General features: G+C 40.5%; 5 protein-coding genes across 7 annotated transcripts in view; 4 read left to right on the top strand and 1 right to left on the bottom strand.

Annotated features, from left to right (window-relative positions):
• Positions 1-18,275, top strand: part of LOC147852130 (SPX domain-containing protein 1-like) — a 23,450-nt gene extending 5,175 nt beyond the window's left edge. The window contains exons 3-6 of one of the 3 annotated variants that reach the window (XR_015531453.1): positions 1-121; positions 1,130-1,331; positions 4,679-4,780; positions 18,036-18,275. The exon at positions 1-121 is cut by the window's left edge and continues 364 nt beyond it. Coding sequence is in view for 1 of the 3 variants with exons in the window: in XM_087334227.1 (XP_087190353.1) it covers positions 1-55 (55 nt within the window). In the remaining 2 variants the exon portion in view is untranslated. Of the gene's footprint in view, positions 304-1,129; positions 1,520-4,678; positions 4,781-18,035 lie in introns of those variants that run through there. The other 2 variants (XR_015531452.1, XM_087334227.1) reach the window with 2 other exon arrangements.
• Positions 18,276-31,571: 13,296 nt separating this feature from the next.
• LOC147852129 (28 kDa ribonucleoprotein, chloroplastic-like) lies at positions 31,572-34,366 on the top strand. Its single transcript, XM_087334084.1, has 4 exons — positions 31,572-32,082; positions 33,039-33,140; positions 33,238-33,534; positions 33,908-34,366. The coding sequence occupies exons 1-4, from the start codon at positions 31,651-31,653 to the stop codon at positions 33,977-33,979; spliced, it is 903 nt and encodes a 300-aa protein (XP_087190210.1). The 5' UTR covers positions 31,572-31,650; the 3' UTR covers positions 33,980-34,366.
• Positions 34,367-38,503: 4,137 nt separating this feature from the next.
• On the top strand, positions 38,504-39,188 carry LOC147852128 (uncharacterized). The gene is made up of 2 exons (XM_087333755.1): positions 38,504-38,930; positions 39,093-39,188. Exons 1-2 carry the CDS (start codon positions 38,624-38,626, stop codon positions 39,095-39,097), a joined length of 312 nt encoding a protein of 103 aa, XP_087189881.1. The 5' UTR covers positions 38,504-38,623; the 3' UTR covers positions 39,098-39,188.
• Positions 39,189-39,826: 638 nt separating this feature from the next.
• On the top strand, positions 39,827-43,880 carry LOC147852127 (pentatricopeptide repeat-containing protein At2g39620-like). The gene is made up of 2 exons (XM_087333983.1): positions 39,827-41,974; positions 42,119-43,880. Exons 1-2 carry the CDS (start codon positions 39,940-39,942, stop codon positions 43,489-43,491), a joined length of 3,408 nt encoding a protein of 1,135 aa, XP_087190109.1. The 5' UTR covers positions 39,827-39,939; the 3' UTR covers positions 43,492-43,880.
• Positions 43,881-46,177: 2,297 nt separating this feature from the next.
• LOC147852126 (nucleotide/nucleic acid binding protein) lies at positions 46,178-51,655 on the bottom strand. Its single transcript, XM_087334094.1, has 15 exons — positions 51,519-51,655; positions 51,325-51,432; positions 50,899-51,013; positions 49,295-50,151; positions 49,064-49,195; positions 48,864-48,956; positions 48,472-48,595; positions 48,058-48,381; positions 47,848-47,912; positions 47,542-47,716; positions 47,340-47,444; positions 47,157-47,261; positions 46,895-47,065; positions 46,667-46,801; positions 46,178-46,591 (listed from the first exon to the last, which is right to left on the bottom strand). Coding segments are annotated over exons 1-15 (2,673 nt in total). The 5' UTR covers positions 51,521-51,655; the 3' UTR covers positions 46,178-46,429.
• Between the last annotated feature and the right edge of the window lie 20,434 nt (positions 51,656-72,089).

The raw sequence follows: 72,089 nt of genomic DNA, 5'->3' as shown, positions 1-72,089 counted from the left end.
GCGAAGTTCTACCTACAACATATTCTCATTGCCACCTCTTGACGATAATATCTAGACAGAGTTAATGACACGATGTGCGACACTACTCCACCAATTTGTGCTAAAAAACAATAGAAAACAGGTACCATTTCACATTTTATATGACATGTCATGAGAACCTCTTTACAGTTGTTTGACTTAATGCTTTGTAAAGCTTCACCTATTTGATAATCTAGTAATATGGGATTAAATATCCCTTTGTGTCGATACGTAATCCATATTTAACAATGCAAGGTGAAATTATATTTATCCATAACCTTTTGATATTGGACATTTAGATACCTTTTTTTTGAGATTAAACTATTCACTCTAGGGTTGTATGTAACGATAACACACATTTTATATAAGAGGTTTTTGAAGCCCTTTCATATACATTTTACATACTAAATGGTGCTACATATGGAATAATTAAATGAACTCATTTAATACAAAGGGTTTACATTTAGTGAATACCGAGCCTATTCAAAACTACATTTGATATATAAGACATGTTTGCCATTGACTTATAAATTATTTTTATTTCTTAAGATTTTAATTCCTTACATGTGCATCCGACTCTTGTCCCACCACATATCGACGACTTTGTTGCTACATATTTATGACTTTGTAGCACATTGGAGTGATTGTTATATAAATTGCCTGAGGATTTCTATAAACTTGCGTTTATAGATTCCATAATGATTTATGCCCATTATTGGAAATGATATGTTCTTTCACTAGGAAAAGGTTGATCTCTTGGTAAATTGGGCAATTTTAATCAACATAGCCACCAATAATATACATTATTTGTATCCACGTCTATGTGTGTGTGATGTGCTTGTGTGCATTGTTATGAATTAGTTCACTATGTAAATTTAATAAAGCAATGGCTCGATATTATGATTTAGAGTGTGTCTTATTTAAGCGGGAAATCATTTTCGTAAACGCGTAAAGTGTTTTTTTAGTTCTTATTAATAGCACATTGTTATTCTTTAGTTGTAGGCATAAAATGTTTTTGTTAAGTTTTTTAATATGATAGCCACCTTGTTTTAATTATTGTTTGATAAACATTTATTAATGTTTCCTTTGTTTTCAATCTTTGGGTGTAAAGCCATTGTTTTAGGGAGAAATTGCTAGTTTGCATGGTTTCCGTCAAAAATAAGAAGACTCAATAGTAATGAAAACAACAAACATGTGACCCTTTACTCGAGACAACTACAACCGTTAACTTTAAGGTTTCCAAAACGCATGCTTCACCACTGAAGAAAGCGATTGAAATTGATGTCACAGCTATTGAAACTGGTTTAAGTAAGGTGATGTCTTTATGCACAACTGCTTTCTTTCGTGAATAGATTTGGTTCCATATAATACTAAAATGTACAATGTTTAGGGTTCACTACATGGACATATAAAAGATATAGCCAAGATATATAAACTGTGAATCTTGAAAGAATTAACTTAAGCTTGAACGGTAAAGTCCAATTGGATAAGAATATCGCATGCCACAATTAAATGCTCAATTATCAATGTGACCGCATATGAGAAATCTTTATTATGGAGTTTCAATCATAGTTACATACAAGAATTATGTCAATAGATATGACAATGTTTCTCGAATAACTATAACTAAAGATGGCAATTTTATGATTTTCATCGAAAGTAGCTTCTTCATTTCATTCTATTGTCATATTGTGTAACTTATTGTCACATTATGATTTTCATAGAAAGTAGCTACTTCATTTCATTCTATTATCTCTCGCCCTCCCTTTATTATAACTTACATTGTGATTGGGAGAATTACGGTAATTGATCTATATACATTAAAATTTTAAAAAGTATACTTGTTTAATTTTCAAAATTACTTGATATACTTGGTTGAAGATGCCAATGTACAAACAAGGGCAGATTCCCACTTTGATTGTTGTCAACAGGGTAAATAATTGAAAAGTTAATGCAACAACTGAATTAGGGTTGGCAATGTTATGTAAATTGGGAATGATAATTGAGAGAGGAAAGGTTGTTCACGTTCACTTCAAGCCATGAACCTGTATCTATATCTTGGTCGTGTAGGAGTACATGAGCACCCCCGTTGTATTGTACCATCTTTATCTTGTAGTCATGCTTCGACTCTCTATTTCATATAATCTCTTATTTCCATGCATTAGTAACATGGTATGAAATATATAGAGGTTGTGCATTTGTTAGAAAACGAGAGGTTGGAGTAGGAGATTTGAGCAAAGGTGGTGGCAATTAAGAGTATGATAATGAGTGCTTAGTTAAGTGAACTATATGGCATGAATAAGTGGTAGGGGAATTAGACCCACACGTGAGTCAATGTTATGACTGTCATTGCTTTTGAGGGCAAGCATGACAGAACAAACTACACATTGTGGAATTTAGGGGTGATTTCTTTAGTCTAAACTATTGGTATATTATCTCTAGAGCAATTTGGGCCAATGAAACTATGGGGATCCTATTAGATTTAGGATCCTAAAGAGACTTGGGTGTTTGGAATTTGGTTAATACATGGAGTTTATCTTTGTACTACAAGGACTCGAAGTTGGGGGCAGAAAGAACTTGCCATAATATCATCTAACAAAATTTTTCTGGTTCGGATTTGCATTTTGGCAATAAACTTATCTAGAATCAAATTACACAATCATGGATGATTGGCCCAACCATAAACCATAGATCATTCAATGGATGGATGGCTTCATTGTGTCATGTATCTGGTTCAATAATTCATTCTATGGAAAAGCTCATTGTATATTCGCCAATGAAAAGTTTGGGGTTTCCATAGGTGAGTCTTTCCTTATTGGCTAAAAAATTGTTGAGGTAATCAATAATGTTGTTGAAGTCATTGGCACCATTTCTAAGAAGATGGTAAGGTTATGGGAGTACCCCAAAAGTGGTTTCATTCTCAACCTCCTTCATGTGGATAGTAATTGTCTACATAATGAAAGGGAAAAGAGAAGTTAATTTCAAAAAAGAGGATATTTCTGATGTATCCATTAACCTTTGTGACTTGACAGATAAAAATAAGGTGACAAGAGAAGCTTTTTTTTGCTAGATTTGCAAATTATGGCGAGAAGATTTATATTGTCCTCTTGCATGATCCTTCTGAATTTTCAAAATTCAATTTTCGATTCCTATGAACTTTGAGACATTTCCTGGTGAGAACTATAAATGCAAAGAATGTGATGGCCTCGCATGGAGCATGCCTCATGTATGCAGTATTCTCACCATTGGTCGATGCATTGGTCGATGCACCCTCATTGTTGGCAATATTATCACAGTCTTCCAAAATCATACATTGCAAATGTAAATCGTCCCTAGTCTCTCAATAATAAGTTGAGTTTATGTGACCTCTTTCATGGTATGCTTGTCTTCTTTGAGTCTCTTAAAACATAATTTACACAACATCTTGGACTGGTCATTGGAAGTAGCCCATAAAAAATATTTGCAGTTATACCACATAGCCCATGACTAATGTCAATATGGTTCCCTCTCTAGTTGAACCCCTAGCTCATCTTTCTCCTTTGTCTAAGAGAGAAATGTTCCATGTTTCAATGCCCAGCCAGCAGGATTTTGATAAAAGTATCATTGTGATTTTCTTCATTTTCTATCAATTTCTCAATTCAGATGAATATGGAAAAGCAGGTTGAAACGCATGAACCATATTATTTGACAGTATTTCTGCAATCTCAGAGATTAATTCTATTGTTCTTGCACAAGTTGACAGACAATTCATGGACATCATTCTTACAATAATTTGAGATTAACTGCATATGCAGGAAGCATAGTCTGAATAACACAAAATTGTGATCCTAGTACACAATATTGACACATAAGATATCCCGATGACACAAGGTATAGATTCACATACAAACATATTTTATATGGGGTATACATGCATGACAAGAGTTATTGGTCATTTACTATAGACTAGGGAGAGGTAGATTCTTGTATAGAAAACATACAAAGTTTTGAGGAAACGTTTAGGATCAATTCGGAAAACCTTGGAATAAGTGTTACATTAAATAGAGTTTTAAGGTATTAAGTTTAAGACATATAGAGGAGAGGTTAGATGATATTTCCTTTCTTAATGGTTTTCTTGATTGGAAAACCCAAAATTTTGATATAAGCTAGACATAGTTGACTATAGTATAGTTGATTCCATTATAGTTATATTGTAAGCAAAGCCCAATATCTACTCCATGCAAAAAAATATGGAGAATGCTTGGACGAGCTCAATTTGTCCACCCAAATGGCCAAAACAATGTACCAAGTGTTTGAGTAGGAAACCATATTCGAAGATAGTAAGTGATCTATTGTAATAAGATGTCCATTACAACTGAAGTATCATGGCAAGGCAATTATTGCGACTCGCAAGATTATAGCAACACTCCTATAGGAATAACTCACTATAACCTCTTCTCTAAACCCCACTTGATTATATCATTGAGTGAGTTCCAATGAGAGGGTTTTTTTGTACTTGCCAAGTATTTTGGTGAGCTTTCTTTTGTCTAAATGATGACTCTTCTTTAGTTTAACATGTGTTTGCCTTTTTTTTAACCTTTTGGGATTTTTTTGTGGATTTTCCATGGTATAATCCACACTAACTTGATCCCGTTTTTTATTTTGTCAATTCTCGACTCAGATAGAATCAAACTTTTGCGATTTTCAATATGGATTGGTCTGACATGGAGAGGAACTCTTAAGGCGGGAAAAACTTTTGAAGAAGAAAGGGTTGACAAAAAAGGTATTTCAAACCTTTAGCATTAAGCGTAATTTCGACATGAACCTGAGACTATACCAACAAGCCAAGTTTTATGTCATGATTTATAACTAAACAACCAAAATTCTGAGGCGGGATAATTTGGAGTGGCTTTTAACTCTGAAAATTTATGGTGTATTTTAGTATATATAGTCCTAATTTCATTTAGAGAGCGAGACAGAAAGAAAAGCTAACACTTTTGAAAATGCTGAAAGGACCAATGAGACTAAACAAGAGATTACATCTTAAATGTTGCCTCATCTTCGTGAACAACGAACCAAAACAAATATAGCTAAATTAGGAAACTCCCTAAGGTACTAGATAATCGTGATAACTAAGCACTTGGATTGAAACTAATGTCGTGGATAGATATCTAACATGGGCTAATCATAAGATGTTGGTTTTCTAAAACGAGGAAAGCACCTTTGATGTTCAGTTATAATGGTAGTCATTCTTTTGTAACAAATGGGATCTGGTCGAGATAGACTTGTCCTACATGCATGAAAAGTTTCTATTGCTCTAGACTATACAAGTGTAGAGCTTGATTGACTTGTATCTTGACGAGTAATGGAGCTAAAGAAAGTTTTGAGACCTCTTTGTTGATATGACTTTTTGTGGTTCTGGTTTTGTCCAACAACTCTTCTCTCTGTCTCCTGATTTTTGCCATGAACTTTTCCAAACATCGTTGATCTCGGTATTTCATTACCTTATCTAGTTCATATTTTCCAAACATCGTTGATCTTCCATAGCTTTGCATTCATATTTTCCTTTTTCAATCTCTAATTGATGTGAAGAGGTCTATTGTCAACTCTATCACACTTAGAAGCACTTGAGATTGTTATGTATCCATATAAGAGGGCTTATTCATAAAATCAATCATATGACGCATGTAAAAATAAGACTTACTGATAAAATCAATCGTGTGACACGTGGAAAAATAAGGCTTATTGTATCACTCGTAAAAATAGAGCCTTATCCTAGGTTATTTTCCTTCCCAGAGAGAGGTATTTTGATGATATCATGTCAGATCAATCTATTATTTTCCATTGGGAAAGGTTCAATTTGAGCCAAACCAAATTGCAATTCTATAGCTTAACAATTTAGCAGTTTAACTGGTACAATCTAATTTGGTTAGGGTTTAGTTAGGCTTGGGGGTATCAAGGTTTGGTTTGGTTTAAGCTTTTATTAGGTTACTGGTTTTTAATAACATTTTTGAAATATTTATTTAATAAATTAATTAAGTTTATTGATGATGTAATATGTGAAACTTTGTTTTTTGCTCGTTTTTAAAAAATAACCCTTGCTTGAAATTTTGAAAATTGAGTGTACAATTGTCAATAATTCAGTTCGAACCAAAATGGAATTGTGGACTTCTCAAATTGTTTGGTTTGAGCTTGGAAATCCCTTAAACTCTATGGTTTGACGGGTTTCAGTTTAAATAGTTTTGGTTTAGAGATTTTAGTGGTTTGCTTTGGTTCAGTTTAAGTTTCAAAATTTTCAAACAATTTGGTTTGAAACGATTTGTATTTGACACTCCTGAATTGCTAGTTAAGTCCAATTGCTGTGAATTTCAAAGTATGTTAGAACTCTTATGACATTTCAGCATACGAACTCCAAGAATGAGTATATCCTAGTTTTGCCAACCAATCAGACAACATAAATGCCAGTTTTTATTTCAAAGAATGATTGGTATAATCCAGTATTGGGGTTGCCCTACTCTCAGCCTACAATATGCCATAGAATAGAATTGATGTTTTATCGTCCATGACGAGGCCAAAATTGATCTATGGGACCCAATGAACATATCAACTCGTGTATGACTCCTTTCTAATAAGGGGGGGCGGGGTGGGGGGTGGCTACAAATGAGCTTCAGTTGGCTATTATTACTCAATTGGTACTTAGAACATGTACATATTGTCAAGGTCTTGGTATTAGGTCCTAAACTAGGCTAATTTTTCATTGCTATGTAGAACATGTCTTGTTGAGAACTTGTGACCTTCATGTTATTGCATGAAGCACGACACACACACACACACAAAGATGAAGAGATGATGATAGATTAATCTCCTTTGGGGCTAAATGACCCCTATGATCAACAATCATTATTGAGCACTCTCCTTGTGATGTATAGATTGGGCAAGTTTAAAATGGTTCAACAAAAGGGAAAAAGGAAAGCTCAATTAAAAAACTAAGATAATTGTCAAATTGCATTGTTTGAATCTTCTATTTTTTTTGTCACTATCACCATCAAGCAAAGATTGTGTCTAGTGTCATTGGGTTTCCTTTTGAGCTTATATGACCTTGTAGGAACTCCAAAACATTGTGCATAATATTCTCGTGTTTAAGGAATTCCAAAGCGAGATGTTCCTATTTTATAGTCACCATTAAGGAATCTTTGATCGTATACTCTCTTTCTTTGTAACCAATCCCTAGTGAGATGACAATCCCTAGTTTCTACGTCAATTTCTGTGCGCATTTTCATGTAGTGAGGTGACATGTCTCACTCTCTTGTGCATAGGTGTGCACATGTGAGCTTGGCCATAAGCTAACTTCCCTTGACAATTGTCCCAATGTTGAGTAGCAATATGGCTATACTTGTACTCAAACTTAGATTTATGTTGGGGTATTCTCTATTTGGTGTGAACGGCGTTGAATGTTAAACATTGACCAATGTTCGTTGTTCCCTTCTTATTCTCAATGTGCACATTGAAATATTCTTCAACGAGCCATTTTGTAAACCAATTTTGGATATCTTTGACAACTTTGGTAGTTTTCCTATGGGGGAATTTTGGCATTGTCCCAGCTTTCAATATGATTTTGTAAACTTTTTGAAGGGCATAAAACTCTATTTGCCTTCTAGTTTCTAGAACATTGCGGATACGGTCCTAATCTTAAGCTCTAATGTCTCATCTACATTTTCTACCAAAAAAGAATATACTCCATTAGTTAAATATGAGTGATCTCACTTATTTATCTTACACTTTCGCATGGGTCTCTAGCCAAACTTTCCTACACATCACCTTCATTCAATATCCCCCATGACATCTCGTTCACACCCCTCTTTCAACTAATGGGAGGGGGGAACAACCATCTAGGTACTACATACTACCATCGTATATCCATTCCATTTGCTATGGCATTGGTGTAGTACACCAATGTTTTCTGAAATTCAGCCTCATTAAATCTGAAGCATCATCAATACCATCAATCCGCTCATATTAAGCTCTCAATGTAGTTATTAGTGTGTGCCATATTAGCTTAATCGATTCAGTTGGAGGGCGTTTGTTTGCTGAAAATACCTTGGTACACTTTGCCATATGGTAATGGCTGCAAGTAGCGTCCATAGAGCTCCAAATTTTTGCTTCTGCGCAATAACTATAGGTACCCTGTTGTTAGTGATCAACAGAACAATTCCATACTCCCCTCTGTACATAGCTTTGCATGTGCTATTGTATTTCGCGACATCATCCTCAAGGCAATTCCAGCAAGCATGTCCCTAGTTGAGGGTGAAAGAACTAGAGGCATGGCAAAACAAACGTAACGCCCTTCTCCATACAACCATTGCCTCACAACATTCCCATGGACAATGGGAAATGCTTTCTAATTGTCCACATGCAGTACATCTAGGTTGTACATTGGGGCCTTTACCCCACATCCCTACTAACAAGGCTCTATGCGCAATAAACCATAAACACATCATATCTTGTGGTCATTACTGTCATGCCATATCATTTTCCAGAATTGATCTAGTCTCCTTTCACTAATGCCTTCATGTATCCAAAATTTATGTTCCACAATCTTGTCGTGTTCTTGTTTTAGGATAATTTGTCTCCCAATTTTAGTGTTGTACCTAAAAAATTGAAGCAGCTTTGCCCCCTCAATTCACCCTTGATTTCTCCAGAAGTACATTGTTGGGTCCCACGATAGCTGATCTGAATGCCCTTCTATTGGCCAAGACACTGTCGTCAGTGTGATCTCCCTTGGCTTAGGGTCAATAATCACATCCTTTCCATTTTTCGCAATCACCCTAATTGGCCTTTCGCTTTGATAGGTTGGTTGTTCACATCTTGCCATTCCGTGCTCTATTTTGTAGTAGTATGCCTCATTGGATTCTACTTTCACTCCCTTAAATACAATTAGACAATTCTCAGCATCTATAAGTTTTGTCCATGCAGTTTCAAAAGTAATTATATCTTCCTCTTCCAGAGTATGCCTATTGCATGCAATGGCATCTGTAATTCTCTTGAGCATGCCTTTACCCCTGCTTATTCTCCATATTCTAGCCTTTTGAATGCCCACATCATTAGACAAAAATCTCTTCCAATCCATTAATGCATCCCTTGGGCATTGATTAAGTCGGCCCATTTGAAGCCTGCTTTTTGTCCAATCATCAGCCCATCCACATCTCTAATCAGTGGGTTCCACACAATTGGCATGTACATCCAAGCATATGCATCATTTCTCCACCTACATGTGATCCCCTTTTTTATTCCTTGCCATGCTTTCATAATTCCAATAGCACATAGACTCTGCATACTTCCCCAATATTTGGGTCAACTTGGGCACGATTACCCAACATGCAGTAGTATGCCATATGGTAGCCATTAGAACCTGATTTGCAATCACAAACTTGCCCGCGAAGGATAGTTTTCTTGCATTCCACCATATTAGCTTAGCTTTTATTTTGTCCACTAGTAGATTCTAGTGTTCTGCTCATGTGATGTCCATACCAATTTTGAAGCCCAAGTATCTAGTAGCTTCTCCTCTTCTCAACCATCTAAAATTAGGTCAAGGGCCCAATTTATAACGGGCTTATTACTTATCCAAATGCCCACTGATTTATTCCAATTTATTTTAGTACCCGATTCCTTACAGAACTCATCAATTGCACTTTGTAATCTGCCCAAGTTGTTTGCATCACCCTTGACATAGGTTGCTGTGTCATCAACATATGCCGTATCAAGCACCATTCCTACATCATCGGGCAAGGTAAGGCCTTGTATTTGCCAAGATTTATCAAAAATTTGATATTGCAAAGCTTCTACTGCAATGATGTATAGGTACGGGGCCAATGGGCATCCTCTTCTCAACCATCTGAAATTAGGTCAAGGGCCCAATTTATAACGGGCTTATTACTTATCCAAATGCCCACTGATTTATTCCAATTTATTTTAGTACCCGATTCCCTACAGAACTCATCAATTGCACTTTGTAATCTGCCCAAGTTGTTTGCATCACCCTTGACATAGTTCGTTGTGTCATCAACATATGTTGTATCAAGCACCATTCCTACATCATCGGGCAAGGTAAGGCCTTGTATTTGCCAAGATTTATCAAAAATTTGATATTGCAAAGCTTCTACTGCAATGATGTATAGGTACGGGGCCAATGGGCATCCTTGATGTATCGAACGTAACATCTTGACGCTCTTCCCCATACTTCCAACCATTAAAACTTGGTTGAATGCACCTCTATAAAAGGCACTTGTCCCAAGGATCCGTTGTTGTTCAAAGCCTAGGGCTACCATCATTGCTTCTAGGAATTCCCATGAGATTCTATCATATGTGTTGAGTGACAAGCTCAACATTGGGTGTGTAATACGTTGTGTAACCCAATGCATAGATTGGGTGCGTGAAACAGTACGCATAACATAGCCGTAGCGGTGCGTAAACCGCGAGGCTGTTAGTATGGTATTCCTCGTAAGGAATAATTTTGGGAGTTAGTGTAGTAGGCTCATTTATGAGCAGTCAAGTACTGTCAGTACTTGTGTCAGCCCAATAGTCAGAGTTTGTATAAAAGGTGCTCATTATTTTGAAATAGAACTGAGTTGTCTGCTCTCTCTGTCTCTCCCTCTCCCTCTCCATCTCTGTGTTTTCTGAGTTCTCCGAACTGTGTACTCTGTGTTTCGCATACGCTTCCGCACACATATTCTTCTACATGGTATCAGAGCGCAAGGGTTGAAGTCCTCTGTAGCTGACAAGAAAAGCTTGCGACAAAACAGAGTTGAAGTTGTTGTTCGTTTTTGTTCGGAAAAGAAAAAGACAACAATATGGACAGAGGTATGGGAGGCTCGCTACCGACTGAGAAGCTCGACAGGAGCAACTACGCATCTTGGTCATACAAGATGCACCAATACCTGCTCAGTCACGGCTACTGGAGTTATGTCGAAGGAGCTGATGATGTAGCACCCGATTTGACACACAAAGATTTTTCGGCTTGGGAACAAGCGGCAAGCAGAGTTCTCTACTGCTTTGCATCCTGTGTGAGCGACCAGCTATTGAGCCATATTCGGGATGCTAAGACGCCAAAGGACGTGTGGGCGAATCTCAAAAAGATTTTTGCCACAAGCACAACGGCCAGGAAGTTGCAGCTCAGACAGGAGCTCAACAATGTCCGACAGAAGGATATGGCGGTGGCTGACTACACCACCAAGATCAAAGAAATCTGCGACTCACTCACCTTTGTCAATGTGAATGTTGAGGAGGACGAGATGGTGTAGGTTTGTCTTGGTGGGTTAGCATCTAAGTTCGGAGCTTTCCGAACGGCGGTCTGTACGAGGGAGAATACGCCTTCGTTTTTCGAGCTTCAGTCAATGTTGCTCGTAGAAGAAAACCACGCAGGTGCGTCAACGAGTGTGCACGCCGATGGCAAGATGCTCTACATGGAGGATGATAGGCCCCGTGGTTGTGGTGGACAAGGCGGATCGGCACGTAATGGAGGCGGCCGATAAGAGCAGAACAAGCGGCATAATCGAAATGCCGACAGTAGTTCCGAACCCTCCGCAAGCAGGGGGACTCATGGCGGCTCCGGAAGACGGCAAGAGAAGGCCGCATCGGAATGTTGTTACTGTGGCAAGAAAGGCCACAAGGAGAGCGAGTGCTGGAAAAAGAAGGTTGATTCGAACAAAGCCGGATCAAGCGGAAGGGACGCGGAGAGGCGTCAGAAGTCCCACTACGCAGAAGGCTCCGAACGAGCCAGAAATGGAGTTGGCCCTGCCTTCGTAATGAAGCATAAGGCCAACTCAATGGCCATGAACACCTCAAAATCGAGCGATGTGTGGTATGTTGATTCCGGAGCGTCAAATCATATGACGAGCCACGAGGAGTGGTTCTCATACTTGGAGAAGCTGGAATCACGAGGGGTTGTCGAAACGAGGGATGACACTCTGCATACCATCAAACATGTCGGCGAAGTTCCCCTTAGCCATGTTGGGCAAAAAGGGAAACTCGTGAACGTGTTGCACATCCCGACAATAACGAAGAACCTGGTGTCGGTTGGTCAAATCGTCGACTAGGGAATGCAGGTTCAATTCACGCATCTCGGCTACTTCATAGAAGAGGAAGGCAAAGTAATCGCGCAAGGGTGCCGTGAAGGGAGGATGTTTATCCTTGACACTAATCAAGCCGGCACCGCGTTGTACGCGAAAGGACAAAAGGTCGAATCGGATATCAACCTGTGGCACAAGCGGTTTGGCCATGTAAATTTCCCACGGCTTCGTGACATGCAGACGAAGAACATTATTTTCGGCTTGCCGAAATTTCGGGGCCGTAATGGCCAAGTCTGCGAAGCTTGTCAGATGGGAAAACAACACTGACTTCCATTCCCCAACAAGCGAAATCGTAGTCGAAATCCGCGAGATTTGATTCATTTGGATGTGTGGTGTCCGGCACAGTACGTGAGTCTCGGTGGAAGCCGTTACTTTGTAACCTTCATCGACAACTTCACTCGGCACACGTGGGTATGCACGATCGCGAAGAAGAGCGAAGTCTTTGCATGTTTCCTAAAGGTGAAGAGCCTTGCGGAAAGGGAAACAGGGCATAAAATCAAATGCCTACGGTCCGATGGTGGGAAGGAGTACTTCTCCGACCAGTTCACATGTTATCTACGGAAGAAGGGAATTCAACGCGAATTCTCATGTAGATATACGCCGAAGCAGAACGGCGTAGCCGAGCGGAAGAATCGGGCAATCAAAGAAGCAACTAGGGCAATGCTTGAAGAGAAGCATATGCCGAAATTTTATTGGGCTGAAGCCGTGAAGACGGTTATCTACCTGCAGAATCGGACTTCTGTTAATGGAGGAGTGACGCCACACTTGTATTTCAAGAAGAAGCCGAACTTGGCACACTTGAGGATTTTCGGTAGCATTGCATATGTGCATGTGCCGAAGGAAAAGAGAAGGTAGCATTGCATATGTGCTGTCGAAATTAGACTCTTCTATGTTTGTTCGGCAAGGTCAATATGGTATTGTATGTTGATGATTTAGTCATCGCCGGTGCCGATCTAGATGAAATCCGCCGCGTGAAGTCTCAGTTTGCGGCATCGTTTGAAATGAAGGATCTCAGAGACCTTCATTACTTCCTCGAGATCGAAGTGATCCATACCCCCGAAGGCATATTGATCAACCAACGTCATTACGCGCTGAATATGCTCTTCAAGTTCGGGATGGCAAATTGTAAGCCCATCTCGACCCCTCTGGACAGAAATGTAAAGCTTTGCCAAGATTCGGGAAAGGCATGCGACTCGACACGGTTCCGACAGATTGTCGGAAGCCTCATCTATTTGACGATCACTCAGTCGGACCTCAGTTACCCGGTTGGCATGATTAGTCAATTCATGTCGCAGCCTACGACCGAACACTTTCAGTGCGTGCAACGGATACTGCGTTATGTCAGCGGCACAAAAGACATGGCGTTGCTATATCGAGTAGGCGTAGCCGAACAGTTAGTCGGCTACACGGATGCCGATTGGGCCGGAAATGCCCATGATCGTAGATTCACATCTAGATACGCATTCTCATTGGGAAGTGCGACGATCGCATGGAGTAGCAAGAAGCAGCCGATAGTAGCACTGTCGAGCACGGACGCCGAATATCGAGGGGCGACTGTCGCTACGTGCGAAGTCATTTGGCTAAAACGGCTTTTACAGGATCTGCAGGTAGAGGTGTCTAATCCGATGACGATCTATTGTGACAACCTTAGCAGTATCCACCTTGCGAAGAACCCCGTTTTCCACGCCCGAACCAAGCACATTGAGGTGCATTACCATTTTGTTCGCGAGCGGGTCCTTTCAGGTGAAGTCAAACTAGCATATGTTCCAACGGATCGGTAGATTGCCGACATCTTTACCAAGCCTCTTGGTCTCGACAAGTTACGACATTTCTCAGGTGAGCTTGGGTTGCGTCACCTCGACACGCCGAACTTGAGGGGGAGAAAGGAAGAACAGGAACAAGAGCATGAGAGGAGCGGAGGTGTTCATGACGGCGGAAGTGACCGTGATGAGGAATTGGATGAAGAATTCGATTCCGGACTGGCTGAAGAAGCCGAAGAAGAAAGCAAGGGCCACAATCGTAGGGAAGAGCCGAGGACAGCCAAATCAGGGGGAGATACAACCAAGAAGGGTGTAAAGGCCAAGACCAAGACGCGGTCTGATGTAGTCAAAGGCCTAAAGACATGAGATGAATTGGAGACGGCCAATTCGGATGAGAGCGGAATTGAATCGGAAGTGTTCGATTCAATTGAAATGTTCAATTCGGATACGCCGAATCAACTGAAGGCCATGCGGAGAAAAGGGCAACGAAGGACACGCTGACACCGCGACAGCAAGGGAGCTGAGAAGGGCCAGATGAGCAGACAAGCCGACCGGAAGGGTCGAAGCGCGCGGAATCGAACGGGTCGAGGAGCGCGAGTGAGGCGTGAAGCCAGAAGGAACCGGAGTGAAGATCCAAAAGAGTAGACGAAACCTCAAGTTGAGCTTGAGGGGGAGTGTTGAGTGACAAGCTCAACATTGGGTGCGTAATACGTTGTGTAACCTAGTGTGTAGATTGGGTGCGTGAAACAGTACGCATAACGTAGTCGTAGTGGTGCGTAAACCGCGAGGCCTTTAGTATGGTATCCCTCGTAAGGAATAATTTTGGGAGTTAGTGTAGTAGGCTCATTTATGAGCAGTCAAGTATTGTCAGTACTTGTGTCAGCCTGATAGCTAGGGCTTGTATAAAAGGTGCTCACTGAGCACGATGTATATACAGAGTGTCATTATTTTGAAATAGAACTGAGTTGTCTGCTCTCTCTGTCTCTCCCTCTCCATCTCCATCTCTGTGTTTTCTGAGTACTCCGAACTGTGTACTCTGTGTTTCGCATACGCTTCCGCACACGTATTCTTCTACAATATGCTTTTTCGAAGTCGAGTAGCATTACTGTCAGGTCCACTTCTTGCTCCTCCGCCCATGTTGAGTATTCCCAAAAAGTTATCACATTGTCAACAATGCTTCGGTTTTCCAAGAAGTCAATTTGCGTTGTATGTATAATGTCCCTAGTACCATTTTCAATATCTTAGTTACAACTTTGGCCATTATCTTATCAGCATTGGTGAGAATCGTCAATGGTCGCCAATTATCGAGCGTTGTCAGGTCTTTTCCATCCTTGGGAATTAAATAAATCATTCCTCTGCACATTGTTGTGGGCATTAATCCTTCTACCATAATGTATTGCATCCCTACCAACATGTCATCCTTAATTAGATCCCAATATTTGATGTAAAAGTATATAGGAAGTCCATCAATTCCGTCACAACTTTGTTTGTTCATATCCCCAATTGCATCCCACAATTCTTGTATACCTATAGGGGTATTTAGTCGGTCCATCATTTGCACAGTAACTTGCCTTGGTATCCTATTTATTATATTTCTGAACGTGGCCTGATCAATTTGTTCCTCTTTGCATACATTTAGTAGTTGAGTATAATAGCTCGTGGCTATTTCAAGCATTTACTCCGTGCATGTGGTCATTGTGCCATCTGTCTTTTTTAAACATGAAAGTTGAGTTCCAGATCCTTTGCATTTGACAAATATTTCAAAAGCATTGGTCATAAAACAATAAAAAATATTCTCTCTCAACTTCATAATACACTACTATAATCCTCTTTTAAGTAATTGTTTGTTTTCTTTATTCTCTTTGGATTTGTTGGAAAAAACAAGGAAAAAAACCTTATCACCCCCCTTTTGTTATTCCCATCACAAACACACTAACTAGTGGACTTTATGTAAGGTCAAATCACGTAGCACCCATCCCATCCCTCGCCTTGCTATGATTGTCTTGACTCGAGAATTTCCTTCCCAACTCATTGCACCTTCACTTGTCACTCTCTAGTCATTCTTAAATGTTTTATTATTGTTCATTTTCGGCTCCACGATAGCTATCGGAATAACCTTCTTCTCATTACATAACCATCACCTCATATTCTTCTAATGATGCAAGTCAACTTTTGTGACCCTAAGTTATTGGGTCATTAGTTTTTTTTCCACAAAATCATTAGGTATTTTTGTATTGTCCCAACTAGGACTCGCTAGAGAGCCCAGTCCCAAAAGGGGCACCACCATGGTTTGTCCCAACTAGAGTCCCAATAGGTAGTCCCAAGGGACTACCCAACGGCCATATTTGCCCTTATATGAGGAGCCTTTTCTCATTCCATTCATTCTCAAATTCACTCATTTTGCTCCAAGGAATGTGGTGGTGCACTCTCTCCTTTGGATCAGTTTTGGATTTGTCCAAACTCATCCCACTTGTCCCAACTTAGATTTTGTTTTTGTCCCAATATTGGAACAATTGTAATATATTGAGTTGTGAATATAATATAAGATTATTTTTATCTTGTATTTGTTTCCATTCGTGTGATTTTGGGATGTAACAATTTTGGTAATTATTCATATGTACATTAATGGGAAAAGTCGTGACTTGAGAAGAAATTGGTAACAATTCGGTTTGAGTCAAAAGCAAACCATGAAATCCAATTTGCCTGCTTAATTGCTTGGCAAATTAGTTTGGTTTGGTTTGGGGGGTTGACAATTTTGTTTAGGTTCTTGGGTTCATGGTTTATCAATCTTGAAATCATGACCAAACAATTTAAATGGCTTAAACGTCTTATAGGCTTGTTTTTATAATATAAATTAATGTAAAACATCATAAACCCTAAGACCTCTTTAATAATTTGATGTTCTCATATTATCTTTGTAGATACATGATTTCTTCTCTTTTTTACATATTTTCAATCTTATTGTTTATGCAAATGATTTTCTAAGGAGTTTGAATGGTTTGATGTTAGAATGGATTGGTTTAGCAAATTGAATGCGCAAAAAGTCAATTGACCATGTGAACTGACAGTTTCCATATATCAAATTGTAGAAGAGGATGTGTGTGTCCATGTAACTTAGTCAAACTGGAAATCCATGAATGTGATTAGTGTCAGAAATGGTCTCTATAGAAAGTAATGTCTGTTCTCAAAGCATTAACCCAAGTTTTGTGTATAAGAGAATGATATATGGTATGATCACTTTGTCATTTTGTTGACTATAGGTGACTGAGTATAATGGATGTAGTCATCGACAAGTACCAAACTTTAGATAACTAGTGTGATGAATGAAAGGCCTTAATCACTATTGTTGTTGTTCCCAACTCCAATGTGATATAAGCCATGTGGTTTATTGAGGCTTTAGTGCTAATAATGGGGGAAATAGGTGGTCTCTCTTCTTTATCATCCTTTGCGCCTCTAGCATTTTCCCTTGTGATCTTCCTCATCATGCAATTCCAACACACAACAATATCTGTCAAGCTCTCCTCCACTCTACCTTCTCTTATTATTAAAACAGAATCCCTTTATCAATGCAATATAAACCCAGTCAAGTGTGACTAGTGTGTTTAAGAACCTAAACTCTTGTCCTAAGTTCACAGCACAAAAGTTTGTTGTATGTATAGCTACAATGGGCACTGGATTCAAGTGAGAAGCTTGGTAGAGTGATTATAGCATTTGGAACAATCTGAGAGATATTTCATAAACTCCAAAATGCCAATTGCAATTGGAATTCTCTCTACCTAGAAATATTTTATCGTCTTTCTGCAATGTACTTAGACTTGCATTCAAATTCTTGTTAGTTGCAAATATTTGCCAATGGTAGGTCCAACCTTTTTCCTTCTAAATCAATGGTGAAATTTCATAAAATAACATTGAGAACATGTTCTCCTTACAAAAAATCAATATGCTCTAGCACAAGGAGCACAAAACATTTTTGGATGACAATGGCTAGAACTTTATCCAAGTTTAAAACTTGGAATTGCAATGAAAGTTGATTTCCTAAGCGAAATTTACCCTTATTGATAAGCATGTAATTGTTGGAATGTGCTCCCAAGTTGTTATAATTTTACTTATAATTTATTTGTCCCTAATAGCTTAAGTTTTTTTATGGTTTTAGGTAACTATTACACCAATTTGGGGAACTTGTACTAAGCATGCAAGTCTGAAGCATATACATGTTGGAATGGGTAAACTCAGCTGAAGTGTTCTTCAAAGTTTTAAAAGTTGTCAGCGCTGAACCAACACAACCATATCTTACATGTTGATTGTGTTCGACTAAATCTCTGGGGAGCTTGCAAAGAACATAATATTCAAATAACCATCAGGATGAAACAATACTTCACGTGCCTACGTATGGTAAAGAGAGAAATGAATAGCAAACAAAAGTTAATACATCAGAAAGGAAGGAAGACAAACAAATAGATAAATCATAGCCTAATCATTGCAGGTAGAGAAAGGAGACATACACCAATTGAAGAGGATCATACCATTAGAAACTCTAAATTATGTCATTTATGCCCAAGTAGTTAAATGCACAACTTCTTATGCCAATCTCTCTATGGATCAACAACTTGTGTCATTCCAAAAATGTTGATCCTTTGCTCAAGGGTGGTAAGCATTAGACTTCCTTTGCAACACATGATGATGTCATTTAGAAACTGACGATCCCTCTTGTGCAATGAAACCAATTCAAACTTGATCTCAATATTTTATGGTGATGAAACTTGGACATTAAAGCAATAAAAATAATCTCTTAAAGTGATAGTATCATCTATCAATGAAATATCATGCCTTAATTAAAGGTCTCGTACTTGTGAAGCAAACATATTGCATTTTCTTGTTTCAAATTACATCTCCAAGTCTGTTCATCGGACCAATGTTTTGCTTATGGCCAAAACGTTCATGACTATATTCTTCTCCACATAATTATCTAGTTCTAAAACCTCATTTTTAGATTGTACAATCCCTTCCTAGGTTTTCCCAAGATTGATATCGCATAACTATGTCTTCTAAAATTATTTCACTCCATGTAAAAATCATGATCCTTCAATTTGCTATAAAACGTCACCAACTTCCATCATTCCACTAGTGCATGCATCATGCAAACATATTGTAATTCAAGAGTGCTCAATTCAAAGTGTCTATGTCCATGCATCATCTTCAAAGCTCACAAAGTTTCTCTATGAGGTATATGTGTAAAAAAATAACAATGTTGTGTGGACTTTGAAACTAGCATGTATGTATCAATGCATGTCTCCTTAATATGCAAAGTTCATTGTTATGCCAATGTGGTTTGTGGGGAATGTATGACCAAAACCAATGAAAACAAAAGATGTAAAAAGAAGTATGAATTAAAGAAAACAATCTTAAACAACCTAGATCAAATATTGCCATCATATTATTTTATGTAGACATATTATACATCTGTGTGTACGTACACTTTTGTATTGACCCATTCAAGTTCTTAAACCACTGGTAAAACCACCACAATAAGTGAAAACAATATTAGGTGACAACCAACGGATGTGTTCTATCAACTCGATTATGCATGCATCTTACACCTTATCCACATCATCTCTTATTTGGTGCCATAGCGAATGTTCGTCATTTTAGGGTGATGGTGTGCATCACTACTTCATGGCGCACCTTTTATCTCTACATAGATCCATGCATACACATGCTTGAATGTCTTTGCGAGATTCCTCAATGTTGACAATTCGAAGGAAATTTAATCTATTGCTACAAAGACATTGCAAGGGTCGTCAATGTTGTCAAGGTTTATTTCTTTAACTTGTGCGAGGCCATCATGAATTTGTAATGGGGTTTCACTATCATTCCTTTATGAGCAAGTGTATGTTTACAACCATTGGTTCTTAGTGCTTGCAAATCTTGGTCTAAGCATTTGAGGTTCTAGTTTCAAAGTGGGATGCGTCTATGATGATTAAGCAATCTAGGAATGGATCTTTCATGTCACAATATTGAGTCTCAATAGTAAGCATCCGATCTATTCTCGTGAGAATGTCCATCCAATTCCTAGTTGAGTCATATCTAGTTTCAAATGGTGCTAATACCCGTACTCATTCATCTCGATCATAATCCTAATCTCTATTTGCTTTGCATGCCAATAGAGATTAGCAAATTACCTTTATGTTCGTGGACATTCTAAATATACAATTGCACTCATTAAGGTTTATTTTCTTTCTAAATGAAGGAATCCTATCAAAAGCATACCACCTAGATGTAAACAACTTGTTGGGAGGATAGAGTTGGTATGTTGGGAACCCAAAATATCATAGTTTGTTCATGTGACAATCCAAGAATAACATTCCTACTTCATAGAGCCCCAATAACCATATGGGGGCCTTGGTAGTTAAAGGATTTTATCTCAAGCCTATGTATATGGCTTTATTTTCCCCCTCAGTGGTCACATGCGTCACTTCTCATAATGTATATAGGGCAAATGTCACCATCCATTTCTATTTAATGCAATAATACTTCATCATTATATTGACTATTCTCTTTTTCATAGGTCTCATTACCTAGATATTGTGAAACTACTTTTTATGTGTATAATCATAACTAATCATGAGATAGGTTTTTTTTTCCCAAAATGAAGCTACTTTCCCATTAGTTAGGAATAATCATGAGATAGGTTTTCCGTAGTTTTCCCTAATCTTAAAGTGAGTACATGTAGGTTAATTCTGAAAGGAGCACGGGTATGAATTGTAATATTAAATTCTACGGTGTGAGATAACTATTAAGTGTGTTATCACTTTACCACTTCTCATAAAGTATTCAAGTGTGAACACAATAGGTCCTAGAGTTTCTGCATATAGAAGAAGGCTACCTACCTTCTTATCAAAGGAGACTTTACTTATGTTGGGACTATGTCAATATGGCTCTAGCTCTTTTTAGCTAAGCATGTGTAATCCTTGCAGAACCCAATGTATGACTTGCATCAACCCTCGATGGCATAAGTCATCAATGAGGTTCGGGTTCACGCCGCCATTAGGGGGTGGCACCCCTCTTTCCTTCTTTGATCTATAATTCCTTATGTTTTTCTTGATTAAATAGTTTGATTCTAGAAACACTCCCAGTCCATCTGGATTTGGTGTTGCCTCTATGTGTGTTTGCAAACTTGTCATCGAATCTTGAAACCTCATGACTACCCTCGACACACAATTGAAAGTTTGACACTAGCTAACGATAAACTAGATTTTTTATCGGGTAGGATGAATCGATTCATCAGTTTTTAATTGGTCATATTGTCACCCTCCTCACACCTATTATGTAGGCTTTTGTTCGACAAATGTAATCTCACACCAACTTTCTTGCTTGTTGGTTTAGGGAGAATAATTTCTCAATAGGGTTCCACTTCATCCCTCTATTCTTGGGTGGTTGATCAAAATTCCTCCTTATGTAAAGAAATCATTATTGATTTCTTTTGGAAGATGGAACTGCACAATTGCTCGATCTTCTAAAGTGAGACCAAAAGTGGGAACTCTTGCCCCAACTAATAATGGCTCCTAGTTTGCCAAAAACCAAGAGTATAGTATTCCTTCTTTCTAAACTCAATTGTCTATCAAACAAATTCGTGGCAATACATAATAATAATAGTAATAAGATTGCCTAGGGATTTACAACAACTGAATATCGAGAAGGCACACTAATATGACATTACGAGCTAGCGAAATGTGTTTTCCAACCTACAACAACTATGTTATCTTTGAGTCAATCATATTTGATGAGTTTGCAAATGAAGATCAATGACAAACACTTATTTGATAAAGATAGGTGTCACATTTTTTCCTCCAAGCCATAAATAACAAAACTTTGAATTACAGACAAAGGTAGTTGACAACGGGTTTGCTTATACGTGTGTTCGTAACCGAGATAGGAAAAACTCAATCTAATCCTTGATTTTCGGGTTGAACCAGGAAAGGTGGGATAGAGAGATAGTGATAATGTGATATAGTGATATAGTGTCTAAGAAAAGCAAGGGTAAACAACAAATAACAAATTGATAGAAAACATTGCCTTCAATCAGAAAAATTTAAAGAAAAGGATGAGGTGTTGGTTTACAATAGTAACATCAACAATTAGTACAACTCATTGCAGAAGTTCCCAATGTAGAGGTTTGGTCCATATGTAGTAATTTGGATGGATGATAATGCCATCTACCACTTGCCTAAATTTGATAGGACAAGGCAACTATACCAATTGCAAAAAAAATAGTGAGAAATTTCAAGGTGTGATCGGAAGAGATCAATAATTGATGTCCCATGTGAAGATGAAGATAAAGACGAAGAAGAGGGGTCAAGGAATGATGAAAGAGAGGCTTGCATTCACTTTGCCCATGGCATGATATCAGAGGATATGTAGGTTTGATGGAGGGTGTATGGCATGTGTAACGGAAGAAAAGCACCAAAAATATCAAGTTTTACCATATGTGAGGATTCTAGTTGAAGTGATTACAAGAACTAAAAGTGATGAGATGAAAATGAAGTTAAAACAACATCATAGCTCAAATGGTAAGACCTAACCAAATGAACAAAAGGGTGAGGGGCTCAAAATCCCTTAAAGGTAATAGAGGAAAAAAGATGAGTGATAATGCATAAATGACAACAAGGAAGCATGTATAAATATAATTTATAAATATGTCAATATATATATATTATCAAAACTAAGGATAACCATAATTGCTTGTTAAAAAGATACCATAATATTTTTATCTAATAAGAGAGCTCCTAAATGCTTTGTAATGAGAAAGAGACCTCAGTGGCAAGTGGAAATTGAGCATACATGCTTTGTTGACAAACAAAATCATAGGATATCGAATCTCAAGAGCGTGCGATAGCCTTTAACTAAGATGAAGTGGGAAGAGCCTTCAAAGTTAGTTGTTGTACTCTCCTTTCCATTTACTCTCTTTGCCCTTTCACACTAGGGAAGCACATGGTCTACAATTTACATTCTTACTACTTCCAACATCTTACTTCTTCAAGGGCATCGACGCCAATGTTATTTGAGAATTACGAACATGAAATGTATAACCAAAACATAACAATGTGTCATTTTATCAAATATTGAAATCAATACATGTTTCTTAAATAAGGGTGGAAGGGCCAACACTACAATAACTTGGTGATAAAACGAGGGTTAGGAAGAACCCAAACCTAGAGATTGCGAAGATGATGAAAGGAAGTTACACCTCTCCACTCGTGGTTAGACAATCAATGTAAACACTTGTCCTCACCACCAACCATGGAACATCATCAGTAACAAGGATTTATGATGTCCAACCTTTCAATTGTAAAACATTAGTATTGATCGTGGGAGAGAAAACAAAATGATAAATTTAGTTTCATATATAAGAGAAGCATTAATAAAGATGGATAATTGGTGAGGTCAAAATCCGATTTATTGCAAAAGACGAAAAAGATTTATTACGAAAGATAAAATAGATGCATCATAACGATGAAATTGGGGATAATGAAACAAATGAATAAATTCAAGACTAAATAGGATGCATTAAAGAGTGATCGAGCAAACCAAATTATCATGATTGACAATGATTAAAGATGGAAGATAAACAAAGAGTTTTTGTTCTTAGATATTGAGGTAAACATCCACTGCATCGTTTTCCACAAGAAATCTAACAACGTTAAAGGCTCATCTAGCGGAAAATGATGAACAATATGAGCAAACAAGGAGAGACTTGAAGTGAGACGATAGACAAAACCTATGCATAACTGGTTAACAATGTCCTTTGACCATGCCGGCTCGACATCTTAGATCGGTTGTTAAGTTTGTGTTTCTTTTCCATTCTCGTCATGCCAAAATGTGTGTGGATAAGGTGGAAAAGAAGGTGAAGATCACACACACACACACACATGTATACATATGTATATCAATGAAGGCTAGGTTCCCAACTACTCTTCAAAGCAAGAGAGTGTGTGTGAGTGTGTGTTAGTTCTCGTATCAAGTGTTTTGAGCATATGTGTATAGCACAATAACACACTTTCTTTTTATTGTATTGTTCGAACATATACTGAGGAGTATGGCAAACAAGTGGATTCAAACTGATAACCCAATCGATCAAGATTGTACAGGAGACAGGCAGATAGATAGATGGATTCTATTATCGTCTTTCGAGGTCAAATATGCCCTATGAGACAAATATTTCATTTCATGTGATACATGTGAAAGTGAGTAGCGACTCTCGATGTTCAAGAACTTTACCATTGAATGTTGCAATCGAGAATGCACAGTCATATAAATTTTTACAATGCATAGACAAGTCAAGAAGAGTTAAGTCACCATAACTCTTGTTGAGAATCAAGCTCAACATAGTGCAACGTGTGAACACGCCTTTTGAGAATCCATGATTACTCAAAGGTCAAGAGTCACACCACTACTCTCTACACATTAATTATGTGTCATAGAATTATACACATAACTAATGAGTTACATATTCCCCATGACTATGAGTTTTCACATTCCCCAAGAGAGAGAGAGAGTGGTTGTTGTAAGTTAATGAAGAGAGAGGGTGACTCTATATAAAGCACCCTCCTCATACTTCATATTATGTCGGTTGTGACTCCTTATTATGTTACATTTCGTAATTCTTATTCTACTTGTGAAATATACACCTTCTCCTTGAGTATTCCTTTTTCTATCTATCTTGTGTTCTCTCATCTCTCCTCTATTCTTCACACACACACACACACACACAATACACATATCTATTACGTTGCACAAGAATCACCATCGATTCTTTATATGGTATCAGAGCGATTTGGTAGCTTGATCTAGCCCACTCGCCTCATAGTGATCGTATGTTGTGCTCTATACCGATGTTCAAGAAGAACCGGCTCATCGCTATCGTAGTACCACTACATAGCTTGTGTTCGAGAGAGGAGAACAAGAAGAAAGGAAGCTTAATCGACAATGAATACTCAAATGAGGAGCGCTCTCCCTAGCGAGAAGTTGGACCGAAACAACTTAGCATCTTGGGAGTACAAAATGCACCAATACCTTGTCGGCCAAGGCTATTGGGGTTACATCAAGAGAGCATAAGAAAACCAACTCGACCCGAAAGACGCCGACTATGCAACTTGGGAGAAAGTGGCAAGCCGAGTGATGTATTGCTTGGCGACATGTGTTCACGACCACGTGCTCAACTACATTCGAGAAGCCGAGACGCCGAAGGAAGCGTGGGAGAATCTACGAAAGATTTTCGTCGCCAACACGACCGCGAGAAAGCTTCAACTCCGCCAAGAGTTCAACAACATCCAACAACAGGATATGTCCATTACAAGCTACACCTTGAAGATCAAGGAGCTTTGTGATGCACTCGGCTCGATAAGCGTCAATGTGGAGGATGATGAAATGGTGCAAATATGCCTCGACATCCTTGCACCACGGTTCGGCGCAATGCGGACAACCATACTAGCATGGGAGAATCCACCCTCCTTCTTCGATCTTCAATCCATGTTGTTGGTCGAAGAGAATCGTGTTCGAACAAGGAGCAACGCCTCAGATAGCCACATTCTCTACATGCATTCAGACGGAGGAAGAGGACGCGGTTGTGCAACAAGAGGCTGATTCGGCCAAGGACGAGGCGGACGAGGCCCAACTTACGAAAACAACTCGCAATTTCAGCATCAAGACGGAAGTCATCGAGGAACCTTCGGAAGAAGGGGGAGCTTCCATTCCAGTCTGAGCCGACAAAACTTGGTTGAATGCAGATATTGCGGAAAAATCAGCCACCGCGAAGAAGAGTGCCGAAAGAAGATACGTGAGTCGGCGTCCATTAGTCGACAACTCACCAATTACGTTGTTGACTCCGAGTACGACGATTACGGTGGATTATTCGTAATGAGACATAGACCGAATTCTATGTCAGCCTCTACTTCTACTAGTGCCTCTGGTCCGGAAGACGTATGGTTCATTGATTCTGGTGCCTCGAACCATATGTCGTCGCATCAAGAATGGTTCTGAGAACTTCGAGAGCCGGACCGACCCGGCTATGTTGAAACCGGAGACGACACTACGCACCCGATTCGGCACATCGGCAATGTTCCGATCGGAAAAGAATGCAAGAAAACTTACATTAAAAATGTCTTGCATGTACCAACTATCACGAAGAATTTGGTCTCCATCGACCAAATTGTAGAGCAAGGAATGCAAGTTCGATTTAATCAAGGTGGTTGCTTCATCGAAAAAGAGGGCTGACTCATCGCGCGCGGACGAAGAGAGGGCCGAATGTTCATTCTCGACTCGCACGAGATGAAATCAGCCATGTTTCACATGTTCGGATATTCGGCTCCATTGCGTATGTGCACATCCCCAACGAAAAGCGACAAAAGCTCAACCCGAAGTCGGAGAAATGTATCCTCATAGGATACTCACTGGAGCAAAAGGGGTACAAGTGCTATAACCCATCAACTCGAAAATCTTGAGTAAGTCGAGACGTTGTTTTCGACAAGTCCGCATCTTGGTACGCACCAGAGACAACTTCGACTTCGATTCTGCTGAAATAGAGATAGAAGCCGAAGATCGGCTCACGCGCATGTTCGAAGAAAGCCCAATTACAACAAGGCTTAGTGGGCCACAAGAGCCCCCGAGCGATCAAAGCACATCTCGGCCGAGTTCGAAGCTGGACAAAGGCAAGGCGAAAATGTTGGAGTATGAAGACGATCACTTCGACGACAACAAATTGACTCACTCCCTCAATAGTGAGTTCGAAGGCCTTGAGATCCAGACAAATGGAGCAGAGAAAGCCATAGTATCTACAAACGAGAAGCTCCGCCGATCCACCCGTGAAAAGAACCCCGTAAGCCGATTTGGCTACAACGATTATATGGCATACCATTACGCTTTTATGATGAAGGTTGCGACACTACGGGAACCGGAAACGTTTTCCGAAGCCGCGATAGACCCCAGATGGGTTGAAGCGATGAATGAGGAGATGCAAGCACTCTCCAAGAACGAGACATGGGATCTCATTCCCGACTCACCGCACAAGAAGGCAATTGGCTGCAGATGGATCTACAAGGTGAAGTATAATGCCGACGGCTCCGTAAACCATTACAAAGCTCGATTCGTAGCGAAAGGATACGCTCAAACGCATGGAGTCGACTATGAAGAGACATTTGCCCCCGTGGCAAAGATGACGACGGTGCGGACCGTAATTGCACTCGCAACGGTGAATGGGTGGCACCTCCACCAGATGGACGTCAAGAACGCTTTCCTCCAAGGAGAATCAGAAGAGGAGGTGTACATGGTACAACCTCCCGGCTTCGAATCGCGCATTCATCCGAAAATCGTGTGCCGAATCAAGAAGCCACTCTACGGCCTCAAGCAAGCACCGCGTGCTTGGCATTCAAAGATTACGCAATATCTTCATCAAATCGGATTTCGAATGTCGAAATCTGACAACTCCCTCTATGTACACCATGACTCTAGAAGCCTAATTGTCATCATTCTCGACGTGGATGATCTGGTTATTGGAGGTGAGCATTTAGTCGATATCAACAAGGTGAAGTCCCTCCTCTCCAACAAATTCAAGATGACGTACATGAAGGAGCTTCATTACTTCCTAGGCATCGAGGTAATTCGGACTCCGACCGGCATTATGATCTCCCAACGGCACTACATCCTCAACTTGTTATACAAGTTCGGGATGACTCAATGTAAATCTGTGGCAACCCCTCTCGATCGAAACCTTAAATTGGATGCCGACTCCGGCACAGAAGAGTGTGAGCTGACCCAATATCGTCAACTGATCGAGAGCCTCATCTATCTCACGATCACTCGACCCGACCTTAACTATCCAATTGGACTCCTTAGCCAATTCATGCAAACTCCGCGAGATATCCATTTTGATTGCGCTAAGCAAGTATTACGATATGTGAGCGACACGACGTTCACTATGCATCGGCCACACCAATACGACTCGAAGGGTACACAGACGCGGACTGGGCAGGCTACAAAGCCGATCAACGATCGACCTCCAAATTTGTCTTCTCGCTCGGTAGCAGAGCAATATCTTGTAGTAGTAAGAAGCATCCTACTATCGCACTTTCGAGTACGGAGGCCGAATACAGGGGCATAGTCGTAACTGCATGTGAAGTCCTATGGCTCAAGAAGATTTTGAAGGATCTGGGCGTCCCCATCAAGGATTTGACTCCCATTTACTACGACAGCATGAGCAGTATATATCTAGCTTGGAACCCGGTGTTCCACGCATGCACAAAGCATATCGAAGTGCATTATCACTTCATCTGAGAGTGCGTATAGGCCGGAGATGTTGACCTTCAACACATCAACACGAATCTTCAAATGACCGACATCTTCACCAAAGCCTTAGGAGCCGACAAGCTTCGGCAATTCATGTCAAACCTCAGATTGACGATTCCTGACTTACCAAGCTTGAGGGGGAGTACAAGCGAGAACCAGATACCGTCCGAACCGGGTACGAGCCGAAGCGGACACCGGAGATCGTCCAAACCGTATACCAGCCGAAGCGGACATCAATCAAAAGGAACCGACCCGAGTTGAGCTTGAGGGGGCATGTTGAGAATCAAGCTCAACATAGTGCAACTTGTGAACACACCTTTTGAGAATCCATGATTACTCAAAGGTCAAGAGTCACACCACTACTCTCTACACATTAACTATGTGTCATAGAATTATATTCTATGACACATAACTAATGAGTTACATATTCCCCATGACTATGAGTTTTCACCTTCCCCAAGAGAGAGAGTGGTTGTTGTAAATTAATGAAGAGAGAGGGCGACTCTATATAAAGCACCCTCCTCATACTTCATATTATGTCGGTTGTGACTCCTTATTACGTTACATTTTGTAATTCTTATTCTACTTGTGAAATATACACCTTCTTCTTGAGTATTCCTTTTTCTATCTATCTTGTGTTCTCTCATCTCTCCTCTATTTTTCACACACACACACACACAATACACATATCTATTCCGTTGCACAAGAATCACATCGATTCTTTACAACTCTCAACATGTTTCCCCTTTAGATTTCCCCAAATTTTAGCACATGCATGTGCTTTCTCTTGTGTTTGTAGAAATTGTTGAGTAACTTCCCATATTCTCCTCTAAGCCTTTGTAGTCAAGCAAATGCTTTTGATAATTTTCTTTATCCTTAACTACATCCAAAATCATAAGATCCTTTCGAGCTTCGTGACATTCTTTATCAAACCAATTTTTCTTTGAACTACATTTCTTAATGCATTTCCAAGATGTGTGCTTGATCGAAAAACATTTGTTTGTGCATGAGAGAATGACTTTCTTAAAAGCTTCCCATTTGCATTTCCAAGATGTGTGGCACCGTGTTGTCTCTTTGTCATTTGTAACATATCCTCAACCATCTTAGAATACATGGAGGCTCGCTTAAGGTTCATGCTCAAGTGCGGTTATTTATTTTCTTCAATGGCTTTCTCACAATCAAACCTATGTTTACATTTGAGATCAATACATAAAGGCCTATGATCAAATTCCAGAATCCATTCACCAAGTCATAATTTATGTATACAATCCGAAATACTTTCGAAAAGTAGCACATAGTCAATCACATTATTTCCATTGTGTTTTTTACGTGTAAAACCATTAGTGTTGGGCCATAAGGAAACACCATTTGCAATTGCCAATAAGTAATCCGGTACTATTGCAAATTTGTAGGGGAGAGAGAGAGAGAGAGAGACGAATGGAGACCAGGTGGTCATGGGTTCAACCCCTACATTCCACAGTGGCATCTAGCGAAAATAGAGATATATATGAAGTATCATAGAGAGGTGAGGAATTTGGGTTTCGAACCCAAGACACAGTGCTTGTAGTGTTATCGACTTACCACTAGGGTAAGCTAATTACGATAAAAAAAGAGAGAGAGACAAATACTCCCAGAAACCATCACCTAATAGAGGACATTGTAATTCTTTGCATAGAGAGTTACTTGTGTCATCTTGGTTATTTTGTTGGCCTAGAATGGAGAGATTCCGCTATCAATTTAATCGTTTGTTTTGTTTGGGGGTCAAAGAGGTGGGAGATATAGTTGAGGCTCAATCTCAAAGAATTTTGGATTTTGTTGATCCTTCACAATTATTACGCATCCCACCAAATTATAGGTTTATCTGACAATAACTACAAAATATTGCATCGATGCATGGTCCTTTATTTCTACAAACAGAGGAGCAACCATGGGATTGATTGGTGTTTACAAGGCTAGATGTTGTTTTTATAAGTGACTATTAATCTCTTGTATCATTGCTCCGTTGAGTCCCTTTGATGGCAATCATCTCAAGCTGAACAAGAATGGAAAGTACATAACTCTAATTATGGAAAATCTTAAAACTTAGTTGGCATTCTAAATTGCCACTTGTATCGAAGGTCTTCATTCGAAGATATTTCATTGGAGATTTGGCTTTGGGATTAGCTCTAAAGCGACACGTACTAGCAATGAGCATTTGCTTCTTTTGCATTTTTCAAGTGGAAGATAGTACTCATCATTTCATATACTGTCCAATAATTGGTCATATTTGAAGTTACATTTCTCAAAGATGGCAAGTTTTATCAAGGTATTATTTGACGCCAAAATAGTGGATCTTTACATCATTCACACAAGCCGACCTAAGATTAGAGATGGAGATTGTTTTCCTATTTTCTGAGGTATTAGGGACTGCATCATAATCCGGATATGTGTAATGCGTTTGTATTTGATGGTAGGTAGGCACGGATGGAGTCGAAGCATATGTATGGAAGTTGACAGGAGTACTAATGTGGCAATTTTCTTTATCGAAGCAAGTAGAAATTATTCCATCAAAGGAATCTTCGTCTTGCCTATTAACAATTCAACATGTTCCCCATTATTACTACCACTAGTGTAGCAAATCCATACACTCCACTGTGACACCCATTGATTAGGAATCGGCAATGGTTCCGGTTCCTTAACCGGATTGGCCTTGTCCAAACCAAATCGATTAAGCCAAACCCGGTTTGGGAGTTTCCAAACCTGAATCGAACCGGTTTAGCTAAAGCCGATTAAGCCATAACCGGTTTTAACGATTTGGTTTAGGCTTGAGTCGAGCCATCGCCGATTCCTACCATTGATTGTTAGTAGTGTTTTTCACACACATTTATTGATATAACTTGCATCGTATGTAAAATTCGTGTTCGTCTAGCACAACATTCGTTTTCCTACGTTGGAAAACGAATGCGAATGTTATTCAAACATTCTCGTGTTCCCCCCCCCCCCCCCCCCCCCCCCCCTTCCTTTTTTTTGGTTTATTTACCTCATAATAAATAGTTAATTCAAAAGTATGGTATTTACCATTCTTCGAGGGTGTTTAACATACTCGAAATGATTGAAACATTCTCGAATGGGAAATGCACGTATGATACGTATGGTTTATATAAGTATGTGTTTTAACCGAGAGAGAGGAGAGATTTTTTTTTTGTTGAGGAAAAGGCCCCCCACCTTATCGATGGGGGGAGGGTGGACACGTGGCAAGATCTAGGGCGATGTGATCGGACGGTCAGGATAGCAGCAAACTCTATCCGAACTCTTTCCTTCTTCTATCATCGTCGTCTCCCCGTTTCTATACTTCTCTTTCTCTCTTTCTCTTTCTCTCCTTTTCTCTCTGTGTGTTTCTGCGTCCCGCCTGTGTGTTTTTTTTTTTAGGGTTTCTCCGCCCTGCCTGCGCCATGGCTTCTGCTTGCTTCTCCTCCGTCAATGGCTCCCTCTCCTCCGTCTCTCCCCGCTCCGACCAGTCCTGGACCTGCCGAACCAACCTTCTCCACACTTCTCGCTTCCCACACTCCCTTCCCCCCGTCGAGTTCCGCTCCCTCTCCCTCCTCGCTTCTTCTAGGAAACACCTCCACAACCGATGTGCAGTCCTCCTGAGAGCCCGCGCTGAGCTCTCCATCGGAGAGGTCGACGCCCTTGATTCTTCCTTGTCTACAGCTACCGATGATGAAGGAGCTCCGTCTGTACTAGGAGGAAGTGTTGGTGAGACTATCCCTGACTATGCGTCTGCAGAAGAGTCGAAGCTTTACGTTGGGAACTTGCCATGGAGTTGCACTAGCGAAGAGCTCGCCGAAGTCTTCCAGAAAGTCGGTGGGGTGGAGATGGTCGAGGTATTTTTTTTTCATCTTCGTCATCAATTCTCTATGTTTAATTCCTGTTTTTTTTCTGTGTCCAGAGACCTCGCTTTAGAAACTGCTTCTGTTTTATTTCTTGTATATTCGCTGGTTTTAAATTTGGTTGTACCTGTTCCTTTTAAGAATTCTTTAAACTCCCAAGGATTTTTGTTTTTTTAAAAGATAACTTGGATTATGCTTAGGTTTTCCCTTGACAATTACTGTTCCTGTTTCTTCTGTTTTATTTCTTGTATATTCGCTGGTTTTAAATTTGGTTGTACCTGTTCCTTTTGAGAATTCTTTAAACTCCCAAGGATTTTTGTTTTTTAAAAGATAACTTGGATTATGCTTAGGTTTTCCCTTGATAATTACTGTTCCTGTTTCTTTGGCCAGGATTTTCTTTTGGACACTTTATTTTCTCTAAGAGTCCTTGGAAGTAGCAAGTTCTTCGGAGCTTCGTCTCCTTTTTGCGTCTCAACGTTCTTAGAAACTTCTAGATTCGGCTTGTACAATGTCTGTTCATGAACATTTATGCTTGAGGTTTTATCCCAGAAATTTCATCTTTGTATCTTGTGCTCTGAAAAACGGAAAGTGATCAAGTCTTGAGAATCCTCTCATGTTTGTTTTTCTCTATACTATTGTTGGTTTCTTTTGAACTTTGATTTCAAAGAATTCATCTTTATATCTTTCCTTCGTCTGACTACTGACATTTATCTCAGAGAATTAAAATTTTCTTTTTGCGAAGAAAAGAAACAGTTTTGAAGTCATCAAAACTCCTTTATGCTTTCTTAGTTTAGAATATTTATGCATAGTCACTATAGTTATGTCTGTTTCTATCATATTCAGTGATTTATCTGTCTAAAAATGCTAGCATTTGAACCTTACTGTAAGATTTTTGTTGTGTTTATGGATTTTGTTGAATCATGAAAGTGATGGCGTGTTTTTAATCACAGGTTATTTATGATAGAGAATCAGGAAGAAGTAGAGGTTTTGGATTTGTAACCATGAGCAGTGTTGAAGATGCAAATGCGGCCATTGAGAAGTTTGATGGCTCTGTAAGTACAGCATTTGTTAGCCATGATTGTTTGATCCCTTCTTTTCCTCATTGAATTAAATGAATAACCTTATTTGTGAAACTTTTTCATTCCAAAGGATTATGCTGGGAGAACTTTGAGAGTTAATTTCCCTAACAAAGGAGGCAGGGCTGGTGGTGATTTTTCTTCTCCTCCACCTCGACGAGCGGATAACAATACTAATAAGTTGTTTGTCGGAAACCTATCATGGACTGTTGACAGTGACACACTCAGAGAGGTATTTAGTGAATATGGCACAGTGGTGGATGCGAGAGTGGTAAATGATAGAGATACTGGAAGGTCCAGGGGCTTTGGTTTTGTGACCATGGGATCTGAAGATGAGATGAATGAGGCCCTCAACAAGCTAGATGGCGCGGTATGAACATTGATGCAAAGTCATTTCATATGGAATCTTTTTTCAAGGGAAATTATTGATGTTTTGTGTAGATTGTAAATTAGCTTTCAAAATTATGAATTATAATCCTGGTTGAATCTAATGATAATTTGGTAATCATTAAAATAATAATTTGCCTGAAATATTGGAATTTGTTGGTGTGGAAGTTTTTTGGAATTTGCCCTCATAAATGATAAAAAATGACAGTATTTTTATGCTCTTTTGGGAATTTGGTGAACTTGAACAGTATTTTAAGAGTTGTGCTAAATTAGAGTGGTATTTTGATGATTTGCCTATGTTTTGCTTTTCAGCATGTTTCTTTAATTGGTACTGATATGTCTTCTTTGTCTTGTAGAATGTGGAGGGAAGAAATCTCCGAGTAAACATGGCTGGAGATAGACCAGCTGGAAGAGGTGACCTATTTTGAGTAAATGCCTAATGCAAATGAAGGGCATTGCTGAGTCCAATCTGTGTTGGTGTGGGAATTGGAATGAAATAGTTGTTAATATCTTCAGTTTGCTGAAGATAACTACAAGAGAAATTTATGGGTGTTTTGATAATTGGGCAGAGATTTTCTATCAACCTATGTGTTCAGTTCATTTTTTTTCGAGGCCTTAGCTATGTAAGACAAGCAGTTAATCCCCTTTAAAAACAATATCTTGTCGTATTTTAAGAGCTTGGGAACTGAACCGGAGTCGATTCTGGTTGTGTCGCTGTTTGTATATTTGCTTCTTTGGAATACACTAGTAGTACAGCAATGGTTTATGCCAAGACCTGTAAATTTTGGTCCAGCAAACTCACTTCATTCCTAACAGCTGGTTGAGTAGTGATTATGAACAATGTTGTGTCCGTCATTCAGTCACTAACATCCACATGAATTGTCTCTTTAACTTTTTGTTAAACAGTAGAAAGCTTGAACTGCTGAAACAATCAGAGTGTCCTCTTGTTTTCTCATAAACACACTGTCCAACAATATTCTCTGGAAAGGAACTCTTGAAGGAGCATATGCCTTTAATGTCTGTTTGACCTAGTGAAACAATCAGAGTGTCCTCTTGCCTTCTCATAAACACACTGTCCAACAATATTCTCCGGTAATGAACTCTTGAAGGAGGATATGCCTTTAATGTCTGTTTGACATAGTGAAACAATCAGAGTGTCCTCTTGTCTTCTCATAAACACACTGTCCAACAATATTCTCCGGTAAGGAACTCTTGAAGGAGGATATGCCTTTAATGTCTGTTTGACATAGTGAAACAATCTGACATAGTGAAACAATCAGAGTGTCCTCTTGTCTTCTCATAAACACTGTCCAACAATATTCTCTGGTAAGGAACTCTTGGAGGATATGTCTTTAATGTCTGTTTTGACATAGGTAATGATATGAACTTGGTTTGAGTTATGGTATACTTATAACCATCAGGAACCTAGAAGGTGTGACCTACTCCAACCCCTACATATATTCTGCAGTGAGTTTGAAATCTAGGTATATATTTCATGGTCTTTCTTTTCTTTTATTTCATTTTAGTCCATGGTTGACCATGGCCTAGTCTTTGCTCCTTCAATCATCTACAATAAAAATCTATCTTGCAAGGTGATTTTTTAGAGACCTTTATATAGCTGAAATATGGTTCTACTATTCAGATGGAAACATTGAAGCAAATGTGTTTTCTGTAGATGAAAATGTTTATTTGTAATTGCATTTGTCCAAAGTTGACATTAAGTGTCCGCTCAAATTGGAAATAAGATAATGGCAAAGTAACTTCTTCTTATTTTGTGTCTGCACATTAAATATCATTTTCTATATGTGCGTTCGGTCTCCTTGAAAGCACCATACAATCTCCAAGTCTCATTCTTTAAGGCTATTGCAATTGAGGCAGTAGCTCTAATACTACTTGTTGGAGCTACCATGCACATGATGCTTGCCTATGATCATTTGATGGGCATCCTTATGCAACAATGTTACATCAATTTAACGAACTTATATTTTTCTTCAATGTCAACTAATTCCAACATGGAGTATCTAGTATTGCACATATCAGCATTAACAGAGGAAAGAAAACCCCAAAACTCTGAAAGGAGAGTCAAGGAAAGTGTAAAAGAGTAGAAGAAAGAGGCTAACGGCATGCAAGAGTATATTGTGACCACATAAGCATTTTAGGGCATAATCTTGGTGTAACCCATTGTACCATGGATATAATAGAGAATGTTGTTGTTGGGCTAAATTTGTGTTTGTTATGTTAAACGAATAGATAAGTAGATTTTAGTATTATCTTCAAAGGACAAATATAATGGATGAGGTGAAAAATGAAATATTTTTACATATTATGATGGAACTAAGCAATGCCTCTCAATAATTTTCAAGGATTTTCCTAGCATTGCTTTCAAGAATGTACATTGTCATTGTGAGAGAAATGAATGTAGGGAGGGCTAGATTGATATTGTATGGAAAGTAAACTCAAATGTGTTTAAAGTGTGTTTCTCAAGTCTAGAACTTCTTCACAACAAAATATGCAAAGTGGATAAGTCTACTTATTTGTGAGGTTGGTCTATTTTGAGTTCAGTAAGTAAGACCAAATTTGATACATGAATATGTGTAAGGAGTGAATTGGATAGTGTGGAAAACAAACTTGAATGTGGTTGAAGGTAGCACATTATATCAACATATGTTACTAAAACTCACAAACTTTTACATGGCAAAATATGCATAACCAATGAGTCTCCTCACATCTGCCACAATGCCCATCTCACATAAAACAAATGTGAGTTAAAGTCATATCGAAGCAATGGTATGGATGGTGGACAAAGGGATGGGCTATAGCATGAATTAGTGAGTGCGATTTCTTCATTTAGAGAAGACGGTGGTTTTGGCCTTAGCATATATTAGTGAGTGCAATTTCTTCATTGAAAGAAGAAGATGGCTTTCTAGTTTGGTGCAACATATGTAACAATATATGTGAAACATGCCCCCACATCTTTCCCAAGCCATGATATATGTACATTTCAAAAAAGGTTCATTCATGGAGTAAACTATCAATGCATTATGAAGCAAATGCAACACTTTTCAATTTCCAAAGTATTTTTTCGTATCTTACATTTAAATCGAAAACTCAAAATTTTATGTTTATGTGTCTTTTGAATATTTTTACTTTCTTCTCTATGACTTTAGGAAATAGGTGTGTGTGTGTGTGTGTGTGTGTGTGTGTGTGTGTGTGTGTCTAAGGTTGCCCAATGGAGACCAGGTGGTCATGGGTTCAACCCCTACATTCGACAATGGCATCTAGTGAATTAAGAGATATATATGAAGTATATAATAGAGATAAGTGAGAAAATTGGGTTTCGAACCCAAGACACATTGTTTGTAGTGTTATCGACTTACCACTAGGGTAAGCTAATTACAAAAGAGAGAGAGAGAGAGAGAGAGATGAGGTGAGTGGCGCACGTCATGCGTTTTATGATGTGGTTGGATGTATTGTGCATGATCTCATTAGTCATGAATTGGATACGAATTTCACTGAGGATGAGGTGGACACGGTTTTAAGGCATCTTCCTAGTGGTAAGAGCCCTGGTTGGGATGGCTTGACAAATTAAGTTTTTAAGCAATATTCGAACATTTTAGAGGGGCCCTTAACATTGATGTTTCAACATTCTTGGGATTCTAGGCGTATGCCTCAAGCTTGGAAGGCTGGTCTAATTAAATTAGTTCCAAAGGTGACATCTCCTAAGTCATTTCATCAATGGAGACCTATTTCTTTGATGGGGGGGTTGTATAAGATATTCACAAAGGTCTTGGCAAATAGATTACAAAAGTATTTGCCAAAGTTGATACATCCTGCCCAATATAGTTTTATTGCAGGTAGGAATATATTGCATAATGTGTTGAATGTTCAAATGGGATATTGCCCTCACAAGATCCATTCGTCAAGGATGCCCTCTTAGCCCATTGTTGTTTGATATTATTACTCATCGCTTGTTAGTGATGCTATCAAGGCTTGCAACAAATGGTGACATTGTTGGTCTACACCTTCCGTTTGGAGGGCAACTAGTAGCACACGCTTTGGCTGATGATTCTTTCATGTTTTTACAAGCCTCACGAGAGAATCTTGAGAAGGGGATGCTTGTATGGAACCAATTTGCATTGGCTTCCGGATTACATATTAATTGGACGAAGTCTAATCTCATATCATGTACTGAAAGGGATTTGGAATGTTTAGGATGGCAAGGATCCGTGGTAAAGAAAGACTCTATTTTTCGACACTTGGGCTATCCATTAGGAATGAATGTTACAAATGGTCAATTGATTGAATGGATGTCTAGTAAGTTGAGGGATAAGTTCATGTATTGGAAGTTACAATCTTGGCCATTTCATGTACACTTGAAGGTTGTACAATGTATTATGGAACCCATGATACTATATTACTTGCCATTGTTGCCATGGACAAAGAAGGCTTTGCATTCTATTTTGCAACCTCTTCGATATTTGTTGTGGAAGAAGAGGGATAAGGTGGGAATCACTTGGGTTGCGTGGAATCATCTAGCAACCCCTAAGTGATTGGGGGGAGCTAGAATATTGAACGTATCTATGCATATGATGGCTTGTAGATTTTCGTTATTACAAGACATGTGTTCAAACTCACAACCATGGATATCTATTGTTCAATATTTCATTGAGAACAAGGGTTTAACACATGGGAGGACAACGATTAAGGCTTCACGGTGGCAATTACTAAATGGATGTATTTTACTTAGGATCCTAGGTTCTTCATGTGTTCAAGACTTGGTTACCTCATGGCAAGAAGCACATTTGTTATGTGTATGGAAACCACCATCTAGTAGAGAGCATTGTAATTCTTTGCAAAAAGAGTTACTTGTTTCTTCTCGGTTATTATGTTGGCCAGGAAAGGAGGGATTGCGCTCTCAATTTAATTGTTTGTTTTGTTTGGGGATCAAAGAGGTGGGAGATATAGTTGAGGCTCCATCTCAAAGAATTTTGGAGTTTGTTGAAGCGCGAGAATTATTACGCATCCCGCCTAATTATGGGTTTATTTGGCAACAACTACAAAATATTGCATTGATGCAAGGTCCCTTACCTCTACAAACAGGAGAACAACCATGGATTGATTGGTGTTTACGGGGTCAAATGCCATTTTTAAAAGTGACTACTAATCTTTTGTATCATTGCTCAGTTGAGTCTCTTGGATGGTTATCATATAAGGCAAAAGAAGAATGGAAAATACACAAATCTGATCATGGGTGGTGGCAGATCTTACAACGTAGTTGGCCTTTTAAATTGCCACTTGTAGCAAAGGTCTTCATTTGGAGAGTTTTGATTGGAGGATTGCCATTGGGATTAGCTCTAAAGCGTCGTGGACTAGCAACAGGTAATTGCTTTTTTTGCATTGTTCAAATGGAAGATAGTACTCATCGATTTATACAATGTCCAATTACTTGTCAGATTTTGGAGTTACATTTCTCAAATTTGGCAAGTTTTATCACGGTGTTATTTGACACCTAGGCAGTGGGTGTTTGCATAATTTACACAGGTTGACCCAAAATCAAAGATGGAGATTGTTTTTCTATTTTTAAGATATTGGGGATTGCGTCATAATTGGAAAATGCGCAACGCTTTTGTATTCGATGGTAGACATGGAGTGAAAGCGTACTCCATTGTAGAAAAACTCCATTGTCACACCCATTGTAAGTAGTGTTTTTTACACACATTTATTAATATAATTGTGTGTTTTCACCAAGAGAGAGAGAGAGAGAGAGAGAGAGAGAGAGAGAGAGAGAGAGAGAGAGAGAGAGAGAGAGCCCAGTGATAAGGTTACCCAATGGAGACCAAGAGGTCATGGGTTCAACCCCTACATTTTACAGTGGCATCTACTGAATTAAGAGATATCATGTATTAAGTATATAATAGAGAGGTGAGAAAATTGGGAGTGGAACCCCCAAGGTCTAACACTTCTAGTGTAACAACTTACCAATAGGGAGTAAGCTCATTATGATTAAAAAAAAATAGAGAGAGAGAGAGAGAGAGAGCCAATGGAAACCAGGAAGGTCAAGGGTTCAATCCCTACATTCCACAAGTGGCATTTTCTGGTAAAGAATTTCTTAGCTAATGTTAGTTGCAACTTGCAAATTGTGGGCGATTGAAATTTGATATATACATGTACATATATAGATAATAGGATATAACTAACTCCTAGCCTCAGTCATTCAGTCATTGATTTATCTGCTTAATCTTTTCAGAATGATCTCTCTCTAGCAATCTCCACTGATCAGTGAGGAGAGGATTCTTCTTCTTCTTCTTCTTCTTCTTTCAATGGCGAGGAGTTATTCCACAGCTTCATCTTTGGATCCCTGTTCTCCATCTGGCGTCTGCACAATGTGATGACGATCACTCTACCCCTTGGTTTCGGGCTCGGATTTGGACCTCCTCCTCCTCCGGACCAGCTACCTTCTGTTGATGCCTTCATATCCTCCATCCAGAAATGTAGAAGAGAGAAGGATCTCACGTGTGCCACATGCATCCACACGCATGTATGCGGCAATGGGCTTGAGGATATTGGAAATTATCTCGTTCCTATGTTTGTGCAGTGTGGAAGCATCAGTGAGGCCCATCGTGTCTTTCTGGGGCTTGTTGATCGGAATGAAATCTCTTGGACATCCCTCATACAAGGATATCTGCACTCTGGAAACCCAGAATTTTCCCTCTCTCTGTTTGAAGAAATGCAAGAAGCATGTATTGAGCCTAGCATATTCACTTTCATGGAGCTACTGAAGGCGTGTACAACATTGAAATGTGTGGAAAAAGGGCAGGAAGTGCATGCCCAGATAGTATTTGAGGGGTTTGAAACAAACCAAATACTAGGGAATACTATCATTGACATGTATGCAAAATGTGGATGGCTCTCAGATGCCTGGGACATATTATACAACCTAGATGCCCAAGACGTTGTTTCATGGACTACCCTTATTAAGGGATACACAGAACATGGGCTAGGGCATGAGGCCCTTTCTTCTTACAGGCAGATGCAATTTGAAGGAATATCACCAAATGATGTGACTTTTCTTTGCACATTGAAAGCTTGCAGTACATTGAAAGAAATTGACATGGTTTTAGCATTGCATACAGATATAGTCAAGGAAGGCTACGAGATCGAAACCTTTGTTAGCAACACTCTGCTAGATACATATGCCAAATGTGGCTTCTTTTTGGAAGCAAAAGATGTGTTTGATGAGCTCTTGGTCAAAGACATAGTTTCATGGAATGCTCTCATTACTGGTTATGTTGAATATGGGTTAAACGAAGAGTGTCTTTCCTGTATGAAAGAGATGCAATCACAGCATAGTCTTTCTCTGGATGATGTAACTTTTATTTGCTGTGCCAAAGCTTGTGGCAACTTGGGAGCTATAGAGACTGGCCAACATATTCATGTGCTAATAACCAAGCAAGGATTTGAAACAAATCATTTTGTTGGAAGTTCATTGGTGGACATGTATGCAAAGTGTGGTTTGCTTTTAGAAGCCCAAATGTTATTTGATCTCTTTCCATCTCGAGATGCAGTCTTGTGGAACTCTTTGATATCCGGCTATGCCAATCATAAATATGTTGGTGATACCTTGAGATGCCTGGATCAAATGCAACGAGAAGGATCATGTTTGGATTCTGTCTCTTTTGCTTGTATTTTGAAAGCATGTGGAAACATAAAGACCATAGATGAAGGACGGAAAATGCATGCCAATGTTGTTATGGAGGATCTTGAAAGAGAGCTCAATATTTCTAATAGTCTATTGGAGATGTATGTAAAGTGTGGTTTGATCGATGAAGCGAAAGAAATATTCAATGAGCTCTCAATTCGAGGTATGGGATCATGGAATTTGTTACTGTCTGGCTATTTTGACCATGGATACTTCAAGGAAGTACTCAACTGCATTGAGCAGATGGAGTTAGATGGTGTCCCCCTTACACCTTATATGTACCTTTGTGGCTTACATGCATGTGGAAACAGTAGCAATGTATCCAAAATTCAAGAAATACATATAAAAATTGTTAATCAGGGATTAGAAACACATTCATACATTTGTAGCGCTTTGATAGATGTGTATGCTAAATGTGGTTCCTTGATCGAGGCACGGAATGTTTTTGGGATGATATCGACTGACGACGTGGTCTCACAAAGTGCTTTGATTGCAGGGTATGCGAAGTGTGGTGCACTTGTAGAAGCCCAAGAATTGTTTAATGACTTAACAGTTCAAACTGTAATCTCTTGGACTGCACTAATTGCAGGGTATGCTGACTATGGTCTTGGAGAAAAAGCCTTAGAATGTTTTGAGCAAATGCAGGTAGATGGTGTTGCTCCAGATGCTATTACTTACATTTGCAGCTTGAAAGCGTGTGGCAGTATACCATCTGCTGAGAAAGGTAGGTCTCTTCATATGTCAATAATTAAGGAGGGTTTTGAGAGTGATTCCTCTGTTTGTAGCAGTTTAGTAGATATGTATGCAAAGTTAGGATTATTTGATGAGGCATGGGAGGTATTTGATGAGCAGCCAGTGCATCCTATAGGTTCATGGTCTGCACTCATGGCTGGATATATTCGACATGGATATGCTGAGGAAGCTCTCTTATGCTTGGATGATGTGCAATCAGGAGGACTGTGTCCCTGTGCTGTCACCTTTCTTCTAGGTTTGAAAGCTTGTACATGTCTAGGAACCTTAGATGAAGGTCGTCGTTTACATGCTCAAATTGCAAAAGTGGGATTTGAAGCAGATCCATTTATAATCAGCATTTTAGTAGATATGTATTCAAAATGCAGTTCCCTTGATGAAAGCCAGAAAATGTTTGATGGACTTTTAGATCGAGATGTAGTCTCATGGAATGCATTGATTTCAGCTTATACTGATCATGGATTTGCTGAGAGAGCTATAGAATGTTTCAAACAAATGGAAGCAGAAGGAATATATCCAAATGCTGTCGCCTTTGTTTGTTGTTTGAAAGCATGTAGCTGCAGTGGATATATAGACCGGGGCCGTGAATTGCATGCCAAGATTATCCAAGATGGATTTGATGAAGATCCTTCCATTGGTGGGGCATTAGTGGTAATGTATACTAAGTTCAGCTCACTGGAGGAAGCACAAGATGTGTTTGATGAGCTTCTAGTTCGAGATACTGTGCCATGGACTGCACTGTTGGCTGGATATGCTGAGTATGGACTTAATGAGGAAAGACTGGACTTCCTAGATCAAATGCAATTGGAAGGCGTTGTTGCTGATTCTATCACATTTCTTAGTACTTTGAAAGCCTGTGGAAGCATAGGCAATTCAAGCAGAGGAAGAGCTATACATATCGATATTGTCAAGAGAGGATTGGATACAGATCTTTTGATCTGCAACACATTGGTGGACCTTTATGCTAAATGTGGCTCACTCTCAGAAGCTCGGGAAGTCTTTGAGAAGCTTCCCATCCAAAGAATCATCTCCTGGAATGCATTGATTGCTGGATATGCTCGGCAAGGTGAGAGTGAAGCCGTCTTTCATTTGTATGATAGGCTTAAAGGAGAAGGGATTGAGCCCACTGAAACAACATTTCTCAGTATTTTAAGTGTGTGCAGCCATAGCGGTCTTCTTGAAGAAGCAAACATGTATTTTAATACTATGACAAACGACTTTGGAATCATTCCTACAATTAAGCATCATAATTCCTTACTTGATCTCCATGGTCGAGCCGGGCAACTCGATGAGATGGTTAGAATAGTGAACATGATGCCGTGTGAGCCTGATCTTGTTACATGGAAGATTGTGTTAGATTGTTGCAGGAAGTTGGGCAATATTGACCTTAGTAAACAGATTTTTGAGTGTTTGCTGACACACAATCAGAAACGTCATTCTGATATCTTTGTCTTGATGTCCAATATCTATGTAGATGTTATGGAAGAATAATGAATGGAATCTGATGATCGATTTGTATCAAAAAATCTGTTCACAACATAAGTGTGAGGTTAAATGTAAATACAAATCCTCGTTGTAGATCTCAGCAGCAAACTGTTGCCTCATTGAATCATGGTTTCTGCAAGTTGGGTGCAGCCCATTTGATTGAAATATGCTCTTCCTTGTAGATAGACACTCTAGACAGCTGATGCAAGCAAGCCTCTAAGAACCACTGGGGAAAAATGCACACCATTGATTTGGTGTACTAATGCATATATTGTAAATGATTTCACAAGAAGAGATCAAATGAACCACAAATGCAAGAGATCCATGTGAAGAAACCAAGGATTTCACAAACAATTTTCATTTGTAAATTTGTATAAACGACCATTCTTGCCATCTGAAGCCTATACTTTAGTTGTAATGTCTCTTGGTGCAAGGTGTGGCATCCATGCATGATGCAAAAAAAGGTTCATTAAGTAAAAATCTAGCGGCTCCAAAACATTCACAATTAATGAGACGTGACCAAAGAGGTTGTTTAGCTTAAGGCTGTTGTGCAGTATATATAATGGGTTCACATTTACCTGTAGGTCTACTGCTTGTTACAGAATAATATAGGAATATATATATATATAAGAGAAATGCTAATAATTGGGTACACCTTTGTGCTCCCAAATCCCAAAAACGTGTACTGGTTTTATCTCATTTCCTTGATTGTGAATATTCACACTGCACAGTTTGGAAGTGTGTTGGAGCATGATTATAAAAATTATAAAAATTCATGAAACACTGTTGGATATATGGTTATGTATACTGGAAAATGAGAGCAACGATGTGCAAATCCAAATATTCTGTATAGAACACAATTTTTCCTGAGTCAGAGCTCTAATGGATGCATCCAAAGTTGTGCAGTTAATTTGAGGTACATCCATCTTGTAACAATGGATGGACTCTGAACATTGGCTGTATTTGCAATTTTGCGTGAATGAACTTCGAGATGCAAATCTTCCACCATTGTTTAGAGATGTTTATAAATGATCTTGGGTTGTTGATTTTCGTGTATTGTGATGTCTGATGCAACTTTGATCCTTATTGAGATGTGCACATGTGAAACCTCACAAAGAGAATATATGGTTGTTTTTGAGGAATGTTTGGATGTATTTATAAGTGGTTATCTCATTATCAATCGACTTGCATTGTCTTCAAAAAGCTTGCATTATAAACCCAAGTAGGTAAGATGTAGCAAACATGCATCATAAAGAGCAGGTATGTTGTGTCACCACATTCTCCCTGTTCTAAATCACGTGTGTGCACACGTGTGCATGTACAAATCAAAGGACTGTGCATGGAACAGGTACTCAGCTGAAATCTTGACAATATGTTACAATTGGACAAAGAGGAAAGATCCATGAACCCCTTATGCACATGGAAGCTTTTGAGGACTAGATAATGAATAGCATGGAAAAACTTCAAAATGGCAAAATGCAGTCATACTTAACCAATTCTCAGCATTGCTAAAATAGTGTGACCGAATCACTAACAAATGGATACGTTGTATTTTACCAAATCAGGCAATAGCAAAGTTTTTCCTTGAGATTTGACAAGAGAATTGGATCAAAATATTGTACAAAGAATGGAACAGAAATTAACTTGTCGTCTATCACACAATTATAGCAGAATCTTATGTGAATGGACAGAAAAACACAACAAGAACCATGGCATAATCAGGGCCCCAACCCAACACGGCACTATTGATTTCTCATTTGTCTCCAGGTCATAACAGAGTAGAATCAGTTTAAGGTACAATCATTGTTTTATTGGTTTGTAGTTTTCAAGAACGCTTTCAACACAATCTCAAGGACAAACTTACAAGAAAGAAGGAAAAAGTGGAAGTGTATCGACATCTAGGAAAGAAACAGTGGCCTGGTTATACCAAGTAGGATGCAGGTTGAACAAAAACTAAGGCTTAGAACGAAATAAAGGAAATACAAAAGAAATTTCCATGTCTAAACAATACAACCCCATAGTCAATAGTGCCAATAGAACTGGAAGAAAACCAATAGAGCTCTATGCATTTCAGAGTTTACAGGTACATATTAAGAGCAAGGACAACACCATGAAATTGCCTCCCTACATGGGAAATTGGATGCTTGCCATACAAAAGCAAATCTCTTTGACCTAGTTGAGTCCAAGACATCTGGAAATTGGATTAAACAGTGGCATGTTAAAGAATACCTAAATGTCAATGAATATGTACGTAAAAGGACATGAGAATATGAGTCCATGTCTACTCAGCCACATTGGAAGATGTCAAAAACAAAATATACACCAGCCTAACAGAGATCTAAGTTTGAGTACTATTGCAGAGGAAAAGCAAGGACAGGAGAATACAAAACCATGTTGCTACTCAGCAAAATTGAAAGACACAAAACAAAATATAGAAGAACCCAACATCCATGTTACTAGGCAACATTGGAAGACAAAAACGCAATATAGAAGAACCCAACATCGTAAGTTTTACGATTGCTCATGTACTTGACCGCAAGACCAAACTCAAGGAAGATTTCAAACAATGAAATTTTGAAAATGTGCTTCATTTTTCATTTTCTGCTTTTGTTTTTTTCTTTTCAGTATATTTTAAATTCCCCCATTTACAACGCTGGGTAGAGTGCTTTGTCACAATATTTGGTCACACATGTCACTGGAAGAATATTTGTAATACCACCCAGAAAATACATTTAAGGCTTTTCTTGAAAAACCTTAAAATAGCAAATAAACTTTGGAAGGTGAGCATGAACCAGGACTGCCTCCAAAGATGATTAAGATGAGTTGTTTCCTTGAACTATACACAGCCTTCAAAACCATCTTCACTGTCAAAGATGAACCTCAAATATTTATACAGTATCGTTGATGTTACATGTCATGATAATAAACTACAGAGATGCACATCTCATCCAGTGATCTTTCCAAATTTTGTAACTGCATCATCCAGTACGTTTTTCTTTTGTTTCTTTGATGGCCTTGTATGACCATTGGCTTCCTCAGAGAACTGAATTGCTGTTCTAGCTCGCAATTCCTCCAAACTTTCACCTTCTTTTGCCTTCTCTATTACCTGGTAAACAAAAAGAAATCAACACTCGCATTTCATTGGACTGTAATACTAAAAATGACCATACTAGATTCATACCAAGTGGCGCCCATACAAATGGGTGCTTGAAAGTGCATTATATGCATTTGATGCTTCTTGTTTGGTGAGAAATTCTAGAAATGCAAAACCCCTATGACTTCCATCAAATTTCTTGGGCAACCTCAAACTTTTTATCTGTATTAGTACACAAAAAAATGTGTTTAGCAAAATTCTGCCAAGTATACAAAACTCAAGCCTACTTTTCAATCAAAGACAATTTGAGCTAACCTGACCAAAGGGACTAAACAGTTGCTGAAGATCTTTCTTTGTTGCTTCAAATGCAACATTTCGTACAATAAGCTTTGTTGAGCTCTCATTATTAACAGAAAGTTTTACAGGTACCAGGTCTTTTACATGACTCAATTGCAAAATAAGTGCATGCCCATCCAAAACTGTTCCCTGAATTCCATATGCAGAGGAGTGTGACAATCACAGTGCTATATAACATCTCCATGCTCAGTAAAGATACAATATTGTCTTTTTCTTTTACCTGCAATTGTTTGCAGACAGCTCGTGCTGTCTCTGGTGTATCAAACTCTGCAAATCCAAATCCCATTGATAATATCTTTCCAGACTTTTGTCGCTTCATTTTGATCTGCAAAGGATGTGTTTAGTACAGCATTCCCCTAAAATTGAGGAACTCAAGATCATGATCTGAAAAAAAGTCACTTACGACTACACTCCGAAGGGAACCAAGATTCATATTCCTCTGCAAATGTTGCTTTAATGCAGTTTCTGATGTTGAAAAATTTAGATTCTTAATGAACACTGACCTCGACTGCATTTCAATACCGTCTGAAGTATTAGACAAATCCAAAGAATGATAAACACAGTAAACTGTTACCCTTCTCCATAATAAAAATAAAACACTCTACCTCAGTTGAGTCCAAATCGGTATCTCCATTTGTTGAAGCTATAAGCTGCTGCTCCAGAGCAGCTCGTTTAACTTGATCACCTCCAATTGCCAATACTGGTCCTTTATCCACCTTTTTATGCAAGTTTCCACTAATAATCTTCTCAGGAGCCCATTCCAAATACAAAGGAACATGCCTGGTAAAACAAAATCAATCAACTTTAAAAGAAAGTCATTGCATCCATCAATACTCTAGTATAATGTTCTGCTCAGAATTGGACTTGAAAACATTTTAGCAAAGTTCAGTAAGGTTAGAATCGAGCCTCACTTAAAGCGTTTATAGGCAAGTCCCTTGAATGCTGCCCGTGCTTCAGAAACCTCAAGAAATATCACCTGGCACAGATCTTTTTCATAATTAGTCTTCCAATCCATTGAACATATTACAAACAAAAATTTATCTTGATCAACACCATTTAAGAATTTAAAACATAGAAAACTGAGCAAAATAAAGCCGCAAAAGAAGCAAATCAGTAGTTACCACAGCAAGAGTTTTCGTTGGTGGAAGGATTATTCTTTCTAAGCTACCAAACTTTCCAAACATTGTCACCAAATCTGTCTCCGAAGTCTCAAATGGAAGATTCTTAACAAGAATTACACGGTTACTTCTTTTGATCTTGTCTGCCTTCCCAGATACAAGTTCTTCAAGTATCTCAATGTTGATTCCTTCATCAGAAAGGGTCTTCTTTGTCTCAGCTATAATTTGGGCCTCGCCCAATGCCATTCTTACAGCTAGATCATCAGCTTCTGGATTTAAAAGATCACTTTTTGACAACCCATATCTCCTTGCAACATTTTCTGCGACCTAAAACGAAGAAATCCCTTTATTTCAATGTGAAAACAACCACAGATTTAGTTCTAACATGGAAAACAGAAGTTGATTGTAAACACATACCGTATCTGGACGCATGAATAAGGAATTCCAAGCTTGTGTGCTTCCACCTGCTTCTGCCGCCTTACGTTGGGCTTCTTTATCTTGCTTGAATTGATTCAATCCCGGAGCATTTGAATTGGATTTTCTACAAGGCATATGCTTTTACATTTAGAACATAAAGATTGAGGTTGTGAAGCAGCATGATAGTCAAAAGTTCTGCATTGGCAGCATGAAAAGAATGCATCTAATCTATGGAGAGTGAAAGATTCTATCATTTACAATGGGGATAAGGGCATATCTACACAGGAGGATACATCTGCAGATATCTTCTGATGTTTGTCAGCAAACTATCATACAAAAGGTGGTGTTTTCAATTGTGGAGACATCGCATAAGATTGGGAGAAAGTATGTACAAATCTGCTTGAGGTATTGATGGAGGTCTTTTAGCTGGCAAAATATGAAGTAGTCTCCCATGAAATGTGGACATATCCAAGGCTTCCATTGCCCTGCACCAACAAGTCCATAATATCAAGAAGTAACAACTTCATTAGCTTCCAGAACCTGAAACAAAAAATAATAGAAACAAACACTGGAACAAAGACTTATGACAAACCTTGCAGCTGATTCCGGAAGCATATACAAAATATAAGCAAATCCTTTCGAGCGTTTTGTCTCCTTATCAAGCACCAGGTGAACTTGAGATAATTCCCCAAATTGGCTAAACAGCTCCTGCAAATCTTCTTCACTGGAAATAAAGTCCACTCAAGAAGGTTACTCACAAACCATGATGTTAGACGGCATTTGTATCATTAAAATCCATGACATGAAGTGTGTATATTTATACCTTGTAGTATATGAAAGATTTCGCACAAACAAACGCCCTGTTTCTCCTACAGTTTCTTGATGATCAGCTACTACCTCTTCTGTGTGACCATTTTGAGTGTTTGACTTCATGGTCACATTCTCAAGGGTATCATCGATTAAGTCTTCTCCCATCTTCTCAACTGAGGATGCCTTTGTGCTTTCCTTTGATAGATGTTCTTTTTTATTTTCCTTTTTGCTTTCCTTCACAGTATCGTTTCCACTTTCACTTTCACTTTCACTTTCACTTTCACTTTCACTTTCACTATTAGCATCGGACTCATCCTCACTCCAGTCCCCCCTCACTCTTTGCTTAAGATAATCCAGATCTGAAATTGTGTCATCTCCTACCAATGCATTTGTTACTTCTGTGTCTTCAGTAACTAATTCCTCATGTTCAAACTCATCTTCGGAGGATGCTTCAGAGGCTTCATAGGATTCATCATCAGCATTCATCTCCATGACAGGTTCATAATTCTCCTGTTTATCAGTTGAATTTATTCCCTTAGTTTGCTTATCTTTCTTGCTTTTTCCTGACTTTGAATGTTTCTTAGCGTCGTTTTTCTGTTTCTTGACATGATCTTTCTGATCTTTGCCTGCAAGGGAATCATTGGCCCAAAGTTTGCTTTTGCTACGTGGTTGCATAACTTGTAAGAACTCGTTAAGTTCAGGATCTTCAACAAGGTCTTGGCCATGGTTAGAGGATTCATCTTTGACCTTTTTTTCAGCAGATGATTCTTTCTCCGTCGAAACCTCATGCACTTTATTATACGCTGAACTGCCTTTTGAATAGCGACTCCAAGGACGATCATCAAGTTCTTCACCTACTGGCCTTGCTATCTGCAAAATTCATGGAAAGGAGATATGTAATAGGGAATAGAGTCTTATATCAAGTGTGATTATCAAATCATGATATCATGGGAGAATCTATTAATTCATGTGTGCATTATGAGAAGCAAATGATATTTACAAAAGTGAAGCATCAATACTGCATGGATCCACAATCCAGAAAGAGAATTAATCATGTAGCTTATGTAGTTAGCACAGGCAAACAAGGTAGTTACAAGTTTTAGGACTACATTTCACATGCAATGGTCAGCACCACAAGTGGTATTGTTTTGAAATAGGGGCAATTCTAGGTCAATGGGCATACAACCCCACCCATCAACATTTCCATGGAATCATGGAATCATGAAATATTAGAGCTAACAATTACAAGTAAACTTGAAGTATAAAATTTTCAACTAGTTTTGAAAACAGGGCTTAGATGGTTGCAAGAGTTTCTGGCAACATACTATTCACATATCAAGATAATCATCTGCATTAACAGAATGTGTAACTAGTAAGCAAAAAGATTCTGCTAATTTTATATTTACAAACCTACTGCTCCCCACACAAGATTAGATTCAAAACTACAAGTCATAATAACCCATATTAGGTGATTATAACCCTTCAATCTTCACTTAAATTTAATTTTGAGGTTGTATAGCCTTTTCAAGCATAGATTATTAATGCATAATTTGTTCCTTTCTTATAACATCCAAGCCTCTTGTGCTAGAGTGCATATTAATAGGAACAGCTACTGACCTCACATGTAAGCCGAGAAGTATCAATGAATGATCGATTGAAAAACTTCAATGCATCAGCAGCTTCTTCTGTTGTGCGATATCCAATAAATGCAAATTGCCGAGACCGTCCATCCCTGCTTCCACAAAGTGTTATCACGAAATATGATCTTTTGATAGTGAGAAAGTAGGGATGTGGGTGTGCGTATGTGCATCAGACATGCAATCACAGGTATTCAAGCATAAAGCCTTACTGTATTATATATGATGTCGAGCATATATAAAGCCTTTCCTTACCATTAATTTATTATACAAGCACACAATACATGAAGATACGGAGATATGGAGAACAAGCACAGTGTGTGAAGATAGGTCCTATTTAGATTGTGTATCTATCTCTATCTCCATCTCCATCTGTGTGAATCATTATACAGATGAGAAGACCCACCTGGTTTTCATTATTTTGACATCTGTGACCTCACCCTTGGCACTAAACTGATCCCTGAGCCTGTCCTCCGTGATGTAGGTTGGAATATTCTTTACGCAAATCCTCGACCTGTGTATCACAGAGGAAAGAAGCAAAAAAAAAAAGGATCAGTCTGAGAGATAGGGAAGGGAGGATTGAGGCGTGGAAAGTCTTACATTTGTCTTTCTGTGTATGATTGGGAGGGGTCTCTGCTGCTCCCGTAATTTGGAGGTGGGGAGGATGACGATGAAGATTGATGGATGGATTAATGCTGCAGAAACTCTGCAGGCTCATGAATAAAACCCTAGATACAGACATACATGCATGGATACATACATACATACATACATACATAAATACATGATAAATACATATAACAAACAATCGGCAACGGTTCGGTTCGGTTTGAGAGGGGGTCAAAACCGAACCGGTTTGGAACCAATCCGTTTAAACTTTTGGAAACTTGAACCGAACCGAACCACGAAACCGTTAAAACCGTGGTTTCGTGGTTCGGTTTCGGTTTTCAACTTAGGTCAATTTTTTATTTTTAAATTTAAAATATTTCATTATTATAAATTTTTACAATTTTAAAGATGTTCCTAAAATGTGAGAATAAGGTCTAAAAATGAAATGATTGTTTTAAAACAATTTTAAAAATTTTTAAAAATAAAAACCCGTTAAACCGCGGTTTCTGATTGTTGAAACCGAACCGAACCGCGGTTTCGGTTTTCAACTTAGGTCAATTTTTTATTTTTAAATTTAAAATATTTCATTATTATAAATTTTTAAAATTTTAAGATGTTCCTAAAATGTGAGAATGAGGTTTGAAAATGAAAAGATTGTTTTAAAACAATTTTAAATTTTTTAAAAAATAAAAATTGTAACCGCAATTTCTAAATGTTGAAACCGAACCGAACCGTTTAAACCATGGTTTCGTGGTTCGGTTTCGGTTTTCAACTTAGGTCAATTTTTTATTTTTAAATTTAAAATATTTCATTATTATAATTTTTTACAATTTTAAAGATGTTCCTAAAATGTGAGAATAAGGTCTAAAAATGAAATGATTGTTTTAAAACAATTTTAAAAATTTTAAAAAATAAAAAACCGTTAAACCGCGGTTTCTGACTGTTGAAACCGAACCGAACCGCGGTTTCGGTTTTCAACTTAGGTTAATTTTTTATTTTTAAATTTAGAATATTTCATTATTATAATTTTTTAAAATTTTAAAGATGTTCCTAAAATGTGAGAATAAGGTTTGAAAATGAAAAGATTGTTTTAAAACAATTTTAAATTTTTTTTAAAATAAAAAACCGTAACCGCGGTTTCTAAATGTTGAAGCCGAACCGAACCATTTAAACCATGGTTTCACGGTTTTTTACTGTTAAGCCATGGTTTCGCGGTTTGTTGCACACATATAATGCTTGTGACTACATACTTGCCATATTTAGTGTACAAAATGAACAAACCTAAAACGCCTTGGCATACCTTGCTAACTTATAACCACTTTTCTTTGTTTTGTGATATTGTGTCCTTCCCAAATCCAATGTGCACAACTCAAACATCTTGTGCTTCCTCATCTGAATAAGATGGAATCTCCTCACATAGGGTCGGGCCCACCTCTTTCTGTCAGACTTGGATTTTGGCCCTTCTCAACCGAGTTGACGTAGATTAAGGTGATGGGTTCTGTCCACGATTGGTTGAGATGTGCCCATCATCTTCGGATTTCCCAAGCTGATCAACCTTACAATGAAATTACAACGATTGGAATCATCATATTAGTAAAGCCATGCATTTCAAATATCACACATCTTGAGAAACACAATACTTATGTAAGATTCATATCCATTGGCAATCTTTAATTTGAGCGTCTCCTTCCATTGGTCTTTTGTCATGTCATATATTGTCATCTCGTCATGTGTGAATTTGGCAATAAATTCTAACTCCGTGTAGGTTCAAAGTTGTCTAGGCATTGCATTCCACAAGTTAAGGTCTCTCATCCTCGACTTTCTCCAATGTGACTAACAAGATCTCTATTGCATTTTAGTTTAGCATTAAAAAAACGTTTTATTGACAATTCCCTTTCGTGGTTGTTGAAGAATGATGCACTCCTGTCTTTTCTTGGAGTGAAATGCTCCTCTTCCCCTATCTTTAGCCCTCTTGGAAACACTACATTAATGCATTAAAAAAACGTTTTATTGACAATTCCCTTTCGTAGTTGTTGAAGAATGATGCACTACTGTCTTTTCCTGGAGTGAAATGCTCCTCTTCCCCTATCTTTAGCCCTCTTGGAAACACTACATTAATGGCTTGTATCTTCTGCAGGTGTGCCTCCATCTCCATTTTCTTATGAAATTATCGTGGGTTTTGCCGGCATGATTGTGTAACTATACATGTCTAAGAGTTGATCCCCATCGAATCTCGGCCACACTTGAAGAACGAGATTGGGTAAAGCACATATGGTGTGAATGCGTTTGAAATGACATATGCATTAGAATAAAGCAATATATACATACTTGTATTTAGAATACAATAATGTACACAAACTTACCTTTTGGAGGAGCATCAACATTTAATGGTTTATGTTTCGATATATGGTGGGCAACCTCATTAGTCTCTGTCTTTGTTGTGTCCATGTTGTTTCTAACCTCCAACTCGTCAAATACATTACTTTTGATATCTCGTCTTACAAAAATCTTGCAACCAAAACCAAAGTTAGCACACATGCATCACTATTATAGTCTCGTATACATTGTTGAAGAACGAATCGTGCCATACCTCCCTTCACTAAGTGTTCTTTCACCCCAATTAGAATCCGAACTCTTTGGACCTGGCAACCATTCATGCAAGCAAGGCAAAGTACTGTAAATTATGAACTCCTCCACCACAAGAATATAAACTCTAATACAAAATTTCAACAACTTTTTATCCATCCATATTGTACCCAACCCAATACAATAACCATTCGGTTAAGTGTGTGCCCACTTAAGTGCACCATTCTATTAAGTGCGCTTTTTATAGAGGTCAAAATCCAAATCAAAAAAATTACATTGTTCACGATGAAATTACATCAAACGAAATTAAAACTATGTTCCAAACATTCAAAAAACAATAAAAGAGAGGAGTTTCTAACAAAAAAAAATGTTTAAAAGAATTTGTTACGTGATGGTGGGTGGGGTCTCCTGGAAATGCACAAAGAGAAATGCAAGGAAAAAAAGAACGAAATTTCGGAATCAGTCTCTCTAGTCGTAGCATTTGTGTGCGTGTTATGTGTTGTATGTGTGTGTTTCGGCGAGTCGGTAATTTTGATTCTCGTTAAAGAAAATAAACTTTCCTACTTAACCCAAATTTCCTTTTCCTTTTCCATATTCATTCATTCTTAATTATGTTTCTTTCATTCTCTCCCTCCCTCACTTTCTTAATTTTGTTTCTTTCTCTCCATCTCTCCTCCCGCCACTACCGCCGCCACCTACTCCCGCCACCGCCTTCGTTCCTTCTTAAATTTCTCCTTCTTTCTTTCACTCCCTCCCTCCCTCCTCCCTATCTCTCTCTTTCTGTGCATCTCGTTTATTTTCTTTGTGTTCCAGCCTATGCTTTCTCCGTTGCTCCTCCTCTCTCTTTTCCGGTCTCCTCCATCTCCATCTGTACTACGATTCCTTAAGCCTCCCGCCACTAGGAAGAGAATGCAAGGAAAAATCTCATCATATCCAAGGAAGTTCGTTAGGTAGGCCTAACAAAAAGGCAAAAACTCAAGGTAATATGGAATCGGGAAAAAGTGATATCCAACAAGAGTATGCTAAAACTATAAACATTTCAGGTCAATTATATCACATTAATTGATCACTTTTCTAATGAAGAAACATATGATACGAACACAGAAGGAAAAAATTTCAAGAAACCCTAAAATTTTTCAAAAAGCCCCAATTTTTTCCAGAAAACCCCTAAATGCGCAGTCGGTTAAGTGCGCACTTCACCCATGCGTTCAAAATGCAAACTTAACCGAATGGTTATTGTATTTTCCTTTCATTCACAAACATATAGGCATACCCATAAATCATTACAAAACATGCAATCAAAAGTAAATGGATACCATATGTCAACAATCATCCAATGCATGCATCCACAAGAATATAAACTCTAATACCACATATGATGGTTCATTTTGCCCAACCCAACAATCTCCTTTCACTCACCAACATGCAAGTTTTTCAAAATCATCCAATGCATGCATAGTTTGCATACATCCACAAAAATCAAAACCCTAATACATATTTCAACAACATTTTATTCATCTATAGTTTACCCATCTTTTATCCAATTTTAAGAACATTTTATCCATCCAACAATTTGTGAAAGACTCACAAAGCATTCCTAACAATCATTAGAAAAGTAGCAATCAAAAGCAAATGAATGAGAAACCAATACATACCAAGCAATCAAAATACAAACCAGGTAATATATGCAAGTGGTGATGCAAATGAAGGTGTAGGTGGTCTGAGTTCTTCCCTCCTAATCTTCGCCTTTGAGCCTCATTCGTTCACTAAGAAAAAGGGAACAATCTAGTGACGATATTTGGTTGAATTAGTGAGATGTCTACACCCTAGAGAACTCTAGAGCCACAAGTGACGCTGAAATAATTACATTTTGAAGGCTTGACATGGTCATCATGGTAGTACATGCTTTAAAGAACATGGGGATCACGATGAGGTCCAATTGGAGATGAGTATAACTAAGATGGTGGGTTACGTGATGCCAATATTAGTGACAACCTCTCTAACATACCTTTCAACTATGAGTCGATGCATTTTGTATAACATTCTCACATTCAAGATGAAGGTGACATCCATGTGACATCAAGATTCTCAATTACAAGTTCTCTTTTTTGTTAAAAAGAAAACACACAATTATATCAATAAATGTGTGCAGTGAACACAACTATAACGATACTGCAATTGAGTGGTGTCTCCACTTAGACACAAGTAGTGGGACATGCTAAATCCCTCATAAGCAAGACAAAAATTACATTGAGGAAAGAATTTTGACCTCCTCCAATAAACAAAACTACCAGATCACTACTCCTATTAACTTTCGTAAATATTTCAACTCCATGCCTAGTACCATCGAATACAAAAGCATTGTGCATATCATGATTATGATGTAAACAAGTCCACTTGTGAATTCTGCAAATGCTCACTATATTGACATCAAATAACAATGTGACAAAACTTGTCAAATCAAAGAATATGTTGACAAATTCGACGACCAATTAGATAGTGTATGAAACAATGTTTATTATCTTCCACTTGAACTTTGCAAATGATGTGATTGGATGTTGCTAGTCCACATCTCTTTGCAACTAATTACAACGGTGTCGTGCCTTTCCGCTCCGGATCGTTTGCGTGAGTCGGGTGGGAACCACTGGGGTTTTGGACTAGGAGGAGGAAGAATTTGAGACAAGTTTATGGTTATGGACAGATTATTAGAAAGATAGGTAAGTTACGAATCTCGTGAATCCCACGAGTTTAGTGTATTTAATCAATATTTAGATAATAAGAGACAATTTTGATCACAAATTCGTGAATCCCACGAATATATTATATTAATTGGTGTTTTAGGAAATATATCCAATTTCCCAAATATTTTTCACACACCTATTACATTGTGCTCCTCATCCTTATATAGTGATGAGAGAGTCTTCACAATCCAAACCTTTTTCTCTAACTATAGACTATATGCTTTATCTAAATATAGTTTTTATGCACAGTGTATGTGCATGATTAGCTTTATATCCCATCTTTTCTTTTAACTCGAGTGTGTATGTATGAGTAACTTTTTGTACCATACATATCTAGAATATTTACATGGGATAAAGTTTAGCATAACTTTAAAATTCATAATATGTTAGTATAGTGATAAAGCTTAACATTATTAACATGGACGTGCAAGGTTCGAATCTTGCCCTATGCATGTAATATATATTTTTTATACTTTCTTCTATTTACAAATATGTCTCTTCATCCGGTGAGAGACTCTCACCGGCCTTCTTCATCCGGTTCTCACCGGGTCTCCTTACCGGGTCCTCTTCGTCCGTTTCTCACCGACTCTCACCGACCTTCTTCATCCGGCTCTTGCTAGTTCTACTTGATCCGGTTTCGGTCATTACCGGTTCCTCCCGGTTCTCACCGGGTACTCCATGTCCTATCCGGAAAGACCAAAAAATAAATTTTCACGTAGTGTGCGAATTACACTACGACAACGGTAAATCCCCAATTAATATTCTCAAAATGAATACCTTTTTAGAATTGGCACTATAGAATGCTAATTATGTTTCAATATCTACCACCATCCATAATTAGAGTCACAAACATTCCGTTGTTGTTCAACTATTAGATGATAGTCGTCAAAGAGACTGAATGGAGCAATGATACAATAGATTAGTTGTTACAAAACAAGCAATTAAACCAATAATAGAACATATCCCTTCCATGCCAAAATAACAATAGACAAGACACGAATCACCCAATTTGCAAAGAATTACAATTCTCTATAGAGTGCTTATTGCCATGAGACAATGAACTATTGATCATATGAAGAATGGAGAATTTTAAAATTGTAAATAATCGAGAGTGATTATGAGCAACGGAAGTGATATGTGTGTGTGGGAGAAGGAGAGAAATAGAGAGAGAGCTCGACGTATATAGAAAAGGCAAGTAAAAAACTGTATTAACAAGGAACAAAGTACAAGAATAACCAAGAACATTACAAGGGAGGTGAGAGAGCACTTATATAGTCACCTTCCCACTATTCTCTTTCTACAACCACCACTTAACTAAAGAGAGGTGGCATCTTAGTTACACTGAATATGTGTCATAGAATTAGTTACTCTAGTAGATGGTGGGGTGTTCACACACTAGGGTGTGTTCCCACACTAGGGGAGTTGAGTTTGATTCTCAACACACCCCAATGCAACTTCCGAATGTCGAAAAGTTGGTTCAGTTCGGTCTTCGAAAGATTTCGATTCAGTGGAATAGGCTTCGACTAGCCGGTTTATCGTTCTACTCTAACGTACTCCCCCTTACGCACGGTTGGTCAGTAATCGAGAGATCGAGGTTCATCGCGAATTGCCGCAACTTGTCAATGCTCACGACTTTCATGAATATGTCGGTCGTCTGCAAATTCGTGCTAATGTATCGCATATCGATACCTCCAGCCAAGACACGTTCTCAGATGAAATGGTAGTGCACCTCAATGTGCTTGGTCCGAGCGTGGAAGACTGGGTTGCGGGCGGGGTGGATGTTGCTCATGTTATCGCAATATAGGAGAACCGGATCCTCGATGGGAACACCCAGATCCTTCAGGATTCTTTTGAGTCAAACGACTTCACATGCGGCGATAGTTGCGCCCTTGTATTCGGCCTTTGTGCTCGACATTGCGACTCTCAACTGCTTCTTACTACTCCACGAAATGGCTCTGCCACCGAGTGAGAAGACAAAGCCGGATGTGGATCATTTGTAAGTTTTGTAATCGGCCCAATCAACATTGGTATATCCTTCGAGTCGAATTGAAATCCTCGATTTGTAGAGAATACCGAAATCCATCGTCTCACTCACATAGCATAATACTCGCTTAACACAGTCCAGGTGGATGTTTCGTGGTGTCTATATGAACTGGCTAAGGAGACTGACTGAATAACTTAGATCAGGCCGAGTGATGGTGAGGTAAATTAAGATGCCGACCAATTGACGGTACTGGGTTGTCTCGCATCCTGTAGTTCTAGAGTCGGCATCAATCTTCTGATTACGATCGAGGGGGGTTGCTACGGGCTTACACTCTGTCATCCCAAACTTGAAGAGAAGATTGAGGATATAGTGTCTTTGAGAGGTCAGGATGTCGTATGGGGTCTGAATTACTTCAATTCCTAGAAAATAATAGAGCTTCATCATATCGGTCATTTCAAATCAGTAGGAGAGTAGCCTTTTGGTATGTTTGATGTCCCCGAGGTGCTCTCCTCCAATGACCAAGTCGTTTACATAAATTATGATGAATAATTGTCCACTGGAATTGTTCTAGATGAACATAGAATTATCGAAATTGGACATTATAAAACCGATTTGGTGAAGATACTAGGTTATCTTCGAGTGCATGCTCTCGGTGCTTGCTTGAGACCGTAGAGGGCCTTTTTGAGTCAGCATAAGTTGGATGCATACTTGACTCAAATCCAGGTGGTTGCACCATGTGCACCTCCTCATCTAACTCACCTTGTAGGAAGGCGTTCTTTACATCCATTTGGTGGAGGTGCCACCCTTTTGCTGCTGCAAGCGCGACCACGATTCGAATGGTAGTCATATTTGCCACCGAGGCAAAGGTCTCTTCGTAATTGACCCCGTGTGTCTGTGCATACCCTTTTGCCACAAGCCGAGCCTTATATCTATTGACGGTGCCGTCGGCATTGTGCATCACCTTAAATATCCACCAGAAACCGATCATCTTTTGGTGGGGTAAAGAGACAATGAGATCCCATGTCTCATTTTTGGAGAGCGCTTGCGTCTCCACATCCATTGCTTTGACCCATTGCGGGTCCTTGGCGGCTTAAGAAAACGTTTCTATCTCTTGGATTGTCGCCACCTTCATCATAAAGGCATAATGATATGCCATGTATTCATTTTAGCCGAATTGGCTGACTACGTTCTTTTCTCGGGTGGAGCGATGCAGTGTTTCATTAGTCTTTGTGTGCACTTTCTCGGCCCCTAGTATGACCAACAAATCTAAACCACTAAACTCAATGTCGGGTGAGTGTTCCGATTCGATTCCTACTGAGTCTTCGTACTCAAGCATTTTGGCCTTCCCTTTGTCCATCGTTCAACTCGGTTGCGACGTGCTTTGGTCACTTGGGGGCTCTTGTGGTCCGCTCAACCTAGTTGAGACTAGACTCTCTTCTGATGCGAACCTTAGTCGGTTGTCCTCCTCTGAGTCTATATCGAAATTGGTTTCAATTGGATGACCGGATGAGGTCGAGTTGACCGAGTACCATGATGTTGATTCGTCGAATACAACTTCCTTGTGAAGCACTTCTACCCCTTTTGTTCGAGTGAATACCCCACAATGATACACTTCTCCGATTTCGGATCAAGCTTCTGTCGCTTTTCATTAGGAATATGTACGAATGCGATCGAGCCGAATATCCTGACATGGGATACGTTCGACTTCTTTCCTGTTAATAATTAGGTAATTAATTAAGCAAGGGTTAATTAGTACCTAATTATGTGATTAGTTGATAAGCGGAAGATTATGTGACATGTGTGTGTATGTGTGTGAGAGGAAGAGAGAGAGAGAGAGAGATACACTTATGAACAACACAAGATGGGGGATGAGTAACTATATTAAATTAGCTTTATCATCATCATCATCATCATCATCATCATCATCAAATACAAAAATACCCACAATGAGGTATATATACATCCCATGTGCAAAGGTGCACATGTGTGAGTAGAATATAGGTACTAAGGTGTAAGTCCTATATTAAATGTACTTGGGAGTGGAGGATCTAGAATATCCCACTTAAGTACAAGGTCCTACTTAAGGCGTTATTGTCAACACTTCTAACTAGATTCTATCTAGGTAACTACGAAGTTACATGGTTGACTAACTAACTAAACAAAGTTGAGCTTGATCTCTCAACATTTCCATATAACTTTTCGTGGGGGGTGATATCGTGCACTCCGGATGTTGTGCACCGGTTCATTAGAGAGACGATCGTGTTCGCCGCTTCAACCTAGTATGATTTCGGCAGGTTCTTTTCGTTCATCATTGCCCTTGCCACCTCTACTATATGTTGATTCTTACGTTCGACTACCTTGTTTTGTTGAGCTATGTGTCGGCACAAGAATTCTCATTGAATTCCTTCCTTTCGGAGATAAGTTGGAAATTCATCCAAGAAGTACTCCTTCCCCGTCCAATCGAAGGCATCGAACATGCCGACTTGTGTATTTTTCGGCTTCGTTATTAAATGTTTGGAAATGTCTAAACTCTTCGCTCCTCTACCACATAGGGTAGATCCAGGTATGCCTGAGAAGTCGCCGATGAACGTGACATAATATCGATAACCACCGAATGTTGTCGTTTGGGCCGGTCCCCATACATTTGAATGTACTACATCCAGGGTCCCTTTGCTCACGTTCCTCTCTTTCAGGAATGGTTGTCGATGTTGTTTGCCAAATTGATAGGCTTCGCATACACCTGCCATCTCCTTTTTGGTAAAACTCGGGAGTTTGATGATGACTCTTTTCGACTACATCCCTTTGAGCTTTTGGAGATTCATGCGGATGATTTGTTTGTGCCACAACTCTATGTTGGTGTCGGCTTTATGGCCCTTGGTATACATTGCTGATTTCATCTCATGAGAATCGAGGATGAACATTCGACCTTCTCTTCGACCGCGAGTGATAATTTGGCATTCCTTTTCGATGAAGCATCCTCCATCGTTGAATTGAACTTGCATGCCTTTGTTCCACGATTTGGCCGACCGAGACCAGAATCTTCGTTATTGTTGGAACATGCAAGACATTTTTTATGTAGGTTTGATTGCCGTCTTTGCCGAACGGGACATTGCCGACATGTTGAATGAGGTGTATTGTGTCATCCCTAGTTTCTACATAGTCGGGTCGATCGGGTTTCCGGAGTTCTCGAAACCAATCTGCATGAGACGTCATGTGATTTGATGCACCCGAATAGACAAAACCATACATATTCGGAACTGGAGGTGCTGGTCGAACACGATTCCGTCATCAAATTTGCTCTATGCCGCATCAGGAACATTCCGCCACGATCGACGTAATCAGAATTTGAGGCACAATTTGTGAGTTGTCAGCCCGTGAATGTTGTCTCACTTTTCTTTTTCCCAGCACTCTGCCTCGTAGTGGTCGAATTTGCCATAATATCCGCACTGGATGGAGTTGTTCTGTTGGCTAGGTCTGGCATGATTGCTCCCCCTTCTACTCGAGGCTCCTCGTGTGTTCGTGATATCTTGTCGATAGTAGAAGATGAGCTCATGGGACTGCCCTTGGTTGTGTCAACCTTGCCTGAATCTGCCTCTTTTGCCATGGCCTTGTCCTCTTCCTCCATCTGAGTTCGAATAGAGCATGTATCCCTCTTGCACATTGCTCCTCGTTCGGACATGGTTTTCTTCGACCAGTAACATTGACTGGAGATCGAAGAAGGAGGGAGGATTCTCTCTTGTGAGAATGGTCGACCTTATTGCGTCGAACCGAGGTGCCAAGCCTCCGAGGCATATCTGCACCATTTCATCGTCATCAATGCAGACATTGATCGACTCGAGGCCGTCACACAACTCCTTGATCTTCAAGGTGTAGTTGTCAATTGACATGTCCCTCTGTTGAATATTGTTCAACTCCTGACGGAGTGGAAGCTTGCGAGGAGCCGTATTGGCCGCGGAATTTTTCTTGAGGTTCTCCCACGCCTCCTTAGGCAATTTCGCCTCTCCAATGTAACCAAATATGCGATCATGTACGCATGATGCAAGGCAGTACAACACACAGATCACATCCTACTCCCAGTCTAGGTAGTCTGCGTGTGTCGGGTTCGGTTGTGTTTCTTGTACTCCTTCGATGTAGCCCCAATAGCCTTGGCCGACAAGGTATTGGTGCATCTTGTATTCCCAAGATGCAATATTGTTTCTGTCAAGTTTCTTGGTAGGAAGAACGCTTCCCATCTAAGTATTCATCTTGAGTCTTCTTCTTCTTCCCTATGATACGAATTGTGTAGGTTGTTGCTACAGTGATCAACCGGTTCTTTGTGAATGTAGGCTTAGACACACCACATGAAGATAAGCTTGGATCAGCCTACCAATCACTTTGATACCATGTAAATAATCGAGAGTGATTATGTGCAACAGAAGTGATGTGTGTGTGTGTGGAGAGCTCGACGTATATAGAAAAGGTAAGTAAAAAACTGTATTAACAAGGAGCGAAAATACAAGAATAACCAACAACATTACAAGGGAGGTGAGAAGGGCACTTATATAGTCACCTTCCCACAATTCTCTTTCTACAACCACCACTTAACTAAAGAGAGGTGGAGTCTTAACTACACTGAATACGTGTCTTAGAACTATAAGATTCTATGACACATGTTAAGAATTAGGTAAGTAATTAAGCAATGGTTAATTAGTACCTAATTATGTGATTAGTTGATAAACGGAAGATTAAGTGATATGTGTGTGTAGGTGTGTGAGAGGGAGAGAGAGAGAGAGAGAGAGAGAGAGAGAGAGAGAGAGAGAGAGACTTATGAAGAACACAAGATGGGGGATGAGTAACTATATTAAATTAGCATTATCGTCATCAAATACAAAAATACCCACAATGAGGTATATATACATCTCATGTGCAAGGGTGCACATGTGTGAGTGGAATATAGGTACTAAGGTGTAAGTCCTATATTAAATGTACTTAGGAGTGGAGGATCTAGAATATCCCACTTAAGTACAAGGTCCTATTTAAGGCGTTATAGTCAACACTTCTAACTAGATTCTATCTAGGTAACTACGAAGTTATATGGTTGACTAACTAACTAAACTAAGTTGAGCTTGATCTCTCAACACGCCCCCTCAAGCTCAAGTGTGAGGTGTCCGGCATCCGCTTCTCGTACCAAGGCTTCGATGTCGAGCACCACTGAACCATTCCACGGTGAGCTTTCCTCCGTTGGCGGTGACGCGAAGTCACTCACCATCCTCCTTTCGTCGTCGCTTGTGGGTTGTGTTGCGGACGACCGCATCTCCTCGTGTCGTCGACATACCCTCTCTACCTCGTTCCAATCCTCGGTGAGGCCGTACGCCCCTTCATCGTCTTCGAGTTCGGATAAAATGGTCATTCTCCCCTTTTCATCGACTGACTTTAAAAATAATAGGACCTTGTCCGCCCCCACCGATCTTCGATCCCGGTCTGAGAGTTGAGCAAAACGATGCTCGAACTCTCGGAATACTTTCATTGCGCTCCGAGGAGTCTTCACCGATGCTACCCATAGACCGAACTCGCGTCGATCATACTCGTATGCCTCATCTCGTCTTTCTCTTTGCCTTGCAAAATCCCTCACCATCTTCGCCATTACTTCCGTGATGTCTTCCTCTTCCATCCTCTTTCTCCCTTGCCGCCTATTCACGTCGGGTTCACCATCCGGTGTTGCGTATTTCGGCATGTGTGTGTAGAATAAGGTGGAGCCACAAGGGGTCTTGGACTAGGGAGTAGATGGGAAGATGGGTATGAGCAAAGTGGAAGAGATTAACACAGTAGAGAAAGTAGAAAGAAACCAGATTTATGAAGTTATGTATATTATGGGCATGAAAGCCGCAATGCGATTACAACCGCGACCGCGTGGGCCGGACTCAAAACATAAGTAGAATGTAAACCCTAATCGGATAAGTAAAGAAAGAGATGAAGATGTTGGGAGACAGGTCCCTCCGGATGGGAAGGAAGAAGAACAGTGCCGATGAACAAACTCGGCCGAAACCGGATGAGGAGTACCCGGCTACGGAGAGCCGGATGGTGTAGACCCGGCGAGAACCGGATGACAAGTGCCCGGCAAGATCTGGATGATGCAGGCCCGGTGAGGAGCACTCTCCGGATGAAGAGACATATTTGTAAATATGTTTCTGAGAGTCCATCGTGGCTATATTTGTAAATAGCCGAAAAGTCATATTAGTATAAATATGACTTAGGGAAAACTTTTATGTTGTTGTTATTATTCTTGTTGGTGCAAGAAGTGAGAGTGCATAACTGTGTACAGAGAGAGAGAGAGAGAGAGAGAGAGAGAGAGAGAGAGAAAGAGGTCGTTGCCTCTGTTGTAACCGCCGCCTGTGGTGAGGATCGTGAGCACGAGGTCGTTGCCTCCGTGAACTCACTATTGTACATTCTAACATAGTGATAGTTTGCAGCCTGTGGGCTGCCGTGGTTTTTCCCTTAGTTTTGGGTTTTCCACGTAAACATCCTGTGTGCTCTTCTCTCCATTGTGTCGTGCATTATTTTTCGTTTTCTGTGCATGAATCTAAGCTTGGTTGTGGCCGAGCGTTGCGTATAAGGAGTGTTTTAGTTCCCGTCAAGTGGTATCAAAGCAAAACGACACAGAAAATGGACGACTCGTTTGGCGGCATGTTCAAGCTCACCGGCTCCAACTATTCAGTGTGGAAGTCGAAGATGAGGGACATGCTCGTGGTTAATGACCTCTGGTTGCCGGTTCAGTTCGGGGACAAGAGACCGGACAAAATCGACGCCGCGATATGGGAGGTGATGCACATGAAGACAACGGTGTACATACGGTGCTTCATCGACATGAGCCTATACAACAACTTCAATGAAGAGAGCAAGGCTCATGAGCTCTGGGAGAAGATCGACATAATGTTTTGTAGAAAGTAGCGTGCGGAAGCAAGTATAAAGACAGAACAGAAGGAAGAACACTCAGGTTTAATGGAGAGCTTGAGCTTACACAGTATACGCGGGGGAGACCGAGAGAGTGAGAGAGAAGACACCAAAAGAGAATGTGTGTATATTTCTATATAGAAAAAAACAACAACAAACATATATGTGTTCAATGAACACTTTGTACAAGTCCTAGGAGGACTGACCGAAGTACTGACAGTACTTCAATGCTCATTAAGAGCTCTTACACTAACTCCCAAATATATTCCTCACGGAATATCTTTCCTACCGATCTGGTCCTCGGCTTCTTCAACTGATCCGGCCGATGTTGAGCTTGTCTCTCAACACTCCCCCTCAAGCTCAACTTGAGGCTCTTCGGGATCTTCACAGCTCCGGTTCCTCCTGGCTTCACGCCTCGCTCGCGCTCCTCGACCTGTTCGACTCCGCGCGTTTCGACCCTTCTAGTCGGCTTGTCTGCTTATGTGGCCCTTATCAACTCTTCTGTTGTTGCGGTGTCGACACTTCTTCTGCTGCCTTTTCTTCCGCTTGGGCCTCGGTTGATTCAACTGTCTGAATCAAACATCCGAACCGACTCGGCTACCTCCGATTGGTTTTCGCTCTCGTCCGAGTTGGCTGTCTCCAACTTGTCTTCAGTCTTCTCGCCCTCGATGGCGTCATCTCCCCCATGCGTGGTTGGCTTCGGCTCTCTCCTTCGGCTGCTCCCCTTCTGTCCGCTTCCGGACTTTTCCGCGGGTCCGCCCTCGGCTTCTTCAGCCGATCCGAAGTCGAACTCGTCAACCAACTCGGTGTTGCGGACAACCGACTCGGTGTCGAGGTCTCCGCTCCTTTCCTGCTGCCTTGCTTGGTCGTTCGGGACTCTCCCCCTCAAGTTTGGCACATCGAGGTGACGCAACCCGAGCGCACCTGAGAATTGCCGCAACTTGTCCAGACCAAGAGGCTTTGTGAAGATGTCGGCAGTCTGCCGATCCGTCGGCACGTACTGAAGTTCGACTTCACTGGAAAGGACACGCTCACGGACAAAATGGTAGTGCACCTCAATGTGCTTGGTCCGTGCGTGGAAAACGGGGTTCTTCGCGAGTTGGATGCTGCTGAGGTTGTCGCAGTAGATCGTCGTCGGATCTAACACCTCCGCTTGCAGGTCCTTAAGTAGCCGCTTCAACCATATGGCTTCGCATGCCGCGATAGCCGCTCCTCGGTACTCAGCTTCGGTGCTCGACAGTGCAACTGTTGACTGCTTCTTACTGCTCCACGCGATCGCGGCACTCCCGAGGGAGAACGCGTATCCGGACGTGGATGGGTGATCGGCGGCGTTGCCAGCCCAATAAGCATCGGTGTAGCCGACTAACTGTGCGGCTGCACCGGTATGATATAGTAGTCCTCGGTCCTTAGTGCCACTTACGTACCGCAGTACGCGTTGCGCACACTGAAGGTGCTCCTCGGTAGGTCGCGCCATGAACTGACTGATCACCCCGACCGGATAATTGAGGTCGGGTCGGGTGATGGTCAAGTATATGAGGCTTCCGACAATTTGTCGGAACCTCGTCGGGTCGCATACCTCTCCTGTATCAGGACGAAGCTTGATGGTTCTGTCCAGAGGAGTCGAGACGGACTTACAGTCGGCCATCCCGAGTTTGAAGAGCATACCCAACACGTAATGACATTGGCTGATCAATATGCCTTCGGGGGTACGGATCACTTCGATCCCGAGGAAGTAATGAAGGTCCCCCAAATCCTTCATGTTTGTTGAGCGGCAAGCTCAACCGGAGCCGAATCGGCTGAATAAGCCGGAGCCGGTAAGGGAGACGGATCGGGCGAAACGGATCGGTATGACGGTGAGCAACCGAACCGGCAAGCAGTGGAGGCCGGGTGCAATCCGTAACCGGCAGTCCAATCGGAAGCCTAGAATAGGATAGACTACTAGGTATCTATAGTCTCGTAGTAAGTGTCAGATGCTCGTGTGAGCATTGAAGTACATGGTACTTCTGTCAGTCCCAAGAGGACTTGTATAAATATTGTTACTTAGCACAGTGTGTATATAGAGTCTTGATATAATTTTGAAATTACGTTCTGCTCTCTCTGTCTCTGTCTCTGTGTGTGTGTGTTGTTCTCTGTTTTACGCTTCCGCAAACACTCACGTTTACATGGTATCAGAGCGCGAGGGTTGAGAACCTCTACTGCAGACATTTAACTCTTGAGAAGAAAACCCTAACAAGTCGAAAACAGACACAGTAGAAGACATGGATAGAGGCATGGCTACGTCGCTCCCGGTGGAGAAGCTCGACAGGAGCAACTACACATCCTGGTCTTACAAGATGCACCAGTACCTGCTTGGACACGGGTACTGGAGTTATGTCGAAGGAGCGAATGATGCGGCACCCGACTCGGCACACAAGGACTTCCCGGTATGGGAACAGGCGGCAAGCAGGGTGATGTACTGCTTCGCGTCCAGTGTCGGCGATCAGCTGCTCAGCCACATCCGTGACGCCAAGACACCAAAGGATGCTTGGGGGAACCTGAAAAAGGTTTTCGCCGCAAGCACCACTGCCCGGAAGCTGCAACTCAAACAAGAGTTGAGCAATGTTCGACAGAAGAACATGTCCGTGGCAAACTACACGGGCCGGATAAAGGAGATCTGCGACTTGCTCGCCTCTATCAATGTTATCGTAGAGGAAGACGAGATGGTGCAGGTATGTCTCGGAGGCCTGGCGTCCAAGTTCGGAGTGTTCCAGACTGCGGTGTGTACAAGGGAGAATACCCCCTCATTCTTCGACTTACAGTCGATGCTCCTTGTAGAGGAGAACCACGCCGGTGCATCTACCAGTGCATCCCCGGACAACCGGATGCTGTACACGGGAACAGATCGGCACTGTGGGCGTGGTGGAAGAGGTGGGTCGGCACGCAATGGAGGCGGCCGGCAAGAGCAGGAACGGAGGCACTATGAGTGTGCCGACAGCAGTTCCAGGACTTCCACAAGCAGGGGGAGTCAAGGCGGTGCCGGAGGCCGGCAAGACAAATCCGCTACGGAATGCTGGTACTGTGGCAAAAAAGGCCACAGGGAAAGCGAGTGTTGGAGAAAGCGTGCCGATTCGGACAAATCCGGATCCGGCAAGACCGGTAAGGATGGCCGGCAAAACTCGCACTACGCAAACGGATCAAGTGGATCCGGAACCGGAAAGGCCGGTAAGGGGCCAGCCTTGGTGAGGAATCACAAGGCAAACTCAATGAAGAAGACCACTTCCAAAACGGAGGAAGTGTGGTATGTTGATTCCGGCGCGTCGAACCATATGACGAGCCACAAAGAGTGGTTCTCCTTTCTGGAGAAACCGGATCAACCAGGAGTAGTCGAAACCAGAGACGACACACCACACCCAATCGTGCACGTCGGAGAAGTCCCTCTAAGCCACGTCGGACAGAAAGGGAAGCTGATGAATGTATTACACGTTCCGACGATCACAAAGAACCTGGTGTCCGTCGGTCAGATTGTCGACCAAGGGATGCAGGTGCGGTTTACGCACCTCGGGTGCTTCATTGAAGATGAGGGCGAAGTCATTGCGCAAGGGCACAGAGACGGGAGGATGTTTATCCTCAACACCAATGACATTGGCACCGCTCTGTTCGCGAAACGACAAAAGGTCGAGTCGGACATCGACCTATGACACAAGCGGATAGGCCATGTCAACTACCGGAGGCTTCAAGACTTGCAAACGAAACAAGTCGTTTTCGGTTTGCCAAAGTTCAGCGGCCGGAGAGCTGAAATTTGTGAAGCCTGCCAACTTAGGAAGCAACATCGGCTTCCATTCCCCACCGAACGGAACCGGAGCCGTAACAAGCTCGATCTCATCCATTCGGATGTGTGGGGACCGGCACAAAGTGTAAGCCTTGGCGGGAGCCGGTACTTCATCTCCTTCATCGACGACTATACTCGACATACTTGGATCTACCTCATTGAGCGGAAGAGCGAAGTCTTCGACTGTTTCCGGAGCCTCCAGAAGATGGTGGAACGGGAATCGGAGAGGAAGATCAAATGCCTTCGGTCGGATGGCGGAAAGGAATATTTTTCCAGCCAATTCACTAGTTATCTGCAGCAGAAGGGAATTCGGTGAGAGTTCAGCTGCAGATACACACCGGAGCAAAACGGTGTGGCCGAAAGGAAGAACCGGACACTCGTCGAAGCGGCAAGGACAATGCTGGAGGAGAAGAGCATGCCCCGGTTCTACTGGGCGGAGGCGGTCTAGACGGCCGTCTACATACGAAACCGCATTGGTGACAAGGTGTTAGCTCATGAGCTGTATTTCGGGCGCAAGCCGAACTTAAGACACCTTCGGATATTCAGCAGCCTAGCGTATGTGCATGTGCCGGATTAGAAGCGGAGGAAGCTGGATGCAAAATCGGAAAAATGCATCCTAGTCGGCTATGCTCAAGAGCAAAAGGGGTATAAGTGCTATAACCCCCAGACGAAGGAAGCCCGAGTTAGCCGGGATGTCGAGTTCGATGAATCGGCATCTTGGTACTCCGTACCGACTTCGACTTCCGATCCCGGCCGAATGCTGGAAGGTCAGGCCAGTGAGCCTGAATCAGCCTTGGAAGAGGATGATGAAGCCGGGACTCAAGATGAGAGTCCGGAATCGTTGCGGTTGAGTGGACCGAACGAGCGACTGAGTCGGTTGGACCAGTTAGATGAAGAGACGGCAAGTGGTGGAGACTCTGCCGTGCTCTCCCCGCGCAAGGAACCAAGGAAACGGTTCACGCGCAAAGAGAAGGGGAAGAGGAAGATGTCGGAATTCGAAACCGGCAACGATGAGTCGGATCGGTGTGTATTTGACTCCGGAAAGGAGAAAGGCAGATCTTCGGCAACGAAGACCGAACTGGCCAAGAAGGGCCTCAAATCAGGTGACGGTGTGTTGCGCCGATCAACCCGTCAAAAGGATCCCGTCGTGCGGTACGGGTACAATGAATACATGGCGCATCATTATGCGTACATGACTAAGGTGACAGAAGTGCGCGAGCCGGAGAGCTACGCAGAAGCAGCAAAGGATGCAAATTGGCGTGCCGCTATGGACGAAGAAATGCGGGCCTTGGGACCTAGTTGATCCTCCCCGTCACTGTAAACCGATCGGATGCAAGTGGGTGTACAAGGTCAAGTACAACGCCGACGGTTCTGTTAACCGGTACAAAGCCCGGTTAGTGGCGAAGGGATACGCGCAAACCCACAGAATCGACTACGACGAGACCTTCGCTCCTGTGGCGAAGATGACGACGGTTCGTGTGGTATTGGCAGTTGCTGCGGCAAGGGGGTGGCATCTTCACCAGATGGATGTGAAGAACGCCTTCCTTCAAGGAGAGCTTGAAGAAGAAGTCTTTATGACTCAGCCCCCCGGATTTCAATTGGAGATGAACAAATCGGTGGTATGCCGACTGAAGAAGTCGCTTTACGGTTTGATGCAAGCCCCCCGAGCTTGGAACGCGAAGATCACGCACCGGTTGCGTAAGCTGGGGTTTGTTGTCTCTAAGTCGGACTCTTCGTTGTTCATCCGGCAAGGCTCTGACGGTCCGGTATGTATACTCTTGTATGTGGATGATTTAGTCATCACCGGACCGGGTCTTCCGGAAATCAACCGCGTCAAGTCCCAGTTGTCGGACGCATTCGAAATGAAGGACCTGGGGGACCTCCATTATTTTCTTGGGATTGAAGTGATCCGAACCCCCGACGGCATATTGCTCTCACAACGACATTACGTGTTGAATATGCTGTATAAGTTCGGCATGTCGGATTGCCAACTTGTCTCCACACCCTTGGATTGGAACCAGAAGCTCTGTCCCAACTCCGGACCGACCTACAATGAGAAACGGTTCCGACAGGTTGCCGGAAGCCTGATCTACTTAACCATCACCCGACCCGACATCAGCTATCCGGTCGGCATGGTGAGTCAGTTCATGCAGAAGCCGACCGTGGAGCACCTTCAGTGCGCGCAAAGAATATTACGGTATGTCAGCGGCACTAAGGACCGGGGACTGCTATACCGGCGAGGTATACCCGAAGAGCTTGCCGGTTACACAGATGCTGACCGATGCATCTGATCGCCGCTCCACTTCCGGATACATGTTCTCCATAGGTAGCGCGGCCGTTGCATGGAGCAGCAAGAAGCAGCCCACAGTGCATGGAGCAGCAAGAAGCAGCCCACAGAAGAAGCACATCGAGGTGCACTACCACTTCGTGCGTGAGCGGGTCCTGAGCGGTGAAGTTGTGTTGCAAAACAGCGCTCGGTCACAAACCGAGGAATAGGATCAACTCACAGAAAA

Source organism: Azolla caroliniana, unplaced genomic scaffold, assembly GCF_043228905.1.
Source record: "Azolla caroliniana isolate FFs.n. ecotype wild unplaced genomic scaffold, voAzoCaro1.0.p SCAF_18, whole genome shotgun sequence".
Taxonomy (NCBI): domain Eukaryota; kingdom Viridiplantae; phylum Streptophyta; class Polypodiopsida; order Salviniales; family Salviniaceae; genus Azolla; species Azolla caroliniana.
The sequence above is the reverse complement of the archived record's forward strand: the minus strand, read 5'-3'. Positions and strand labels throughout refer to the sequence as shown.

What these genes read in the sequence shown, in the direction of transcription:
- LOC147852129 (XM_087334084.1), top strand. Translation starts at nt 31,651, where the DNA reads ATGGCTTCTGCTTGCTTCTCCTCCGTCAATGGCTCCCTCTCCTCCGTC. An exon ending in GTGGGGTGGAGATGGTCGAG is followed by an intron (nt 32,083 to 33,038) that starts GTATTTTTTTTT and finishes TTTTAATCACAG; the next exon opens with GTTATTTATGATAGAGAATC. An exon ending in TTGAGAAGTTTGATGGCTCT is followed by an intron (nt 33,141 to 33,237) that starts GTAAGTACAGCA and finishes TTCATTCCAAAG; the next exon opens with GATTATGCTGGGAGAACTTT.
- LOC147852128 (XM_087333755.1), top strand. Translation starts at nt 38,624, where the DNA reads ATGCAAGGTCCCTTACCTCTACAAACAGGAGAACAACCATGGATTGAT.
- LOC147852127 (XM_087333983.1), top strand. Translation starts at nt 39,940, where the DNA reads ATGACGATCACTCTACCCCTTGGTTTCGGGCTCGGATTTGGACCTCCT. An exon ending in TATACCATCTGCTGAGAAAG is followed by an intron (nt 41,975 to 42,118) that starts GTAGGTCTCTTC and finishes TGCATCCTATAG; the next exon opens with GTTCATGGTCTGCACTCATG.
- LOC147852126 (XM_087334094.1), bottom strand. An exon ending in CTTCTCGGCTTACATGTGAG is followed by an intron (nt 50,152 to 50,898) that starts GTCAGTAGCTGT and finishes TGAATTTTGCAG; the next exon opens with ATAGCAAGGCCAGTAGGTGA. An exon ending in CTGTCTGCAAACAATTGCAG is followed by an intron (nt 47,066 to 47,156) that starts GTAAAAGAAAAA and finishes TATGGAATTCAG; the next exon opens with GGAACAGTTTTGGATGGGCA.